Here is a 71394-nt window from a genome sequence, read left to right as displayed (position 1 = left end):
TGGTCCCTAAGTTCTATAGTTCACATCTTTTTTTTTAAACTTTTTTTTTTTTTTTGAGACGTATTCTCACTCTGTCACCCAGGCTGGAGTGCAGTGGCACGATCTCAGCTCACTGCAACCTCTGCCTCCTGGGTTTAAGCGATTCTCCTGCCTCAAACTCAGCCTCCCGAGTAGCTGGGATGACAGGCACCTGCCACCACACCCGACTAATTTTTGTATTTTTATTTATTTATTTATTTATTTATTTATTTATTTTTGAGACGGAGTCTGGCTCTGTCGCCCAGGCTGGAGTGCAGTGGCCGGATCTCAGCTCACTGCAAGCTCCGCCTCCCGGGTTGACGCCATTCTCCTGCCTCAGCCTCCCAAGTAGCTGGGACTACAAGCGCCTGCCACCTCGCCCGGCTAGTTTTTTGTATTCTTTAGTAGAGACGGGGTTTCACTGTGTTAGCCAGGATGGTCTCGATCTCCTGACCTCGTGATCCGCCCGCCTCGGCCTCCCGAAGTGCTGGGATGACAGGTGTGAGCCACCGCGCCCGGCCAATTTTTGTATTTTTAGTAGAGACAGGGTTTTGCCATGTTGGCCAGGCTGGTCTTGAACGCCTGACCTCAAGTGATCCGCCCGCCTCAGCCTCCCAAAGTGCTGGGATGACAGGCGTGAGCCACCGCACCTGCCCTATAGTTTGCATCTTTATGTCCGTGGGTGCTCAGTCCTTAGCTCCCGCTTTTAAGTATGAGCATATGTGATTATTTCATTTTCTGTTTCTGTGCTAATTTGCTTAGGGTAACGACCTCCAGTTCCATCTGTGTTGCTGCAAAGGCCGTGATCGCTCTCTTTTTCTTGGCTTTGTAGTACTCCACGGTCTCGCTGATGAAAAGAGTCAAACGTGGCTGGGCTCGGTGCCTCAGGCTTGTCATCCCAGCACTTTGGGAGGGCGAGACGAGTGGATCACCTGAGGTCAGTGTGGCCAACATGGTGAAACCCCATCTCTACTAAGAACACAAAAATTAGCCTGGGCGTGCTGGCGGGTGCCTGTCATCCCCGTGACTGGAGAGACTGAGACGGGAGAATCTCTTGAACCTGGCAGGTGGAGGTTGCAGTGAGTCGAGATTGTGCCACTGCACTGGTCCAGCCTGGGTGACAGAGCTAGATTCGATCTCAAACAAAACAAAGCAAAACAAAACAAAACAAAAAAGAAAGGAAATAAATAAAAGTCAAACTTGTCAGGCCTCTGAGCTGAATCTCAGCCATTATCACCCTCGTGACCTGCAGAGACACATCCAGGTGGCCTGCAGGAGCCAAGAAGTCTGGAGCAGCCAAAGACAAAAAACAAACAAACAAAAAAAAGACAGAAGTAAAACAGCCAGTTCCTGACTTCACTGATTAACTAAAATTACAACATTTTACTATGGTCCCTTGTCCCTGCCCTGCGTTAGCTATAATCAGTCGACTTTGTGCCCTTAGTCTTCTGGACAAAGACTCTTAGGATTTCTCCGCCGTGTACCTTGCAACCCCCTCCTCTGCTAACCATGGACAACCACCTTTTGCTGTCATTTTCCGTGACGCCACTTCTGCCCCACGTCTGCCTCCAGAGAAAGAAGAAGTAAAAACGAAAAGGCAGAAATAAAATCCACAAGCAGACTGCCCGGCGCCGCACCCTGAGGCCTGGTAGTTAAAGACGGAGCCCTGACCTAATCGGTTATCTATAGATCCCAGACGTTGTATAGAAAAGTGCTGTGAAGGCCGGGCGCGGTGGCTCAAGCCTGTAATCCCAGCACTTTGGGAGGCCGAGACGGGCGGATCACGAGGTCAGGAGATCGAGACCATCCTGGCTAACACGGTGAAACCCCGTCTCTACTAAAAAATACAAAAAACTAGCCGGGCGACGTGGCAGGTGCCTGTAGTCCCAGCTACTCAGGAGGCTGAGGCAGGAGAATGGCGTAAACCCGGGAGACGGAGCTTGCAGTGAACTGAGATCCGGCCACTGCACTCCAGCCTGGGCGACAGAGCGAGACTCCGTCTCAAAAAAAAAAAAAAAAAGAAAAGTGCTGTGAACATCCCTGCTCTGTTCTGTTCTGTTGTGATGACGGGTGCATGCAGCCCCCAGTCACGTACCCCCTGCTTGCTCCATCCATCACGCCCCTCTCACGCAGACGCCCTTAGAGCCGTAAAGAGGGACAGGAACTGCCCACTCGGGGAGGTCGGTTGTTGGAGACATGAGTGTTGCCCATCCACGGTCCCGGCCAAATAAAGCCCTTCCTTCTTTAACTCCCTGCGTGAGGGGTTTTGCCTGCAGCTGGTCCTGCTACTTTGGCCCAAGCTCCCGGCCGAACAAAGCCCTTCCCTCTTTAACTAGATGTCTCAGGGGTTTTGCCTGCGGCTGGTCCTGCTACACCATAAAAGCAATCCCTCGCCCACCTCCCTTTGCTGACTCTCTTTTCAGACTCAGGCCACGCGCACCGAGTGAACGAACAGCTTTATGAGGCTGAGACAGGCCTGTCTGGTGGGCTCTCCACACGGACGCACGTGACAAAACACTGTCAAATATTTGCAAAGATTTATTCGGAGCCAAATGGGAGTGACTGTGGCCCGTGACGCAGCCCTCAGGAGGTCCTGAGAACAAGAAACCCCATCTCTACTAAACTGCAAGAATTAGCCGGGCGTGGTGATGGGCGCCTGGAGTCCCAGCTACTCCGGAGGCTGAGGCAGGAGAATCGCTTGAACCCGGGAGGTAGAGGCTGCAGTGAGCCAAGACCGTGCCACTGCACTCCAGCCCGGGGGACAGAGCAAGAGTCCATCTCGAAAAAACATAACAATATAAATAAATACAGTCACAGATACAGGTCTCCCTGACAAGGCTGCAGGAAGGAGTGAATAAAGCCATGCATCTCAAGACGCCAGCCCACTGCTGAGCCACAGTGTTCTGAGGCCCTTGATCTCTGCAAGCCTTGATTTTTATCACAAAGCAGCAGGAACTGCAAGAAACGGTTTGCAATTCCGACCAGAGAGACTTTCACAGACCTGCCACAAAAGAAAGCCTTCTCTTTCCTTCTATCTCATTAGGAAATGTATGTATTCATTTTAATTGGTAAATAAAAACTGTGTGAAGTCCTAAGATTTGTGACAGGTCTCATTTAACTTAGCTTCTTTTGCCAAAGCTGAGGATGCATTCCCGTGACACGTCAAAAAAGAAAAAAAAAAAGTTCCCAAAGTACTGGGATTACATGTGGGAGGCACCACCCCCGGCTGTTTTTTTTAAATTTTTATTTCATTTTATTTTCTATTTTTTTGAGACGGAGTCTCACCCTGTCGCCCAGGCTGGAGTGCAGTGGTGTGATCTTGGCTCTCGGCAGCCTCCGCCTCCCGGGTTCAAGCGATTCTCCTGCCTCAGCCTCCCGAGTGGCTGGGACTACAGGCACCTGCCACCACGCCCGGCTAATTTTTGTATTTTTAGTAGAGACGGGATTTCGCCATGTTGGCCAGGCTGGTCTTGAACTCCTGACTTCAGGAGATCCACCTGCCTCGGGCTCCCACAGTGCCGGGATGACAGGCAGGAGGCACCACCCCTGGCTGATTTTTTTCTTTTTTCTTGAGACGGAGTCTTACCCTGTTGCCCAGGCTGGAGTGCAGTGGTGTGATCTTGGCTCACTGCAGCCTCCGCCTCCCGGGTTCAAGGTTTTCTGCCTCAGCCTCCCGATTAACTGGGACTACAGACATGTCCCACCATGCCCGGCTAATTTACTGTATTTTAGTAGAAACGGGGATTGACCGTGTTAGCCAGGATAGTCTTGAACTGCTGACCTCAGGCAGTCCACCTGCCTTGGCCTCCCAAAGTGCTAGGATTACAGGCAGGATCCACGGTGCCTGGCCATTATTTTCATTTATTTTTTCCGAGACAGAGTCTGGCTCCCTCGCCCAGACTGCAGTGCAGTGGCGTGATCTCTGCTCACTGCAAGCTCTGCCTCCCAGTTCAGGCAATTCTCCTGCCTCAGCCTCCCAAGTAGCTGGGACTACAGGCGCCCGCCACTGCACCTGGCTAATTTTTTTTGTATTTTAAGTAGAGACAGGGTTTCTCCATGTTGGCCAGGCTGGTCTTGAACTCTTGACCTCAGGTGATCCACCCGCCTCGGCCTCCCAAAGTGCTGGGATGACAGGCGTGAGCCACCGTGCCTGGCCTTACAGCTTGGTTTTATACTTTTTTTTTCTTTTTTGAGATATTGTCTCACTCTGTCGCCCAGGCATGAGTGCAGTGGCATGATCTCGGCTCACTGTAACCTCCACCTCCTGGTTCAAGTGATTCTCCTGCCTCCTCCTCCCAGGTAGCTGGGATGACAGGTGCGCACCACCATGCCCGGCTAATTTTTGTATTTTTCGGAGACACCAGGTTCACACTGTTGGCCAGGCTGGTCTCAAACTCCTGACCTCAGACGATCCGCCCGACTCAACTTTCCAAAGCGCTGGGATGACAGGCGTGAGCCACCACGCCGGCTCGTTTTATCCGTTTGAAGGAGACATGAGATCTCAAACAGAGAGGATAAAGGCCGGGCGCGGTGGCTCACGCCTGTCATCTCAGCACTTTGGGAGACCGAGGCGGGCGGATCACAAGGTCCGGAGTTCGAGACCAGCCTGACCAACATTTACTAAACATCTACGCTAGTCTCTACGAAAAGCGCCGTCTCTACTAAAAATACCAAAGTTAGCCGGGCGTGGTGGCAGGTGCCTGGAATCCCGGCGACTCCGGAGGCTGAGGCAGGAGAATCGTTTAAACCCGGGAGGTGGAGGTGGCCATAAGCCGAGATGGCGCCACTGCCCTCCAGCCTGGGAGACAGAGTGAGACTCCGTCTGAAAAAAAATAAATAAATAAAAAGCAAAGAATGGAGACAGTACGATGATCGGGGTTGCCAGAGGTGACAGGGCGAGAAGAATCATATGATAGTCGATCCAACGTCACTCTGTGTTTGTGCAAACGCACAAAAGTTACACCGGCAACAAAAAACTCTAAGATGGGCGGGGAGTGGTGGTTCACGCCTGTAATCCAGGCACTTTGGGAGGCTGAGGTGGGTGGTTGAGGTTGGGAGTTCGAGACCAGCCTGACCAACATGGCGAAACCCCGTCTCTACTAAAATTACAAAACTTAGCTGGGCGTGGTGGCAGGTGCCTATAGTCCCAGCTACCGGGGAGGCTGAGGCAAGAGAATCTCTTGAACCCGGGAGGTGGAGTGTGCAGTGAGCCGAGATTGCGACACTGCACTCCAGCCTGGACGGGAAAGTGAGACTCTGTCTCAAAAAAATAGAAAATAGAAAATATTGACTATTCCGTTCATAATATATCAGTATTAGTTCCTTGTTTATAACAAGCATACTGTAGAGGAAGCTGTGAGTTGTGGAGAAGATATGTAAGAACTTTCTGTACTTTCTGCAAGTTTTGCTCTAAACCTAAAAACACTCTAAAAATAGCCTGTATACATTTTTTTTTTAAAGAAAACCACTTGTGTATACCCGTTGTACTTGCTTTCATGGATCTCACGGATTTCTGGTAACGATGTTTACATATTACCTATAGGAAGTTTTCTTTGGAGTCACTCCACACGTTTCCAAAAAAGAAAAAGGCAGCTGATGGTAAATCAAGGGTAGGAAAATGGTTGAATAGAGAGGTGAAGGACCATTTACCTAATTATATTATTATTATTTTATAATAATAAAGGAATATGGCTGGGCACAGTGGCTCACACCTGTAATCCCAACACTTCGGGAGACTGAGTTGGGTGGATCACCTGAGGTCAGGAGTTTGAGACCAGCCTGGCCAACATGGTGAAACCCCATCTCTACCAAAAATAAAAAAAAATTAGCCGGGTCTGGTGGTGCACGCCTATAATCCCAGCACTTTGGGAGGCTGAGGCAGAAGAATCACTTGAACCTGGGAGGTGGAGGTTGCAGTGAGCCAAGATCGCACCTTGCACTCTAGTCTGGGCGACAGAGTGAGACTCTGCCTCAAAAAATAAAATAAAATAAAATGAAATAAAATAAAATAAAACAAAATTAAATTAAATTTAAAAAACACTGCAGTACCATGCACATAGCCATTCCCTGTGCTGGAATGGCAAAACACTTTCATTGGGGTTCTCTCTAAGAGGAAATACTCCTTTTTAAAAATGTAATGGAACCGAGTAGCTGTAATAATCCGTTTTCAGGAACCACATGTTTCTGTGTCCATAAAACACCTGTGTCTCCAGATCACGATTCCTGAGGCTCAAAAGAGCCAAGGTGAACCCTGGTTGTCTTTTTGACTTCAGATCAGCCTCTGTGGCCTGCCACATCTCCCCTCGTAATCAGCCTACAGTTGTCTCCGCTTCCTGTGTAAAATTCCTGAAATGACAGCTCCCAGGAGGCAACTGGAGAAGAAGGAGCTGGAAGGTCCAGTGATCCTGGGGTGTTGGTGACCATGGAAGTTCGGGAGGGGTGGGGAATCGTCACAGCAACGTGCAGTCAACCGGCTTGGGCTCAGCAGTGAATCTGATAGCAAACCACCTTGCTCCCGGCAGCAAGTCCCTGTTTCTTTTCAAGATTAGATCCAGCTGGTTCGGCAGATTTTTGAAAGAGAAACAGCTAGACTAGAGATAAGAGATCACCTCACCGTATACATTTTGACTCAGTTAAATACAGAAAGTGTCTAACATTTACGGTTAAGGCATTACCCTTAGGAAGAGCAGACTGAATCTGGAGTCTGTATTTTATTTTTAAAAAATGTTTCTTTATTACTTTTTTTGAGACAGAGTCTTGCTCTGTTGCCCAGCCTAGAGTGCAGTGGCGCGATCTCGGCTCACTGCATCCTCTGTCTCCTGGGTTCAAGTGATTCTCCTGTCTCAGCCTCCGGAGTAGCGGGGACTACAGGTGCACCCCCCCCCACCACCATGTCGGGCTAATTTTTGTATTTTTATTTTTTATTTTTTATTTATTTATTTATTTATTTATTTTGAGACGGAGTCTCGCTCTGTCACCCAAGCTGGAGTGCACTGGCCAGATCTCAGCTCACTGCAAGCTCCGCCTCCCGGGTTCACGCCATTCTCCTGCCTCAGCCTCCCGAGTAGCTGGGACTACAGGCGCCCGCCACCTCGCCCGGCTAGTTTTTTGTATTTTTTAGTAGAGACGGGGTTTCACTGTGTTAGCCAGGATGGTCTCGATCTCCTGACCTCGTGATCCGCCCGTCTCGGCCTCCCAAAGTGCTGGGATTACAGGCGTGAGCCACCGCGCCCGGCCTTTTTGTATTTTTAGTAGAGATGGGGTTTCACCATCTTGGCCACGCTGGTCTCGAACTCCTGACCTCGTGATCCGCCCGCCTCGGCCTCCCAAAGTGCTGGGATGACAGGCGTGAGCCACTGTGCCAGGCCAGTACGGGTGCAAATGCTCCACAGACCCCTTTTCCCAACTCCCAGGAGAGCTGGAGTACACTTTGCCTCCCGTTGAATCTGGGCTAACCCATGGTTTGCTTTGGCCAATAGAATGTGGTGGATATGAAAGTCTTATGAGTTGAGCCATCTAGAATGTTCTGGTTCTATCAGCCTTCCAGCACAAATGGGCAGACTGTCAGCCCAGCCTCCGCATACGTAAGCCAACCATCTAGAAGTTTCCACACCGAGTAAGTCTGCACATAGATGGATAGAGCCCTAGTCTAGCTCTCAACTGAGCCTTCTGCCCAGCTTCCAGGTGAGCTTCCATATCAATGGGCCCTTGAGAATGTTCTGGACCTATTAACTTTGTAGATAGAGATGGCCTAAGTCAAGCCCTGTCAGATGACATTCAGCCCAGCTTCCAGGTATGTGAAGGAGCCATCTAGAATGTTCTAGATCTATTCAGCCAGCAGATCGGGACAGCCCAAATCAGCTGACATGCAGTCCAGGTATGTGAAGGAACCATCTAGAATGTTCTAGATCTATTAATCCAGCAGATAGGGACAGCCCAAGTCAGCTGACATGCAGCCCAGCTTCCAGGTATGTGAAGGAACCATCTAGAATGTTCTGGATCCATTAAGCCTGCAGATACAGCACAAGTCAGCTGACATGCAGCCCAGCTTCCAGGTATGTGACGGAATCATCTAGAATGTTCTGGATCCATTAAGCCTGCAGATACACACAGCCCAAGTCAGCTGACATGCAGCCCAGCTTCCAGGTATGTGAGTGAGCCATCTAGAATGTTCTGGATCCATTAAGCCTGCAGATACAGCACAAGTCAGCTGACATGCAGCCCAGCTTCCAGGTATGTGATGGAATCATCTAGAATGTTCTGGATCCATTAAGCCTGCAGATACACACAGCACAAGTCAGCTGACATGCAGCCCAGCCTCCAGGTATGTGAATGAGCCATCTAGAATGTTCCGGATCCATTAAGCCAGCAGATAGATATATCCCAAGTCAAGCCCTCAGTTGAACTTCAGCACAGCTACAAGACACGTGATTGAACCAACTAGAACACACCTGCCCAGCCAATCCACAAGCTCCCTACAGCCCCAGTCAACACCATGTAGAGCAGAAGAACCCCCAGCTGAGCCCTGTCAGCCCTCAGAATCACACCACATAACAACAAGTTGGAGTTCCTCGATGCCTCTACGTTTCTGGGTTAATGTGTTACACGTCAACTGATAACCAAAACAATCCCGTCACTCAGGATTAGTAAAAAGCAATCTATGGAAGAAATTACAAAGGCCTTCTTAGAGTAGCGGTTCCATGTTGAGCTGCATCCGAAGAGATGTTTGATGGCTGCCATCCTCCCGTTTTCCTCCCAGCTGACTCATTGTCCATGGCTGCTATTGTGAAACACAAACCGCACAATATTGGTTTGTGGTTTGGGATCAAGATGATGAAGAAACAGGAAGCCGCGCAGGTGGGTGTGTGTCATCTGCGTGACAGACAAGGATGACCTTCAGAACGTACATAGAATAAGTTTCCACTTTGGAGTCCAGAAGGAAGGACGTGCTTTGCCTGCCCTTTCAGACCTTAACGCTCCCAAACGTATCCCCTTGTAAAGGGAAGAACCAGAGCACTGAAGTGGCTGAAGAATTTTCCTGCTACCTGCTCTGCCCTGACTCCCACCAAAGCACTGACCCTGTCTCTCTTTAAATTAGCCAATCGGAATTAGTTTAGCCTGTGCAGTCTAACCCTAGCCTTCCCCTCCTTTATCCGCGTGTGCACTGGCCATTTTTCCATCTGTAAGGGCGCACCCTTTTATAGAAGTACCTTGCCTTGCTGAAAATTAAAAAGAAAATTTTATATTTGAGTGTTATTTCTTTTGTGGCATCGAAACTTTATATATAACACCTGGCAGCCGGGCATGATGGCTCACGCCTGTCATCCCAGCACTTTAGGAGGCTGAGGTGGGTGGAGTCACCTGAGGTCAGGAGTTTGAGATCAGCCTGGCCAACATGGTGAAACCCCATCTCTACTAAAAATACAAAAATTAGCTGGGCGTGGTCATGGGTGCCTGTAATCCCAGCTACTTGGGAGGCTGAGGCAGGAGAATTGCTTGAACCCAGGAGGTAGATATTGCAGTGAGCCAAGATTGAGCCACTGCACTCCAGCTTGGGTGACAGAGCGAGACTCCGTCTCAAAAACAAACAAACAAACAAAAAAACACCTGGCAGTTCATCTCACTCGCCTAACTCCAGCAAACGTGTTTTTCCCGTGGTATCATCCTTCCCAGAGTCATTCTGCATTTCAGAGGAAGGAGCTGTGAAGCCTGGGGGAAACAGGCTTAGTAACTGACAAGGAGGTGCAAGAGAACTGGGTGTGTTCCAAGTTCCTCGCCATGCCTCACGGGTTACCCCGAAGAGCAAATACTCCTTTTATTAATGTAATTGAGCTGAGTAGCTGTAATAATCCATTTTCAGGAACCACATGTTTCTGTGTCCGTAAAAGATCCATGTCTCCAGATTACAATTCCTGATTCTCAGAAGAGCCAAGGTGAACCCTGGTTGTCTTCTTTGACTTCAGATTGGCCTCTGTGGCCCTCCACATCCCCCCTTGTTATTAGCCTACAATTCTCTCCTCTTCATATGTAAAATTCCTGAAATCACAGCTCCCAGAAGGCAAGTGGAGGACAGCTGGCAGCTCCCTGGGGCGTTGAGGACAATGGAGGGTTGGGAAGGGAGAGGAAGGGAGGTCTCTCAACTTTCAGTGGACATTTGGAAAAGGATGGAGACGTTTTTTGCTCCTCATGACTTGGTGGGGGATACTGCTGATATTTACTGCATAGAGTCTAGAGATTTGCTCCACGTCCCCCAGTGCACAGGACCGGCCTCACAGCAGAGAACGATGCGGATGAAAATATCCTGGATGGAAATAGCTTCAAGGTTGAGAAACCCTGACTTAGTGTGAGAAATTCTCTTTATTTTGTGTTCTTTCTCTCTATCTATCATTCATCTATCTATCCATTCATCCATACTTCTATCTTTTTATCTACATATCAATTAGCATCTATCCATTGATGTATCTATTCATCCATTGTTCTACCTTTCTATGTATCTATCATCTACCCAACCATTTGTCCATCTATTCATCGATCTATTTATTCTATCTATCTATCTATCTATCATCTACTCATTCATTAATCTGTTTATCTATGTATTTATCATCTATCTAATAATTTATCCATCTATTCAACTATCTAGTGATCCATTCTATCATCTATCTAGTATGTATCATCTAACCATTCATCTATCTATCCATGCATCCATATACATATCCATCTATTTATCCATTCATTCATCTATCTATCCCGCCATTCTTCTATGTTTCTATGTGTCTATTATCTATCCATTTATCTTTCTATTCATCTATTCTTCTACCTTTCTATTTGTCTATGTATCTATCATCTCTGTAACCATTTATCCATCTGTTCAGCTATCTATCTATCTATCTATCTATGTATCTATCTATCTATCTATGTATCTATGTATCTATGTATCTATCTATCTATCTATCTATCTATCTATCTATGTATCTATTATCTATCTATCTATCTATCTATCTCTATCTATCTATCTATCTATCTATCTATGTATCTATGTATCTATCTATCTATCTATCTATCTATCTATCTATCTATGTATCTATCTATCTATTTTTTGAGATGGAGTTTCACTCTGTCACTCAGGCTAGAGTGCAGTGGCATGATCTCAGCTCACTGCAACCTCCGCCTCCTGGGTTCAAGCAATTCTCCTGCCTCAGCCTCCCGAATAGCTGGGATTACAGGCGCACACCACAATGCCAAACTAATTTTTGTACTTTTAGTAGAGACGGGGTTTCACCGTGCTGGCCAGGATGGTCTCGATCTCTTGACCTTGTGATCCGCCAACCTCGGCCTCCCAAAGTGCTGGGATTACAGGCATGAGCCACCACGCCCGGCTCTATCTATCTATCTATCTATCTATCTATCTATCTATCATCTATCTATCCACTCCTTCATCTATGTATGTATCTATGTATGTACGGATCTATATATCTATCATCTATCTATCCATTTTTCTATCTACCTTTGCATCTCTGTATCTACCTATCATCTATTTATCCATTCATCTATCTATCCATCTATCTATCTATCTATCATCTATCCATTCATTTATCTATTTTTTTTTTGTTAGTTTTTGTTTTTTTGGTTTTTTTTGAGACGAAGTCTCGCTCTGTCACCCAGGCTGGAGTGCAGTGGCGCGATCTCGGCTCACTGCAACCTCTGCCTCCCGGGTTCGCGCCATTCTCCTGCCTCAGCCTCCCGAGTAGCTGGGACTACAGGCACCTGCCACCACACCCAGTTTTTTTTGTATTTTTGGTAGAGATGGAGTTTGACTGTGTTAGCGAGGATGATCTCAATCTCCTGACCTCGTGATCCACCTGCCTCGGCCTCCCAGAGTGCTGGGATGACAAGCGTGAGCCACCGCGCCCGGCCCACATTTATTTATGTTTCCATGTGTCTATCATCTGTCTATACATTCATCCATCTATGTATCCATCTATTTATCTATCTATTTACCCACTTATCTATCATCTATCTCCCCACTCATTCATCTATGTACTTTGTATCTATGTATCTACCTATTATGTATCTATCCTTTCGTCTATCTGTCACCTATCCGTTCATTTATCTATATATCTATGTATCTATCTATCATCTATCTTTCCATTCATCCATCTATCCATCTATTTATCCATTCATGTATCATCTATTTGTCTATCCATCCTTCATCTATCTATGTACCCACTCATTCATGTATGTGTGTATGTATGTGTCTATCTGTCTATCATTTATCTACCCACTTATCTATCATCTATTTACCCACTCATTCATCTACCTACCTTTGTATCTATCTATGTATCTACCTATCATCTATCTGTCTATCCGTCTATCTATCTGTCATATCTCTCCATTCATTGATCCATGTATCTATGTATCTATCTGTCCATTTATCTATCATCTATTTATCTATCAATCTGTTATCTATCTATGTATCTATCATCTATTTATCTATCATCCATTATCTATCATCTATCTATTCATCTAGCAATCCATTATCTATCTATGTATCTATCTATCTATCATCTATCAATTGGCTATCTATCTATCATCTATTTATCTATCAATCTGTTATCTATCTATCTACCCACTTATCTATCATCTATCTCCCTACTCATTCATCTATCTACCTTTGTATCTATGTATCTACTTATCATCTATCTATCTGTCTATCCATCTATCTAATCTATCTGTATCTATCCTTTCGTCCATCTGTCACCTATCCGTTCATTTATCTACATATCTACATATCTATCTATCATCTCTCTTTCCATTCATCCATCTATCCATCTATTTATCCATTCATGTATCACCTATTTGTCTATCCATCCATCATCTATATACCCACTCATTCATGTATGTATGTATGTGTCTATCTATCTATCATTCATCTACCCACTTATCTATCATCTATTTACCCACTCATTCATCTACCTACCTTTGTATCTATCTGTGTATGTACCTATCATCTATCTATCTGTCTATCCGTTTATCTGTCATATCTATCCATTCATTTATCCATGTATCTATGTACTTATCTGTCCATTTATCTATCATCTATTTATCTATCAGTCTGTTATCTATGTATCTATTATCTATTCATCTATCAATCCATTATCTATCTATATGTCTATGTATCTATCTATCTATCATCTACCGATATATCTATCAATCTGCTATCTATCATCTATTTATCTATCAATCGGTTATCTATCTATCTATCTATCTATCTATCTATGAAAGACAATGATTTACAATGAGGAGTGATTTCGCCCCGCAGGGAACACTTGGCAACCTCAGTGGAATTTTTGGTTGTCATAGCAAGAGCTGGGAGGTGCTACTGACATTTAGTGGTTGGACGTCATAGATACTGCTCAACATCTTATGATGCATAGCACGGCCCCCACAACCAAGAATTATCCAGCGAAAATATCACTAGGGCAGAGATCGAGAACCCCTGGGTAAGGGAGAGGCCGAGGCTGGCTTTGGGGACTTCTTCCTTTACGCCTGAAGGTCCCCAATCCAAAAACCTTCCTGACCACAGAAGTGAGCAGTTCTGCCTCTGCCCTTCCTCCCCCTCCACTTCCCTTTTCCTTTTCTATTTTTTCTTTTCTTTTCTTTTTTTTTTTTTTGAGATGGTGTCTCACTCTGTCACTCAGTTTGGGGTGCAGTCACACGATCTCGGCTCACTGCAACCTACACCTCCCGAGTTCAAGTGATTCTCCTGCCTCAGCCTCCCCAGTAGCTGGGATTACAGGCACCCGCCACCGTGCCCAGCTTATTTTTGTATTTTTAATAGAGATGGGGTTTCACCGTATTGACCAGGCTGGTCTCAAACTCCTGACCTTGTGATCCACCTGCCTTGGTATCCCAAAGTGCTGGGATTACAGGTGTGAGCCACCGCACCTGGCTTCTCTTCTTCTTCTTCTTTTTTTTTTTTTTAAGAGGGAGTCTCACTCTGTCACCCAGGCTGGAGTACAGGGTCGTGATGTTGGCTCACTGCAAGTTCCACCTCCTGGGTTCAAGTGATCCTCCTGCCTCAGCCTCCTGAGTAGCTGGGATTACAGGCACCTGCCACCACACCTGGCTAATTTTTTATTTTTATTTTTTGTATTTATAGTAGAGATGGGGTTTCACTCTATTGTGCAGGCAGTATTGAACTCCTGGTCTCAGATGACCCACTCACCTCGTCCTCCCAAAGTCTTGGGATTACAGGCGTGAACCACTGCGCCCGGCCACTTCTTTTTTTTCCCAGCGCTCACCATGACCATGTTCAGGGCATACATACTTATTTGAGCTTCCTCTCCTCCTACAGAACGCATTCTTCATGAGGGCAGAGAGTCCTGTCTGTTTTTAGGCCAACCTCCTTTCTCTCGCTCTGCAGACTTGACTGCTTTGGATGCAAGAGCATCTATCATCCAGCAGTCACAGTGGACATTGATTGGGTGCTGAGATCCGAACAGTGCTCAGTCTTTTACGTCTATTGTTGCTTTGTCTCTCTAAGCCAGGTCATATTATTGTCACCTCCCCAGTGCCTGGGAGATATCAGACCCTCAAGAACTGTATCTTGAGTGACTATTGAATGAAGCCACTTCTGACACCTGTAGGTGCAGAAGTTGTGGAGGGTTCTGGGCAAAGATGGTTCCTTTTTGTTTGTTTGTTTGTTTGAGACGGAGTCTGGCTCTGTCACCAGGCTGGAGCGCAGTGGCGCGATCTCAGCTCTCTGCAACCTCCGCCTCCCGGGTTCAAGCGATTCTCGTGCCTCAGCCTCCCGAGTAGCTAGGATTGCAGGCACCCGCCACCATGCCTGGCTAATTTTTCTGTTTTTTTCAGACAGAGTCTCGCTCTGTCGCCCAGGCTGGAGTGCAGTGGCACAATCTCGGCTCACTGCAAGCTCCGCCTCCCGGGTTCACGCCATTCTCCTGCCTCAGCCTCCCAAGTAGCTGGGATTACAGGCGCCCGCCACCACGCCCGGCTAATTTTTTGTATTTTTAGTAGAGACGGGGTTTCACCGTGTTAGCCAGGGTGGTCTCGATCTCCTGACCTTGTGATCTGCCCGTCTCGGCCTCCCAAAGTGCTGGGATGACAGGCTTGAGCCACCGCACCCGGCCTTATTTTTTTATTTTTTGAGTAGAGACAGGGTCTCCCCATGTTGGCCAGCACTTTGGGAGGCCGAGGCGGGTGGATCACTTAGGTAAAGGAGTTTGAGACCAGCCTGGTCAACATGGCGAAACCCTGTCTCTACTAAAAATACAAAAATTAGCAGGGTGGGTGGCATGCATCTGCAATCCTGGCTTCGAGGGAGGTTGAGGCAACAGGATGGCTTGAGTCCAGGCGTTTGAGGCTATGGTGAGCCCTGATTGCACCACTGCACTCCTGCATGGGTGCCAGACGGAGACCCCGTCTCAAAGAAAAGGCAAGAAAAGCTGGGCACGGAGGCTGATGCCTATAATCCTAGCACTTTGAGAGGCTGGCGTGGGCGGATCAGCTGAGGTCAGAAGTTTGAGACCAGCCTGGCCAACATGGCAAAACCCCGTCTCTACTGAAAATACAAAAATTAGCTGGGTGTGGTGGTGGGTGCCTGTCATCCCAGCTAGTCGGCAGGCTGAGGCAGGAGAATCGCTTGAACCTGGGAGGAGGAGGTTGCCGTGAGATGAGATCGTGCCACTGCACTCCAGCCTGGGTGACAGAGTGAGACTCTGTCTCAGAAAGAAGAAAGGAAAAGAAAGGGAAAGGAAGGGGAGGGGAGGGGAGGAGGGAGGGGGTAGGGGGAGGCAAAGGAAGGTGGGGAGGGGGAGGGGAGGAGAGGAGAGGGAAAGGGTAAGTGGAGGGGAGGGGAGGGGAAGGTGGAGGGGGAGGGGAGGGAAGGATAGGTGGAGGGGAGGGGAGGGGGGAAGGAGGTGGAGGGGGAGGAGGGGGAGGGGGGAAGGAGGTGGAGGGGAGGGGAGGTGGAGAGGAGGGGAGGGGAGGGGAGGTGGAGGGGAGGGGGAGGGGGGAAGGAGGTGGGGGGAGGGGGAAGGGGAGGGAAGGGGGAAGGAGGTGGAGGGGAGGGGAAGGGGAGGAGGGGGAAGGAGGTGGAAGGGAGGGGAGGGAAGGGGGGGGAGGGGGAAGGGGGAAGGAGGTGGAGGGGAGGGGAGGGGAGGGGAAGGGGGAAGGAGGTGGAGGGGAGGGGGAGCGGAAGGGGGAAGGAGGTGGAGGGGAGGGGAGGGGGAGGGGAGGGAAGGGGGAAGGAGGTGGAGGGGAGGGGAGGGAAGGAGGAAGGAGGTGGAGGGGAAGGGAAGGGGAGGGAAGGGGGAAGGAGGTGGACGGGAGGGGAGGGGGAGGGGAGGGAAGGGGGAAGGAGGTGGAGGGGAGGGGGAGGGGAGGGGAGGGGGGAAGGAGGTGGAGGGGAGGGGAACGGGAGGGAAGGGGGAAGGAGGTGGAGGGGAAGGGAAGGGGGAAGGAGGTGGAGGGGAGGGGAGGGGGAGGGGGAGAGGAGGGGAGGGGGAGGGGAGGGGAAGGGGAGGAGGGGGAGGGGGGGAGGGGAGGGGAGGGGAGGGGAGGGGGAAGGAGGTGGAGGGGAGGGGGAGGGGAGGGAAAGAGGGAAAGGAGGGGGAGGGGGGGGGAGGGGAGGGGGGAAGGAGGTGGAGGGGAGGGGAAGGGGAGGGGAGGGGAGGGAAGGGATAGGTGGAGAGGAGGGGGAGGTGAAGGGGAGGGGGGAAGGAGCAGAGGGGAGGGGGAGGGAGGGAAGAGAAAGGAAAGGAAGGGAAGGCTCAGCTCAGCCCTGTGTGTGGTACTCCTGAGCCTGGATTGATTGTGTGTGTGTGTGTGTGTGTGTGTGTGTGTGTGTGACAAGCGTATCTTTTAAAATCGAGCGTCACTGTGCTTCCTGCCTGTAATCATTTCCCTAATTTCCTTTCTGCCTGTTTAAAATCGAGGGTGACCTCTGCTTATGAGTCACGAGCGATCTGTTGGTGGCAGGTTCCTGAGGACCTCACTCTCCACTCCTGTTTCAGGCATGGGACGGTTCGTTCTGCTGGGGGCAGCTGCTGTCTTCCTGCTGGGAGGCTGCATGGCTTTGGGGCAAGTGAGAACAGGTAAGTTTCCACCACTGGCCTGCATAAAATATCCTTTATGTAAGCGCCCTCTTCTTGTCGTACTTTGGTTTGTGGTTTCCTTTGCAACCAGGCACTGTTTATTTTGTAAAACTTAAACAACGAGTGTGGAAGTTTCTTTTTTCTTTTCTTTTCTTTTTTTTCCTTGATACGGAGTCTCGCTCTTGTCGCCCAAGCTGGACGGCCGTGGTATGATCTCGGCTCACTGCAACCTCCACCTCCTGGGTTCCAGCAATTCTCCTGCCTCAGCCTCCCAAGTAGCTGGGACGAAATGTGTTTATAAGTAAATACATGAATAATAACTGTATTTATTGCTCCTGGAATATCCACTGCTTATATGCCCTTTCGGTGGCCAGAACTAGGAACTGTATGTGTGCGTGTGTGTGTTTATCTATGATTGATTGATCAGTAGATATATTCATTTTTAATCTATCCATCAATTTAGCTCATCTATCTTTTCCCATTCATCATCCACCCATCAACCATCCATCTATTATTCATTGATCCATCCACCAATATATCCATCCACCCATCCATCAAACTATCCATCCACTCATACATTCACCCACCCATCAACCCACTCAGCCATCCATCCAGCCATCCACCATCCACCCATCTGTTATCCATCCATCCATCCATCCATCCTCCCTTCCACCATCCACCCATCATCCATCCAGCCATCCATCCACCCATCCTTTCATCCATCCATCCACCCATCCATCCACCATGCACGCATCTATTATCCATCCATCCATCCATCCATCCATCCTCCCTTCCACCATCCACCCATCATCCATCCAGCCATCCACCCATCCTTTCATCCATCCATCCACCCATCCATCCACCATCCACGCATCTATTATCCATCCATCCATCCATCCATCCTCCCTTCCACCATCCACCCATCATCCATCCAGCCATCCATCCACCCATCCTTTCATCCATCCATCCACCCATCCATCCACCATCCACCTATCTATTATCCATCCATCCATCCATCCATCCATCCATTCTCCCTTCCACCATCCACCCATCATCCATCCAGCCATCCATCCACCCATCCTTTCATCCATCCATCCACCCATCCATCCACCATCCACCTATCTATTATCCATCCATCCATCCATCCATCCATCCATCCATTCTCCCTTCCACCATCCACCCATCATCCATCCATCCGCCAACACATCCATCCATCCACCCATCAAACCATCCATCTACCCATGCATTCACCTACACTTTTATCCATCCATCCATCCATCCATCCATCCATCCATCCGTCCATGTACGCATCTACATATCCATCTATCCATGCATCCATCCATCCATCTACCCACTCACCTATCTGTTCATCCATTTATCCATCCATCCCCTCACTCATCCACCCACCCATCCACCCACCCTTTCATCCATCTATGCATCCATCCATCCATCCATCCACCCACTCACCTATCTGTTCATCCATTTATCTATCAATCCACTCACTCATCCACCCACCGATCCACCCACCTTTCATCCATCTATGCATCCATCCATCCATCCATCCACCCACTCACCTATCTGTTCATCCATTTATCTATCAATCCACTCACTCATCCACCCACCGATCCACCCACCCTTTCATCCACTTATCCATCCATCCATCCATCCATCCACCCACCATCCATCCACCAATACATCCATCTATCCATCCATCAAACCATCCATCCACCCATGCGCTCAGCCACACTTTCATCCACTCATCCATCCATCCATTCACCCATCCATGTACACACCTACATATCCATCTCTCCATGCATCCGTCCACCCATCCACACATTCAACTATGTATCTGTTCATCCATTTTTTCATGCATCCAGTCACCCATCCACTCACCCATCCACTTGCCTTCCATCTATACACCCACCTGTCCATTGATTCATCCATCTACCCACCCATCCCTACCTATCTGTGTCTGTCTGTCTATTTCTATCATCATCTATATAATTCTCTCTAACATTACTATGTATGTATGTATGTATGTATCTCTCTCTCTCTCTCTCTCTCTCTCTCTCCTCCAGATACCTCCACTTAAAACCCAGCATGACAAGGTTCACTGTAGCCTGTCTTTCCAAACCTGTAACTCACTTCTTTGACAGTGAGAGACTTGGTTGCCATTATCCAAAATATCATTGCATGTTTGCTCAATTCTAAAATATTCCCATTCCCCATGTTCAGAATTACAAACCCATAGTTCTTGAAACGTCGAAGCTACTGAAGTCTGAGCAACCTTCTAAGCAAAGATAGACATACTTCTTTAGAGTTGGTCCATTTCTGTTATTTTATTTTAGTTTAGTTTATTTTGATATGGAGTCTTGCTGTGTCGCCCAGGCTGGAGTGCAGTGACACGATCTTGGTTCACTACAACTTCTGCCTCCTGGGTTCAAGTCATTCTCCTGCCTCAGCCTCCTGGGTAGCTGGGATTACAGGCGCCTGCCACCATGCCCAGCTCATTTGTTGTGTTTTTAATAGAGACGGGGGTTTCACCATGTTGGCCAGGCTGGTCTTGAACTCCTGACCTCAGGTGATCCTCCCACCTCGGCCTCCCAAAATGTTAAGATTACAGACGTGAGCCACCGCGCCCAGCCGGTCCATTTCTGAAGTTGGTGTGTGTGGTGTTTTGAAAAAGACAGTCAGGTGGATCGATGGGGACACTTTCCGAAGCCACCTTAGGTATCCACAGGGGATGTGTCACTGGATACATGATTGATGCTCGTATCTGTGCATGGCACTAGTGGGCAAAGATTACCTTTTGCAAAAACAAACAAAAGCAGCCGGGCACAGTGGCTCATGCCACTGTGGTCAGGAGATCGAGACCATCCTGGCTAACACAGTGAAACCCCGTCTGTACTAAAAACACAAAAAACTAGCCAGGTGTGGTGGCAGGCACCTGTAGTCCCAGCTACTCAGCAGGCTGAGGCAGGAGAATGGTGTGAACCTGGGAGGCGGAGGTTGCCGTGAGCTGAGATCACACCACTGCACTCCAGCCTGGGCGACAGAATGAGACTCTGTCTTGGAAAAAAAAAAAAAGCAACTATAATTGTACTTGCACAGATATGAGCATCAATCATGTATCCAAGGACACATCTTCTGTGGATATGTAAGGTGGCATTGTCTCTTCTGGACCAGCCTTTATGTATTCTGCAGCTCTTGCTCAAGGAATTAACGGGTAACCCATGCATACAAACCTTGGTTTTCTCTGTCCTTTGACTTTTTATTTATTATTTTTTGAGACGGAATCTAGCTCTGTCACCCAGGCTGGAGTGCAGTGGTGCAATCTCGGCTCACTGCAACCTTCTCCCAGGTTCAAGCGATTCTTCTGCCTCAGCCTCCCAAGTAGCTGGGATTACAGGCACCCACCACCACACCTGGCTAATTTTTGTAGTTTTAGTAGAGACAGTGTTTCACCGTGTTGGCCAGGGCTGGTCTTCAACGCATGACCTCAGGTGATCCACCTGCCCCAGCCTTCCAAAGTGTTGGCATTACAGGCATGAGCCACCGCACCCAGGCAGACCTCTGTTCTTTTCTTATTTATTTATTTTTGAGATGGAGTCTCACTCTGTCACCCAGGCTGGAGTGCAGTGGCACAATCTCAGCTCACTGCAACCTCCACCTCCCGGGTTCAAGTGATTCTCCTGCCTCAGCCTCCCGAGTAGCTGGGATGACAGGTGCCCACCACCATGCCCGGCTAACGTTTTGTATTTTTAGTGGAGATGGGGTTTCTCCATGTTGGCCAGGATGGCCTCGATCTCCTGACCTCATGATCCATCTGCCTCGGCCTCCCAAAGTGCTGGGATGACAGAGGTGAGCCACTGCGCCTGGCCAGATCTCTGTCCTTTTAAACCAGCATCTCCTTCTTAGGACGAAAGTGCTAGCTTCATGCTGTAAGTTTCTAGCTCTTTTTAGAGTTGCCTCGCCGAGCGCGGTGGCTCACGCCTGTAATCCCAGCCCTTTGGGGGGCTGAGGCGGGCGCATCATGAGGTCAGGAGATCCAGACCATCCTGTTCAATATGATGAAACCCCGTCTCTACTAAAAATGCAAAAAATTAGCTGGGCATGGTGGCGGGCACCTGTCATCCCAGCTACTCGGGAGGCTGAGGCAGGAGAATCGCTTGAACCCTGAGGTGAAGGTTGCAGTGAGCCGAGATCGCGGCACTGGACTCCAGCCTGGGCGACAGAGAGAGACTCCATCTCAAAAACAACAATAAATTAAGAGATAAAAATAAAAAGTAAAATAGAGTTGCCTGACAGTGAACTTCCTGCATCTCTCTGTGTCTAGGAGAAGGCGTACAGATTCAGATCATCTACTTTAATTTAGAAACGGTGCAGGTGACATGGAATGCCACCCGCGACCCCAGGAGCAATCTGACTTTCCACTACACGTAAGTGGCCCCACCCTGGAAAGCAAACCCCACAGCCTGGGGCTCAAAATAGCTCTTCTGAGCCGTCAGCGACTGGGAATCGCTCGAGAACGAAAGTGTGAAGCGGCACACTCGGCAAGCCAGAATGTTTGTTCTGTGAAACCCTCAGCCCTCACCACAACCACAAGCTCATTGTCCCAGACCTTCTTGCCAAGGGATGGCTGACTCACGCGCAAAATCACCTACATTCTTTTTGTTGGTTTGTTTGTTTTTGAGTCGGAGCCTCGCTCTGTCACCCAGGCTGGAGTGCCGTGGTGTGATCTCGGCTCACTGCAACCTCCGCTTCCCGGGTTCAAGCGATCCTCCTGCCTCAGCCTCCTGAGCAGCTGGGATGACAGGCACCTGCCACCACGCCCGGCTAATTTTTGTATTTTTAGTACAGACAGTGTTTCGCCGTGTCGGCCGGGCTGGTTTCCATCTCCTGACTTCATGGGATCCACCCGCCTCGGCCTCCCAAAGTGCTGGGATGACAGGCGTGAGTCACGACGCGAGATGAAGAAAGAGATTTGTTCACCTAGGGCTGTGGGTGAACTTGAAATCTTATCTGCTAGGCAGCTGGGGAAGGAAAGATTCAGTGTCTGAAACATGTCACAGCCTTACCCGGGGCTGCGTCCAACCCTGTGTCTCCCTGATGTGACTTTATTCTTATTTTTACCTTGGCTTAGTTACACACCCAGAAGTATGCGTGCGAACATTGGAGGAAGGGTTTTTCCAATATATTTAGTCATGGGTGCTTGATTCTTCAGTTTGATAGCAAAACCGATACATGGGAAAGTGTCCAGAACAGGGGAATTTTAAAATGAAGTTACTTGGAAAGTAAGACTCACGGCTGAGAGGCTGAGGTGGGCAGATCACCTGAGGTCAGGAGTTCAAGACCAGCCTGGCCGATACGAGGAAACGCTGTCTACTGAAAATATGAAAATTAACTGGGCGTGCTGGCAGGTGCCAGTAATCCCAGCAACTTGCGAGGCTGAGACGGGAGAATCGCTTGAACCCTGGAGGCAGTGGTTGCGGTGAGCCGAGATCGCGCCACTGCACTCCAGCCTGGGTGACAGAGGGAGATTTCATCTCAAAAACAAACAAAAAAAACACCAGTTCCTGAGCCAGGAATTCCCCCCGGACATTGTTGACGAGGAATAAGCCACTTGGTTTCACGCTGGGTGACATTTTTTTTCCCTGTGCAGAAAAACCAGACTGATATGTGATCTTGGCACATTCTTTTATTTTTTTGAGATGGGAGTGTCGCTCTGTCACCCAGGCTGGAGTGCAGTGGTGTGATCTCGGCTCATGGCAACCTCCGCCTCTCGGGTTCCAGCGATTCTCCTGGCTCAGCCTCCCCAGTAGCTGGGACTACAGGCACCTGCCACCACGCCCAGCTACTTTGTTTGTATTCTTAGAGATGGGGTTTCCCCCATATTGGCCAGGCTGGTCTTGAACTCCTGACCTCATGATCTGCCCCTCAAAGTGCTGGGATGACAGGTGTGAGCTACTGTGCCCGGCCATTCTTTTACCACAAAGACCCTCCTGAAAGCAGGAGTTTCCTAAGGTGCCATAACAAAGCACCATACGCTAAGCAGTTAAGATCCACAGTTATTCTCCCCCTCCACAGGCTCTAGGGGAGGATCCCTCCTGCCTCTCCCAGCTCCTGGGGTCTCCAGGCGTCCCTGGGCTTGTGGCTGCATCACTCCAGTCTCTGCCTCCGTCTCTACGTGGCCTTCTCCTCTGTGTCTGTGTCTCCTCTTCTGTCTGTTAGAAGGACACCTGTCATTCCATTTAGAGCTCATCCTCCTCCAGGGTGATCTCATGTCAAGATACTCAACTGAATGACACCTGCAGAGACCTTCTTTCTAAATGAGATTCTATTCACAAGTCTACGGGTTAGGACATGGACGATCTTTTGGACGTCTCCATCCCAATCCATTGCAATTGTGTTTGGTTCTTTCTGGAGCCTCTAGGGGAGGCTCCTTCCTGCCTTTGTCAGCTCCTGGGGGCTCCAGGCATCCCTGGGCTTGTGGCCACATCACTCCAGTCTCTGCCTCCGTCTCCACGTGGCCTTCTCCTCTGTGTCTGTGTCTCCTCTTCTGTCTCTTAGAAAGACACCCATGACGGCATTTTGCATGTAAGGACCATCTGCTTCAGAACAAGGTAATCTCCAGATTGACCTTAATTACATCTGCAAAGACCTCTGTGTCTCCTCTTCTGTCTCTTAGGATCTGTCATTGGATTTAGGACCCAGCCTCATCCAGGAGGATCTCATCTCTAGATCCTTTACTTAATTGCATCTGCAAAGAGCCTATTGCTGAATAAGGCCTTATTCCTGGTCTGGGCGTTAGGACACGGAGAGATCTTTCTGAGGGACACAGATCAGTCCACTACAGCTGTATCTCGTTGCCTCCAGAGGCTCAAGGGGAGGATCCTTCCTGCCTCTCTCAGCTCCTGGGGGCTCCAGGTGTCCCTGGGCTTGTGGCTGCATCACTCCAGTCTCTGCCTCCGTCTCCACGTGGCCTTCTCCTGTGTGTCTGTGTCTCCTCTTCTGTCTCTTAGAAGAATATTTTTCACTGTATTTCTTTGCTATCTCATAAAAATACTCTAATTGGATTGAGGGCTCACATTAATCCAGGAGGATTAAAAAATTTTTTTTTTCTTTTGAGGCAGAGTCTTGCTCTGCCACCCAGGCTGGAGTGCAGTGGTGTGATCTTAGCTTGCTGCAACCTCTGCACCGTGCCGGAGGCCATGGTGAGAATGCAGCCTGAAGGAACGGCCATTAGATTTGTTAAATGCTGTTTTAAGAAATGTCCAGGCTGGGCGTCGTGGCTCACGCCTGTAATCCCAGCATTTTGAGAGGCTGAGGCAGGAGGATCACCTGAGGTCAGGAGTTGGAGACCAGCCTGGTCAACATGGCGAAATCCCGTCTCTACTAAAAACACAAAAATTAGCTGGGCTTGGTGGTGGGTGCCTGTAATCCCAGCTACTCAGGAGGCAGAGGCAGGAGAACCGCTTGAACCCGGGAGGCAGACATTGCAGTGAGCCGAGATTGCGCCACTACACTCCAGCCTCAAGGACAGAGCAAGACACTGTCCAAAAGGAAAAAAAAAAAAAAAAAAGGTCAGCGTGCTAGCTCACACCTGTAATCCCAGAACTTTGGGAGGCCGAGGCGGGTGGGTCACCTGAGGTCAGGAGTTCAAGACCAGCCTGGGCAACATGGTGAAACCCCGTCTCTACTAAAAACACAAAAATTAGCCAGGCATGGTGGCAGGCACCTGTAATCCCACCTACTCAGGAGGCTGAGACAGGAGAATCTCTTGAACCTGAGAGGTGGAGGTTGCAGTGAGCTGAGATTGCGCCACTGCGCTCCAGCCTGGCGACAGGGCGAGGCTCTGTCTCAAAAAAAAAAAAAAAAAAAAAAAAAAAAGCCAGGCGTGGTAGCTCACACCTCTAATCCCAGCACTTTGGGAGGCCAAGGTGTGTGGATCACCTGAGGTCAGGGAGACCAGCCTGGCTAACGCGGTGTAACCGTGTCTCCAGTAAAACTACCAAAATTACCTGGGCATGGTGGTGGTTGCCTGTAATCCCAGCTACTCCGGAGGCTGAGACAGGAGAATTGCTTGAACCCAGGAGGCGGAGGTTGCAATGAGTTGAGATTGCACCATTGCACTCCAGCCTGGGCGGCAAGAGCAAGACCCCATCTCTAAATACATAAATGAATAAATAAAGCACTGTTGCTAACTGGCCATTTTAAACCCCAGATTCAATCCAGATGAGGCCTATGACCAGTGCACCATCTACATTCTCCAGGAAGATCACACTTCGGGGTGCCTCCTAGACGCAGAGCAGCAAGACGATATTCTCTATTTCTCCATCAGAAACGGGACGCACCCCGTGTTCACCGCCAGTCGCTGGATCTATTATTACCGTAAGTATTGTAAAGCCAGCTCACCATGCTTGTCGGTACTTCCTTCACCTTATTACCCCAAGGGCTGAAAACCAAGCTCGTGCAAATCGCCGGATCCATGATTACCGTTAACTCTTGAAAAGCAAGCTCACCATGCTTTTCAGTACTTCCTTCAGCTTATTACCATAAGTACTGAAAAGCTCGTGCAAATCGCCGGATCCATGATGACCGTAGCTATTGAAAAGCAAGCTCAGCACACTTTTCAGTACTTCCTTCAGCTTATTGCCATAAGTACTGAAAAGCTCGTGCAAATCGCCGGATTCATGATGACCGTAGCTATTGAAAAGCAAGCCACGCTTTTCAGTACTCCCTTCAGCTTATTATCGTAAGTAATGAAAAGCAAGTTCATGCCAGTAGCGGGATCAATGATTACCGTAACAATTGAAAAGCAAGCTCAGCACCCTTATCAGTACTTTAAATTCACGCAAATCGCCGGATCCATGATGACCGTAGCTATTGCAAAGCAAGCTCACCACGCTTTTCAGTAGTTCCTTCAGCTTATTACCGTAAGTAAGGAAAGGCAAGTTCGTGCCAGTCACAAGTTCACGCGGGATCAGTGGTTACCGTAACAATTGAAAAGCCAGCTCAGCCCACTTTTCAGTACTTCTTTCAGCTGATTACCCTAAGTACTGAAAAGCCATCTCATGATAGTCGCTGGATCAATGATTACCGTAACTACTGAAAAGCAAGCTCAGCATACTTTTCAGTACTTCCTGCGGCTGATTACCGTAAGTACTGAAAAGCTCATGAAAATCGCCGGATCCATGATTACCGTAGCTATTGAAAAGCAAGCTCACCACGCTTTTCAGTACTTCCTTCAGCTGATTGCCCTAAGTACTGAAAAGCAATCTCATGATAGTCGCTGGATCAATGATTACCGTAACGATGGAAAAGCACGCCCAGCCTACTTTTTAGTACTTCCTTCAGCGGATTACCATAAGTACTGACAAGCAAGCTCAGACAAGCCACTGGATTAGTGATTACTGTAGCTATTGAAAAGCAAGCTCACCATGCTTTTCAGTACTTCCCTCAGCTTATTACCATAAGTACTGAAAAGCAAGCTCTGGCCAGTCGCGGGATCAATGATTACCGTAACTATTGAAAAGCAAGCCCAGCACACTCTTCAGTACTCTTTCAGCTCGTCACGTTCAGTTAGTTTCAATAAATTCTGAAAAGCAACCTCATGGACCATTGGCCACAGGAGCCCAGTGCCCAGTTCCTGACTCCAAGTGAGGAGAAACCGGCCTTCTAGAAAGTTCCCTCTTACACACACACGGGTCGGGGATGAACCTGCCTCCAGTGGGGAGACCACATGACTATGATTTAAGGGAATTAATTAAAGCTTCGGCGCGGTGGCTCACGCCTGTAATCCCAGCACTATGGGAGGCCAAGGCGGGCGGAGCACTTGAGGTCTGGAGTTCGAGACCAGCCTCACCAACATGGTGAAACCCTGTCTCTATTAAAAATAAAAAATAAACAAAATTAGCTGGGCGTGGTGGCGCACGCCTGTAATCCCAGCTATCCGGGAGGCTGAGGCAGGGCAATTGCCTGAACCTGGGAGACAGAGGCTGCAGTGAGCCAAGATCACACCACGGCACTCCAGCCTGGCCGATTTATAAATTCATTGTTGAAAAATACATAAGACCGGGCCCGGTGGCTCACGCTTTTCATCCCAGTACTTTGGGAGGCCGAGGCAGGAGGATCACCTGAGGTGGGGAGTTCGAGACCAGCCTGACCAACATGGAGAAATCCCGTCTCTACTAAAAATACAAAACTAGCCGGGCGTGGTGGCGGGCACCTGTAGTCCCAGCTACTCAGGAAGCTGAGGCAGGAGAATCGCTTGAACCCGGGAGGCGGAGGTTGTAGTGAGTTGAGATCCAGCCACTGCACTCTAGCTTGGGCAACAAGAGGGAAACTTAATCTCAAATAAATAAATAAATAAAATAAGGGAATTAATTAGTGATGCTGCCCTCTGGTGCCCTGCCTACACACACACACCACACACACACACACACAGACACGTGCAGTGATGCAATCACAGCTCACTGCAGCCTCCACCTCCTGGGCTCAAGCGATCCTCCCGCCTCAGCCTCCAGAGTAGCTCAGACCACAGACACACACCACCACGCCTGGCAAACGTTCTCATGCTTTGTAGACCTGGGGTCTCACCATATTGCCCAGGCTGATCTCGAACTTCTGGGCTCAAGAGATCCTCCTGCCTTGGCCTCCCAAATTTCTGGGATGACAGGCATGAGCCACTGCACCTGGCAGGTTTCCTTATGTGCGCGGAGAACTGGCTGTAGGGAAACCCTCTTTCCAAAATGTTTCTTCTTTATCCCAGAATTCTGGAAGGCTGTGGCTCTTTTTTCCTTTTTTATTTTTTAGAGGTGGGGGAAACAGATCTGTTTCAGAATCCCGTGAGAACTGCGAACTCTTTATTCGCGAAATTACTCATAGATACTGGATGTGTTTCCTGGGTTATAATAGGTTACCACAAATGGGAGGTTTAAAACAACAGAAACTTATTCTCTCCCAGTGAGATGGACGTGTCTGTCAGCCGCATTCCCTCCGGAGGCTCTAGGGGAGGATCCTTCCTGCCTCTCCCAGCTCCTGGGGGTTTCAGGCGTCCCTGGGCTTGTGGCCGCATCACTCCAGTCTCTGCCTCCGTCTCCACGTGGCCTCCTGCTCTGTGTCTGTGTCTCCTCTGTCTCTGAGAAGGACACCTATCGTTGCATTTAGAATGCTTCGTTCTCCGGTATGACCTCATCTTAACTAACTAAATGCACCTACAAGGATCCCCTCCCCCCCACTTTGTTTTGAGATGGAGCCTCGCTCTATTGCCAGGCTGGAGTGCAGTGGCGCCATCTCGGCTCAATGCAACCTCCACCTCCTAAGTTCAAGCAATTCTTCTGCCTCAGCCTACCGAGTAGCTGGGACTACAGGCGTGTGCCACCACGCCTGGCTAGTTTTTTAATTTTTTTTTTAGTAGAGACGGGGTTTCACCCATATTGGCCAGGCTGGTCTCGAACTCCTGACCTTGTGATCCACTCGCCTTGGACTCCCAAACTGCTGAGATTACAGGCGTGAGCCACTGTGTCCAGCCAGATGGAATTTTTCTTTTTTTTTTTTTTTGGATAGAGTTTCGCTCTTGTGGCCCAGGCTGGGTGCAATAGCATGATCTCGGCTCACGGCAACCTCTGCTTCTGGGGTTAAAGCGATTCTCCTGCCTCAGCCTCCCGAGTAGCTGGGATTACAGACAGGCATGCACCACCACGCCCGGCTAGTTTTGTATTTTTAGCAGAGACAGGGTTTCTCCATGTTGGTCAGTCTGGTCTCGAACTCCTGACCTCAGGTGATCCACCTGCCTCAGCCTCCCAAAGGATCCTATTTTTAAATACAGTCTCATTCAGAGTTTCTGGGGAGTTGGGATTTTAACATGTATTTTTGTGGGGGACATAATTTAGCCTGTAACAGACACACAGGACATTTTCCACAGAATTTTAGAGAGTTCCTTCACAAACCTACAGGTTCTCAGAGCTCTGGTGGAAGCTTCTTCTGTAAAAGTCATGAAGACAGGTGAACCCCAAGCCCCATAAGATATGCAGGGAAGGGAGGGGTACACGCTAGAGAAAGGGGATGAAATAAGCCTGTCACATTCAGCTCAGAGAGGAGGGATATCACTGTCTGCAACATGAAGCTTCTGTTATTTCTTCTTCTCAGTGAAGCCCGGTTCGCCGAAGCAGGTGAGCTTTTCGTGGCATCAGGATGCGGTGACGGTGACGTGTTCTGAGCTGTCCTACAGGGGTCTCCTCTATGAGGTTCAGTACCGGAGCCCCTTCGACACGGAGTGGCAGGTGAGCCGGGCGGCTGTGACTCAGGGCGATGGTGGCTGAGCGTCCCCCAGGTGCGGGCTGTGGGATTCGCTGTTCAGTCAGACCCCCGGGTCCCCTCTGTCTACACCTGCCTGAATTCCACTCTGCTCTTTCTTCCTGAGAGAGCTCTAGTCCAGCTCGCATTTCTCTCTGTGTCTCTGAGGGGTCTCCAGAGAAAGAAAACTAATAATATGTCTGTCTGTCTGTCTATCTATCTATCTATCTATCTATCCACCTCTATATCATTCTTTCTGTCTTTCAACCTATTATCTATCTATCTAATTCTATTTTATCTGTCTCTATCTCTTTCTATCTATCTATCTATCCATCTGTCTCATTCTATTTTACCTCTATCTCTGTCTTTCTATCATCCATATTGTTCTATTTTATCTCTATCTCTATCTTTCAAACTATTACCTATCTATCTATCTATGATCTATATATATCTATCTGTCTATCTCTATATCATTCTCTCTTTCAATTTATCTATCTATCCATATCATTCTATTATATCTCTCTCTATCTCTTTCAATCTATCATCTATGTATGTATGTATGTATGTATCTACCTATCGCATTCTATTTTATCTGACTCTATCTCTTTCTTTCTATCTATCTATCTATCTATCTATCTATCTATCTATCTATCTATCTATATCATTCTATTTTATCTCTCTCTAGCTCTTTCAATCTGCTGTCTATCTCATTCTATTTGATGTGTCTTTCTCTTTCAATCTATCATCTATCTATGTCATTTTATTTTGTCTCTGTCTTTCAATCTATCATGTAGTTTATCGATTAACTCTCTTTGTTCTATCTCTCTATTGCTCTATCCATATCTATTTTATGTACCAACTCTCTTTTATCTATCTATGTACTATCAGTCATCTATGTATATCATCCCTATCTCTATCTAGCTCATCTGTCTATCATCTCTATCTACCTGTCTATTATCTCTCTTTATTCTACCATCTAGTATGCTATCTATGTATTATCTATCTATGTATGTATCTATATCTATCATCTATCTGTATCTATTTATGTATCATCTATCTGTCTACTTCTCTCTATCATCTGTCTATGTATTATCTATCTGTCTATCTGTCTATCTATCTATCTATCATCTATTTCTCTCTATCATCTATGTATCATCTATCAAGTCTATCATCTCTCAGTTTTATCTATTTATCTATCATTTCTTTATCTACCTCTAGTCATACCTCTATCTCTACATATCTGTCTCTCTACACACACACACAGACACACACAGACACACAAACACAGGCACACAAACACACACACAGACACACGCAGACACACAGACACACACACACAGAGACACACACAGACACACAAACACAGGCACACAGACACACACACAGACACACACAGACACACAGACACGCACACATAGATGCAGACGCACACACAGACACACACAGACAGACACACACAGAGTCATGTGCTGCCTGAGGACCTTTTCATCATCAGCAGACAGCATGTATCACGGTAGTCCTCTGTGATTATCACGGCTGTCCTGTGCGACTGTCCCAATTAGTTTCTTCTATACCCTATTTTTCCTGTAGCTTTTCTATGTTTAGATATGTTTAGATACACAAATACTTGCGTTAGGTTTGCCTGCAGTATTCAGTACAGTAACGTGCTGTACAGGTGCGTAGCCCAGGAGCAATGTGCTATACAGCCGAGGTGTGCAACGGGCTAGACCAGCGAGGTGTGTCTCAATAAACTCTACAATATTCTCACAATGGAGAAGTCACCTCACAAAGCATTTCTCAGAACATGTCCCATCGTTAAGCAATGCATGACTGTATAGCTACATATATGTGTGTATACATACTTTTAGTAGAAACGGAGTTTCACCATGTTGGTCAGGCTGGTCTCGAACTCCTGACCTAGTGATCCACCTGCTTCGGCCTCCCAAAGTGCTGGGATGACAGGCGTGAGCCACCGCGCCCGGCCTAATGAAATCTTTAAGAGTCATCCAAGGGTGGTTGAAAGAATATTTAGTCATAACAGCAATGCCTACAACCAAATACAAAAATTAGCCGGGCGTGGTGGCAGGTGCCTGTAATCCCAGCTACTCTGGAAGCTGAGGCAGGAGAATCGCTTGAACTCGGGAGGCGAAGTTTGCGGTAAGCTGAGATCGTGCCACTGCGCTCTAGACTGGGCGACAGAGCGAGTCTCTGTCTCAACAACAAAAACAACAACAAAAACAAGTGTTACTGTATTGCTGAATCTGTAGTTGTCGTAGTTGGAATAAAAGTCTGCAGAGAGGGAGGACGCAAACAACAGAGCGAAAACGTGGGAGTAGGAGCCTTGTGCAAATCCCAGGGGGTGTACAATGAAAGGTCCAAGTGAGAGGCGAAGCCAGCTGGACTTCTGGGTTGGGTGAGGACTTGGAGAACTTTTCTGCCTTACAAGAGGTTTGTAAAATGCACCAATCACTACTCTGTAAAAACGCACCAGTCGGTGCTCTGTGACTAGCTGGAGGTTTGTAAAATGCGCCAATCAGTGCTCCATAAAAATGCACCAATCAGCGCTCTGTGGCTAGCCAGAGGTTTGTAAAATGCACAAATCACTGCTCTGTAAAAATGCACCAATCAGCACTCTGTGGCTAGCTAGAGGTTTGCAAAATGGATCAATCGGCCCTCTGTAAAAATGCACCAATTGGCGCTCTGCAGCTAGCTAGAGGTTTGTAAAATGCGCCAATCAGTGTTCCATAAAAATGCACCAATCAGCGCTCTGTGGCTAGCTAGAGGTTTGTAAAATGGACCAATCAGCGCTCTGTAAAAATGCACCAATCAGTGCTCTGTGGCTAGCTAGAGGGTTGTAAAATGTGCCAATCAGCACTCCGTAAAAACACACCAATCAGCACTCTGCAGCTAGCTAGAGGTTTGTAAAATGCACCAATCAGCAGGACATGGGCGGGGACAAATAAGGGAATTAAAAACTGGCCACCCCAGCCAGCAGCTGGGGTCTTCACAATAAATTCTCGCTCTTCACAATAAATCTTGCTGCTGCCCACTGTTCGGGTCCGTGCCACCTTTAAGAGCTGTAACCCTCACTGAGAAGGTCCACGGCTCCATTCTTTTGTTTTTTTGAGACAGAGTTTCGCTCTTGTTGCCCAGGCTGGAGTGCAGTGGCACAAACTTGGCTCACTGCAACCTCTGCCTCCCGGGTTCAAGCCATTCTGGTGCCTCCACCTCCCAGGTAGTTGGGATTACAGGCATGTGCCACCACGCCCGGCTAATTTTTTTTTTTTTTTTTGAGACGGAGTCTCGCTCTGTTGCCCAGGCTGGAGTGCAGTGGCCGGATCTCAGCTCACTGCAAGCTCCGCCTCCCGGGTTTACGCCATTCTCCTGCCTCAGCCTCCCGAGTAGCTGGGACGACAGGCACCTGCCACCTGGCCCGGATAGTTTTTTGTATTTTTTAGTAGAGACGGGGTTTCACCATGTTAGCCAGGATGGTGTCGATCTCCTGACCTCGTGATCCGCCCGTCTCGGCCTCCCAAAGTGCTGGGATGACAGGCTTGAGCCATCGCGCCCGGTCTGCCCGGCTAATTTTTGTATTTTTAGTAGAGACCGGCTTTCTCCATTTTGGTCAGGCTGGTCTCGAACTTGCGACCTCAGCTGATCTGCCCACCTTGACCTCCCAAAGTGCTGGGATGACAGGCGTGAGCCACCATGTCCGGCCTTGCAGCTTCATTCGTGAAGTCAGCGAGACCATGAACCCACCGGAAGGAAAACTCCAGACTCACAGGTTACATCACTAATCACTGTGTGTGTGTGTGTGTGTGTGTGTGTCTGTTTCTCCAGTCCAAACAGGAAAATACCTGCAATGTCACCATAGAAGACTTGGATGCTGAGAAGTGTTACGCTTTCCGCGCCCGAGTGAAGGCCATGGAGGATGTATACGGGCCAGACACGTACCCGAGTGACTGGTCAGAGGTGACGTGCTGGCAGAGAGGCGAGACTCGGGGTAATGTTTGTTACGCAGCAGTGCCGCATAACCTCGTCACCAGGCTGGAGTAGCCATATAGCCACCGACACTGTCCTGCCTTCTTGGGAGGTGGGAGGGAGGGTGTGTTTGAGCAGAGCATGTGTCTCAGCAAGCTCAGTCTTCTCCAGTCTTCCAGGGCTCCATCTGAAAGCAACAAGCAATTCCGCTCCTTGCTTCGCTCCCTACCTGCTTTCACTCGGGCTAGTTTTCCTTCTTTTGTTTTGTTTTTGAGACAGAGTCTCGCTCTGTCACCCAGGCTGGAGTGCAGTGGCCGGATCTCAGCTCACGGCAAGCTCCGCCTCCCGGGTTTACGCCATTCTCCTGCCTCAGCCTCCCGAGTAGCTGGGACTACAGGCGCCCGCCACCTCGCCCGGCTAGTTTTTTCATATTTTTTTTACTAGAGACAGGGTTTCACTGTGTTCGCCAGGATGGTCTCGATCTCCTGACTTCGTGATCCACCCGTCTCGGCCTCCCAAAGTGCTGGGATGACAGCCGTGAGCCACCACGCCTGGTCCTTGTTTGTTTGTTTTTTTTTGAGACAGAGTCTCAGTCTGTTGCCCAGGCTGGAGTGCAGTGGCGTGATCTCAGCTCACTGCAACCTCCGCCTCCTGGGTTCATCCCGTTCCCTGCCTCAGCCTCCCGAGTAGCTGGGATGACAGGCACGCACCACCAAGCACGGCTAATTTTTGTATTTTTAGTAGGGACGGGGTTTCTTCATATTGGCCAGGCTGGTCTCAAACTCCTGACCTTGTGATCTGCCCGCCTCAGCCTCCCAAAGTGCTGGGATTAAAGGTGTGGGCACAATTTCAGGGGTACAGCCACCAACAGCCAAAAGCAAGCTCTCCTATGCTGTAAAGACCGCCAGCAACCACAAGCCTCCAAAGGCTGCCTGTGGAACCTGCCCTTCCTTCCTGGAAGTGTCTCTTTCCAGGATATTTTCCGTAGGGATCAAAATTTGTTGACACTAACATTCATTTAAAAAAAAAATTAAGGCCCGTCTCTACTAAAAATACAAAAATTAGCCCGATGTGGTGGTGGACGCCTGTAGTCCCAGCTACTCAGGAGGCTGAGGCAGGAGAATCACTGTATTAAAAATACCAGACTGGGTTGGGCCCAGGGGTTCAAGCCTGTGATCCCAGCACTGTGGGAGGCTGAGGCGGGCAGATCACCTGAGGTCCGGAGTTCAAGACCAGCCTGGCCAACATGGAGAAACCCCGTCTCTACTAAAAAATACAAAAAATTAGCCGGGCGTGGTGGCGGGCGCCTGTCATCCGAGCTACTCAGGAGGCTGAGGCAGGAGAATCACTTGAATCCGGGAGGTGGAGGTTGCAGTGAGCGGAGTTCGCGCCGCTGCACTCCAGCCTGGGCGACGGAGTGAGATTCTGTCTCAGAAAAAAAAAAAAAGTAAGTAAAAGATTTGCTGACACTAATATTTACAAAAACAAAACAAAACAAAACAAAAACAAAACAACAAATAACGAAGAAGAAAAAAACATGAAACGATGAGGAGGGTGGTTGGGGTGGAGATGTACCATCATGTTGAAAACGTACAGCAGAGCCTTTTCGTTTCGTTTCAGATTCGTGCCCACAGACACGCACACCTCCCAAACCAAAGCTGTCCAAATTTATTTTAGTTTCCAGCCTGGCCATCCTTCTGATGGCGTCTCTTCTCCTTCTGTCTTTATGGAAATTATGGAGGTAAGGAGGACACCTGCCACGCATCGGTGGAGGGTTTTGCTTCCAGAATATGTGTGAAGTGGGGGAAAAGATCAGTAGCCCTGACAGAATCATTTCGCTGGGCTTCAGTTTCCATACAATGTCCACTTTTCTGACAGTGGATTACAAGAAATTTCAGAGGGGCCGGGCACGGTGGCTGCCACCTGTCATCCCAGCACTTTGGGAGGCTGAGGCAGGCAGATCACAAGGTCACGAGATTGAGACCAGCCTGGCCAATATGGTGAAATCCTGTCTCTACTAAGAATACAAAAATTCGGGCCGAGCGCAGTGGTTCATGCCCGTGATCCCAGCACTTTGGGAGGCTGAGGCAGGTGAATCATGAGGTCAAGAGATCGAGACCATCCTGGCCACCAGCCTGGCCAACGTGGTGAAACCCCGTCTCTAATAAAAACACAAAAATTAGCCAGGCGTGCTGACGTGCACCTGTCGTCCCAGCTACCCGGGAGGCTGAGGCAGGAGAATCGCTTGAACCGGGGTGTGGAAGTTGCAGTGAGCCGAGATTGCACCACTGCACTCCAGCCGGGGTGACAGAGCAAGACTTTGTTTCAAAACAAAACAAAACAAAACAAAAAACACACAAAAAAAATTAGTTCGGCTAGGTGCAGTGGCTCACGCCTGTAATCCCAGTACTTTAGGAGGCCGAGGCGGGCGGATCACCTGAGGTCAGGAGTCCGAGACTGGCCTGGCCAACATGGCAAAACCCCCACCTCTACTAAAAATATAAAAATTAGCTGGGTGCAGTAGCACACGCCTGTATTCCCAGCTACTCCGGAGGCTGAGGCAGGAGAATCACTTGAACCCAGGAGCTGGAGGTTGCCGTGAGCCGAGATCGCACCATTATACTCCAGCCTGGGCGACAAGAGTAAAACTCTATCTGAAAGAAAAAAAACACAAAATGGGCCGGGCATGGTAGCGTGCACTTGTTGCCCCAGCTACTTGGGAGGCTGAGGTGGAAGGACGGCTTGAGCCTGGGAGTTTAAGGCTGTCGTGAGCTGCGACTGCACCACTGCGCTCCAGCCTGGGTGACAGAGTGAGATTCCGTCTCTCGAAAAGAAAAGAAGCCCAGGTAAGCTGATGAGGGCAGCAAGAAGAATTGTACAAGGTCTAATATTGTGGTTGCTCAAGCTGTGACTGAATGTTCAGCTTTGAATCCAGTTAGAGATCTAGCCGAAACAATATTCTTTCAGACCACAGAGAGAGCTTTTCAAAGATGTGGAGGTTGAGACATTTTCTTATTTATTTATGTGTATATTTATTTTGAGACGGAGTCTCGCTCTGTCACCCAGGCTGGAGTGCAATGGCGTGATCTCGGCTCACTGCAAGCTCCGCCTCCCGGGTTCAAGCGATTCTCCTGCCTCAGCCTCCCGAGTCGCTGGGGAGTTGAGCCATTTTCTTATTTATTTATTTATGTATGTATTTAGTTTGAGACAGAGTCTCACTCTGTCACCCAGGCTGGAGTGCAGTGGCGTGATCTCGGCTCACCGCAACCTCCGCCTCCCGGGTTCAAGCAATTCTCCTGCCTCAGCCTCTTGAATAGCTGGGACTAAAGGTGTGTGCCACCACGCCTGGCTAATTTTTGTATTTTTAGTAGAGACGGGGTTTCACCATGTTGGCCAGGCTGGTCTTGAACACCTGACCTCAGGAGATCTGTCTGCCTTGGCCTCCCAAAGTGCTGGGATGACAGGCATGAGCCATTGCACCTGGCCAAACTCCTCTTCTTATAAAGACCTCAGCCCTGTTGAAACAGACCCTCCCTAGTGACCTCATTTTACCATCATCACCTTTTTAGAGACCCCCTACCCCATTTCCAAATATAGTTTCATTGTGAGGTTGAGGATTAGAATTTCAACACAGGAATTTTCAAGAGTGACGGTCTCCTTTTAGCCCGTCTCATCAACAAGGTGCCAATCATCACGTATTTAATGCAAATCCGTTGTGTGCATAGGACGTGGCTCACTGTCCATCACACCTTATTCCTGGTGGGAACTTTTATATTTTTAAGACAGTCTTGCTCTGTCACCCAGGCGGGAGTGTAAGGTGCGATCTCGGCTCACTGCAACCTCCACCTCCCGAGTTCAAGCGATTCTCCTGCCTCAGCCTCCCGAGTAGCTGGGAGTACAGGCATGTGCCACCACACTCGGTTAATTTTTGTATTTTTTGCATTTTTTTTTTTAAGATGGAGTCTCGCTCTGTCACCCAGGCTGGAGTGCAGTGGCGCGATCTCGGCTCACTGCAACCTCTGCCTCCCGGGTTCAAGCGATTCTTCTGCCTCAGCCTCCCGAGTAGCTGGGACTACAGGCGTCCGCCACCACGCCCAGTTAATTTTTGTATTTTTTTTTTTTTTAAGACAGAGTCTGGCTCTGTCGCCCAGGCTGGAGTGCAGTGGCACGATCTCGGCTCACTGCAACCTCCGCCTCCCAGGTTCAAGCGATTCTCCTGCCTCAGCCTCCCGAGTAGCTGGGGAGTTGAGTCATTTATTTATTTATTTTTTTATGGTATGTATTTAAGATAGAGTCTCGCTCTGTCACCCAGGCTGGAGTGCTGTGGCCGGATCTCAGCTCACTGCAACTTCCGCCTCTCGGGTTCACGCCATTCTCCTGCCTCAGCCTCCCGAGTAGCTGGGACTACAGGTGCCCTGGCTCATTTTTTTCTTGTATTTTCACTAGAGATGGGGTTTCACCAGGTTGGCCAGGCTGGTCTCGATCACTTGACCTCAGGTGATCCGCCCGCCTCGGCCTCCCAACGTGCTGGGATGACAGGCGTGAGCCACTGCGCCCGGCCTCCTGGTGGGAACTTTGTGAGGACCCCAGAGGCAGGGTCCCTGGGGAGGGTGAGGAGACACGTGTATCCACGTGGAAGACCACTGTGGCTGACCTGACCACCTTCTCCGTCTCTGTTTCAGAGTGAAGAAGTTTCTGATGCCCAGCGTGCCAGACCCGAAATCCACCTTCCCTGGGCTCTTTGAGATACACCAAGGGAACTTCCAGGTACCTGCCCTCTCCTTGTGTCTCCTCTCCTCTCCACCAAGCGGGTGCACCGTGCCTGCACTCATTCCCCCTGAGCGACCCTTTTAGAGAATGGTATTTACGGCCAGGCGCGGTGGCTCATGCCTGTCATCCCAGCACTTTGGGAGGCCGAGGCAGGTGGATCACTTCAGGTCAGGAGTTCGAGACCAGTCTGGTCAATGTGGTGCAACCCCGTCTCTACTAAAACTACAAGAATTAGCCGGGCGTGGTAGTGCACGCCTGTCATCCCAGCTACTCTGGAGGCTGGGGCAGGAGAATCGCTTGAACCGTGGAGGCAGAGGTTGCGGTGAGCTGAGATTGTGCCATTGCACTCCAGCCTGTGGGTGACAGAGCCAGAGTCTGTCAAGAAAAAAAAAAAAAAGGAAGGAAGGAAGGGAAGGAGGGAGGGAGGGAGGGAGGAAAGGGGGAGAGAGAAAGGAAGGAAGGAAGGAGGGAAGGAGGAAAAACAAGAAAGAAAGAAAAGAAAGAAAAGAAAGAGAAAGAAAGAAAGGGAAAGAAAGGAGGGAGGGAGGGAGGGACGAAAGGAAGGAAGGAAGGAAGGAAAAGGAAGGAATAGAGAAGAAGGAAAGAAAGAAAAGAAAAATGAAGAGAGAAAGAAAAAAAAAAAGAAAGAAAAGAAGAAATAAAACGGGCATGATCTCTGCTCACTGCAATCTCTGTCTCCCGCGGTCAAGCGATTCTCATGCCCCAGCCTCCTGGGTAGCTGGGATGACAGGCACCTGCCACCACACCCGGCTTATTTTTGTATTTTTAGTACAGATGAGTTTTCACCATGTTGTCCAGGCTGGTCTCGAACTCAAGTCCACCCACCTCGGCTCCCAAAGTGCTGGGATGACAGGCGTGAGCCACCGTGCCTGGCCTGTGTCTTGATTTTAATGCTGCTTGGTTGTGTCTGAATTTCAAAGAGAGCAGGGTATAATGAAGCATGTCCAACTTTGACTTCCCGTTATGTCTCAAACTAGGTTTTTTTTTTTTTTTTTTTTTGAGATGGAGTCTCGCTCTGTCACCCAGTCTGAAGTGCAGTGGCCGGATCTCAGCTCACTGCAAGCTCCACCTCCCGGGTTCACGCCATTCTCCTGCCTCAGCCTCCCGAGTAGCTGGGACTACAGGCGCCGCCACCTCGCCCGGCTAGTTTTTTTTTTGTATTTTTAGTAGAGACGGGGTTTCACCGTGTTAGCCAGGATGGTCTCGATCTCCTGACCTTGTGATCCGCCCGTCTCGGCCTCCCAAAGTGCTGGGATTACATCAAACTAGGTTTTAAGATAACTTTGGAATCACCTTGACTGAGTGGAGAGTCCATCAGTCTGTTGGAAGGCTTAGAATTTTATTTTTGGGGGCCGGGCGCGGTGGCTCACGCCTTTGGTCCCAGCACTTTGGGAGGCCGAGGCGGGTGGATCACCTGAGCTTGGGAGTTCGAGACCAGCCTGACCAACATGGGGAAACCCTGTCTCTACTAAAAATACGAACTTAGCCGGGTGTGGTGGTGGATGCCTGTCATCCCAGCAACTCAGGAGGCTGAGGCAGGAGAATGGATGAGAACCGGGCAGGTGGAGGTTGCGGTGAGCCGAGATCATGTCATTGCGCTCCAGCCTGGGCAACGAGAGTGAAATTCGGTCTCAAAAAAAAAACAAAAGAAGAATTTTATTCTTGGTTCAGAAGGGTATCCGTTTCAGAGCCCCTGCATGCCCCAGACAAGAGCTTTGGAGGGGACTTAGACCTCCCAGACGAGAGGGCTTTTCCTGTTCTCTTGGGAATGGCGTTTGCGGGGGAGGCTGCCCGGTGCCGGGGAGGGATGTCTGTGTTGGGCACCCTGTGGACACTGTCTCTGGTATATCCGTTGTGTTCGAGCTAGAATGTTTCCTCCTGGTAGGAGTGGATCACAGACACCCAGAACGTGGCCCACCTCCCCAAGATGGCAGGTGCAGAGCCAGAAAGTGGCCCTGAGGACTCCCTGGTGGTCCAGTTGGCCAAGACGGAAGCCGACGCACCCAGGACGCTGGAGCCACAGACCGAGGAGAAAGAGGCCGCTGGGGGACCCCTCCGGCTTCCTCACCAGCCGCCCCTGCCAGGCGGTGATGTGGTCACTCTTGGGGGCTTTACCTTTGTGATGAACGACAGCGCGTATGTGGCCTTATGATGGACAGACGACTGTCAACGTCAACGTCAGGCTCCACGTTGACGTTTCAAGACCGGGGGGAGGGTCCCGGGGACTCCACAGGGCTAGGAGCCTTTGAAGACCCAGCTTTGCTGCCTAAGGAAGGCACTCTTACGCTCAGTTTCCCCCACGTGGGTCTCTCAGTTCAAAGGCTTGATGGCAGATGGGAGCCAATGGCTGGAGGAGATGGTCTCCCCGTTCCCTTTTGTGCCTGAACGTTGCAACATAAACCCCAACGCAGGACGTCCAAAATGCTGTAAGACCGTCTTCCGCACTCTGTGAACCCCCAGTTCTGTCCATATTCCATGTCCATAGGACTGGATTCTCTGAGGATTTTTTGTTGGTTTGTTTGGAGACGGAGTCTCGCTCTCTCGCCCAGGCTGGAGTGCAGGGGCGCGATCTCGGCTCGCTGCCGCCTCTGCCTCCCCGCGTTCAAGTGATTCTCCCGCCTCAGCCTCCTGGGTACCTGGCATGACAGGTGCCCACCACCAGGCTCGGCTCATTTTTGTATTTTTAGTAGAGATGGGGTTTCACCACGTTGGCCAGGCTGGTCTCGAACTCCTGACCTCAGGCGATCCACCCGCCTTGAACTCCCAGAGTGCTGGGATGACGGGCGTGAGCCACCACGCCCGGCTTTCTTGTTTTGTTTTGTTTTTTTTTTTGAGACAGAGTCTCGCTCTGTTGCCCAGGCTGGAGTGCAGTGACAGAGTCTTGGCTCACTGCAGCCTCCACCTCCCGGGTTCTCGCAATGCTCCTGCTTTAGCTTCCTGAGTAGCTGAGACTACAGTCATGCACCACTGCACCCGGCTCATTTTTGCATGTTTAGTAGAGACGGGGTTTCACCACGTTGACCAGGCTGGTCTCGAACTCCTGACCTCAGGTGATCCACCCGCCACAGCCTCCCGAAGTGCTGGGATCACAGGCGTGAGCCACCTGATCCGGCTTTCAGAGGATTTTCTTATTTTTTTTTCAACAAAGAATAAAGCATTTCATTTTTTTTGTTTTTTTTTTGAGACGGAGTCTGCCTGTGTCGCCCAGGCTGGAGTGCAGTGGCTGGATCTCAGCTCACTGCAACCTCTGCCTCCCGGGTTCCCGCCATTCTCCTGCCTCAGCCTCCCGAGTAGCTGGGACGACAGGCGCCGCCACCACGCCCGGCTAATTTTTTGTATTTTTAGTAGAGACGGGGTTTCACCGTGTTAGCCAGGATGGTCTCGATCTCCCGGCCTCATGATCTGCCCGCCTCGGCCTCCCAGACTGCTGGGATGACAGGCATGAGCCACCGCACCTGGCCCGCGTTTCATCTTCACTTATTCTGTTCCACTCTACCGAGTGAAGACAAGAGAGAAAAACTGAAATTAAAGCATTTTCACGTGTTTCTTTCTTCAGCGTTTATTTCAGGTCTGGGTACACGTGCAGGTTTGTTACATGGACGCATTGCGTGATGCTGAGGTTTGCGGTATGAAGGATCTGGTTACCCTGATAATGAACATAGTATGCAACAGTGAATTTTTCTTTTTTCTTTTTTTTTTTCCTTTTGAGATGGAGTTTCCCTCCTGTCACCCAGGCTGGAGTGCAGGGGCGCGATCTGGGCTCACTGCAACCTCCACCTCCCGGGTTCAAGTGATTCTCCTGCCTCAGCCTCCCGAGTAGCTGGGACTACAGGCACCTGCCCCCAGGCCTGGCTAACATTTTTGTATTTTTAGTAGAGATGGGGTTCATCATATTGGTCAGGCTGCTCTTGAACTCCTGACCTGGTGATCCACCTGCATCAGCCTCCCAAAGCGCTGGGATGACAGTTTTTTGCAACGGAGTCTCGCTCTGTCGCCTACGCTGGAGTGCCGTGGCACGATCTCAGCTCACTGCAAGCTCCAGCTCGTGGGTTCAAGCGATTCTCCTGCCTCAGCCTCCCGAGTAGCTGGGACTACAGGCACCTGCCCCCAGGCCTGGCTAACATTTTTGTATTTTCAGTAGAGACGGGGTTTCACCGTGTTAGCCAGGATGGTCTCGATCTCCTGACCTCGTGATCCGCCCGTCTCGGCCTCCCAAGTGCTGGGATGACAGGCGTGAGCTACCGCGCCTGGCCAGCAATCTTATAGTATATATATATATGTATATATAGACACTAATCGTTGATAGCAATCTTATAGTGTGTGTGTGTATATACATGTTAGTGCATAGCAATGTTACAGACTGTGTGTGTGTGTGTGTACACATACTCATACATACGAGCTGCTGCGCCCGTCCTGTACTTCTGTTTTGATTTTTGAGACCGAGTCTCACTCTGTCGCCCAGGCTGGAGTGCAGTAGCGCGATCTCAGCTCACTGCAAGCTCCGCCTGCCTAAAATATATAAAACGAAGTTGTGGCCAGACACGGTGGCTCACGCCTGTTATCCCAGCACTTTGGGAGGCCGAGGCGGGTGGATCACTTGAGGTCAGGAGTTCAAGACCAGCCTGGCCAACATGGTGGAACCTGGCCTCTACTAAAAGTGCAAAAATTAGCCAGGCGTGGTGGTGCGTGCCTGTCATCCCAGCTACTCGGGAGGCTGAGGCATGAGAATTGCTTGAACCAGGATCCGGGAGGCAGAGGTGGCAGTGAGCCGAGATCGCGTCACTGCACTCCAGCCTGGGCGACAGAGCGAGACTCTGAACCACCCCTCCCTCCCTCAAAAGGAAAAAACAAAAAACAACAACAACAAAAAAAACAAGCTATGTCCCCACCTGTCTCAGATTTTCCGGGTTTACGCATTGTTGGAAATGAAGTTTTTGGTGTCACACACAAAAAAGAATTAACACAGGAACAAATGATCTGTCTCAGCAAGATGAGCTTTCCTTTGTGTGCTGTTCAACAGCTGTCCAGCCACAAGAGCACACCGAACAAAGGAGACAGAGTTATTTATAACCTGAGGCATCTATCCTACTGCTGTGTCCACTTTCCATCGACTGGAATACGACGTCACATTTTACACTTTACCCAATTGGCTATTAGTTGAAGACTTTATTTTTATTATTTTATTTTATTTTTTTGAGACGGAGTCTCGCTCTGTGGTCCAGGCTGGAGTGCAGTGGCGCGATCCCAGCTCACTGCAAGCTCCGCCTCCCGGGTTCACGCCTTTCTCCTGCCTCAAGTTTAAAACTTTTTTAATTGGGTAAGGGGAACAGAACAAAGAAAGAAAAAGAAGTTGCCCAGGGATTGTTAAGGAAACGTCGGCAAATAAGAAACGGCAGGTCGTATGGGCTGGGGCTTGCCTAGTTCTGTCCAGGTGTGATGGAGCAAGCTAGGACAGCTGATTTGGATTATCTATCTATATATACACACACACACACATATACTAATAGTGGATAGCTATCTTATAGTATATATATGTACACACACACTAATAGTGGATAGCAATCCTAGTGTATATATGTATAGATCTATATACACACACTAATAGTGAATAACAATCTTATAGTGTATGTGTGTGTGTATATATATGCCTCAGCATCCCAAAGTGCTAGGATGACAGGCGTGAGCCACCGTATCTGGCTTTCAGAGGATTTTCTTTTTTTTTTTAAACAAAGAATAAAGCATTTCGTCTTTTTTTTTTATGTAGACACACTAATAGTGGATAGCAATCTTACAGTGTATGTGCATATGTATATATACACACTAATAATGGATAGCAATGTTATAGTGTGTATATATATGTGTATATATACACACACACAAATAGTGGATAGCAATCTTACAGTGTGTGTGTGTATATATATACACACTAATAGTGGATAGCAATCTTATAGTGTGTATATATATATGCTAATAGTGGATAGCAATCTTTTTTTTTTTTTTTTTTTTTTTTTTTTGAGACGGAGTCTGGCTCTCTCGCCCAGGCTGGAGTGCAGTGGCCGGATCTCAGCTCACTGCAAGCTCCGCCTCCCGGGTTCACGCCATTCTCCTGCCTCCGCCTCCCAAGTAGCTGGGACTACAGGCGCCTGCCTCGTCGCCCGGCTAGTTTTTTGTATTCTTTAGTAGAGACGGGGTTTCACCGTATTAGCCAGGATGGTCTCGATCTCCTGACCTTGTGATCCACCCGTCTCAGCCTCCCAAAGTGCTGGGATTACAGGCTTGAGCCACCGCGCCCAGCCAGGATAGCAATCTTATAGTGTGTATATATATGCTAATAGTGGCTAGCAATCTTATAGAATATATATACACACACTAATCGTGGATAGCAATCTTATGGAATATACACATACACACACACTAATGGGGATAGCAATCTTAAAGTAAGAAATTGTGACTTTTTATCATCTTTGATGGAGAACTTTCTCATTTCTCACAACATTACTCTGTGTCCGAAGGACGTTCGAATTTTGAAACTCTCTGTGCAGTTACCTGAAGGCCCCCTCCCTCGGCTGTCTGTTTGGTTTTCTCATGACCGGAAGGGTGTGAGAGGTGTCCCGAGGTGTGATCGGTTTCTGCTGTCCCTGCAGATAGTGGAGAAGGCTACTGTAGCAGGTTCCCCGTGGGCCCTTGGCTTGAAGGATGACATGCTATGTCTGAGTGATGGGGATTTTGCTTCTTTGGGTGGGATTGGGTGTAAGTAATTTTCCTGCAGGTACAGTAAGTAAGCTTTCAGCAGTCGCGCTTGGAATCGTTGTCTGTGTCTGTGTGTGTGTGTGTGTGTGTGAGATTGTTGTAGGGAATACAGAATTAAAATCTTTTTCCCACCAGGCGTCCTGGTGGCTCACACCTGTCATCCCAGCACTTTGGGAGGCCGAGGCGGGCGGATCACCTGAGGTCAGGAGTTCGAGACCAGCCTGGCCAACATGGTGAAACCCCATCTCTACTAAAAACACAACAATTAGCTGGGTGTGGTGGTGAGTGCCTGTCACATCCCAGCTACTCGGGAGGCTGAGGCAGAAGAATTGCTTGAACCCGGGAGGCAGAGGGTGCAGTGAGCTGAGGCCGTACCATCGCACTCCAGCCTAGGTGACAAGAGCGAAACTCCATCCTCCCATCCCCCCCGCAGAAAAAAACCCCAGCAGAAACAGCCCCGCAGGGCATGCTCTAGAGAATTAGTCATGAGTCGCAGATGTTATCTCTCCTTTGGGGAGCATATTCTGTATCAGCCAGGGGCCCCTGTTCCTTTCTCCTGAAATAATCGTTACTTGTGATCAGTAGCAGACATGTTGGGCCCACCGCTGAAAGCCCCAGCTGAAAACCCGGGTGTTCCCAGCCCAGAGTGTGACTTAAAAAGGCAGACAAGAAAGAACCCAGAAGCCAGGTGCAGTGGCTCATGCCTGTAATCCTGGCACTTTGGCAAGGCTGGGCTGGGTGGATCCCTTGAGCCCAGGAGTTCAAGACCAGCCTGGACAACATAGCGAGACCCCATCTCTACAAAAATTAATAATAATAAAAATTAACTGGGTGTGCTGGCTAGTTTTTGTAATACACTCAGTATTATCTAAAGTTTTTGCAAAAAAAAAAAGTATTTTCATTTCTTTTTTTATTTTTGAGACGGAGTCTCGCTCTGTTGCCCAGGCCGGAGTGCAGTGGCGCGAGCTTGGCTCACTGCAAGCTCTGCCTCCCGGGTTCACGCCATTCTCCTGCCTCAGCCTCCTGAGTAGCTGGGACTACAGGCACCTGCCACCACGCCTGGCTAGTTTTTTGTGTTTTTTAGTAGAGACTAGGAGAAGAGCCGGGCACGGTGGCTCAAGCCTGTAATCCCAGCCCTTTGGGAGCCCGAGGAGGGTGGATCACGAGATCGAGAGATGGAGACTATCCTGGCTAACACGATGCAACCCCGTTTCTATTAAAAATACAAAAAAAAAAAAAAAATTAGCCGGGGGCAGTGGTGCACGCCTGTCATCCCAGCTACTCAGGAGGCGGAGGCAGGAGAATGGCTTGAACCGGGAGGCAGAGGTTGCAGTGAACCAAGACCGTGCCACTGCACTCCAGCCTGGGCGACAGAGGGAGACTCCGTCTCAAAATAAATAAATACATAAATACATAAAAAAAAAAAAAAGATGCCTGCTTACCCGTAGCATCATTCTTGTTGGGAGGGCTGGCTAGACCGTGACGTTCACAGTCAGTACTGAGTTGGCGTGGTTATTTTGCGTGTACCTGGGCAGGTCCTGCTGGGTGCCTTCCTGGCTGTTTTGTCCTGGGGTGGTGGTAAAAAGCCTGGGGGAGGGGGGTGGGTGACCAAGCACTGGGTCTCATGGGCGGGATTCCAGCCGGCCCTCCTGCACCAGCCTACAGGTGCCAAGGAGGTTGGTTGGGTGACTGAGCATTGGGTATAGAGGTCAGGAGTCTGACCGGCCCCTCTGCACCTGTCTACAGGTGCCAAAGAAGCTGGTTGGGGTGACTGACAATTGCATCCCGTGTAAAGGAGTCTGGCTGGCTCTTTTGCATTTCTGTAGGGACCTTGGCCAGCGTGGCCCCCCACTCTGGTCCTGCCTGTCTGTGGCCAAACGGCACACCTTCCTCTGCTGCTGAGCCTCAGCTGAGCGTGCACAGACTGTCTTGGTTCATTGCATCTCAGCAAACTCCTGAGCCCTTCCAGGGGACGAGGGAACCATGCCGGGTATCCCCGAGTTTCTGGGGTGGGGGGAACGGCTGATTCCGATTTCTCTGCCCTGTGGCAGCCTCTGCAGCCACCTGTGCTGGCTGCTTTCTATGGAGGCACGCAGTTCACTTCAGCTGTTCCCTGGGTCTCAGCCTCAGGAAGCAGGCCAGGGGCCCGCCTCTCAGCTCCCAAAATGAGGATACGGCTTTTTCTCTCTCCTGGCTGAATATGCCTCCGAATTTTACCTCCCGGCCCTCAGGACCTCTTCACTCTGCAAAGACGATTCCAGGGACAGCCCGGGAACCCCCAGACACGCAAGAGGAAATCGTGAATCAATTGTGAGGTGTGTTTTTCGTGTGCAACAGTTGGTGATACCCCGTCTCTACTAAAAATACAAAAATTAGCCAGGCGTGGTGGTGGGCACCTGTCATCCCAGCTACTTGGGAGGCTGAGGCAGGAGAATCGCTTGAACCCAGGAGGCGGAGGTTGCAGTGAGCCGAGATCGTGCCATGGCACTCTAGCCTGGGCCACAGAGCCAGACTCTGTCTCAAAAAAAAAAAAAAACAAAAAACCCCCCAAAAAACCCAAACCAAACCCAACCAAACAAAAAAACTCCCGTGGCAGAGATATCATCTTGGCCTACACATACAAGTTGTGGAAAGTTCTGTGAATCACCCTCCACATTGTGATCAGATATTTGTCAGAAGACTTTGACCAGTCATTTGCTCAGTAGGTATTTACAGATTTTTTTACTCACTCTGAGGAAGCAGTGGGTGAAACGGCGTCTCTGTCCCCAAATTCATGTTCATGCTGTCCTTCAGAATGAGAGTTTATTTGGATATAGGGTCTTTGCAGGTGTATTTAAGGAAAAGATCTGCAGATGAGATCATTCTGGAGTAGGCTGGGTCCTACATGCAATGACAGGTGTCCTTCTAAGAGACAGAAGAGGAGACACAGACACAGAGGAGGAGGCCACGTGGAGACGGAGGCAGAGACTGGAGTGATGTGGCCACAAGCCCAGGGACGCCTGGAGCCTCCAGGAGCTGAGAGAGGCAGGAAGGAGCCTCCCCTAGAGCCTCCGGAGGGAACACAGCCCTCTCCACATGTTAACCTCAGACTCCTGGTCTCCAGGACTGGAAGAAAATACATGTGTGTTGTTTTAGCACCTACTTTGTGGTTTGTGGTCTTTCTTTTGTTTTCTTTTCTTTTTTTGAGACAGAGTCTCCCTCTGTCGCCCAGGCTGGAGTGCAATGGCACGATCTCGGCTCACTGCAACCTCCGCCTCCCAGGTTCAAGCGATTCTCCTGCCTCAGCCTCCCGAGTAGCGGGGATTACTGGCATCCGCCGTCACGACGGGCTAAATGTTGTATTTTTAGGAGAGACGAGGTTTCTCCATGTTGGTCGTCCTGGTCTCGAATTCCTGACCTCAGGTGATCCACCCACCTCGGCCTCCCAGAGTGCTGGGATGACAGGCGTGCGCCACTGCACCCAGCCAATTATTATTATTATTTATTTTGAGATGGAGTCTTGCTCTGTCGCCCAGGCTGGAGTGCAGTGGCGCCATCTCGGCTCACTGCAACCTCCGCCTCCTGGGTTCAAGCCATTCTCCTGCCTCAACCCCCCCAGTAGCTGGGATTACCGATGTGTGCCACCACGCCCAGCTCATTTTGTAGTTTTAATAGAGATCGAGTTTCTCCATGTTGGTCAGCCTGGTCTCGAACTCCCAAGTTCAGGTGATCCAACCACCTCGGCCTCCCAAAGTGCTGGGATCACTTGCTATTGCTTTGCACTGTGTGAACTGGACCTGAATTCTTCCTTGCACAAGACCCAGGAACCTCTCTTGGGGTCCGGACCGGGAACCCTGTCCTGTCACAAAACCAGGCACATGAGTCCCTGGTTCCTGGGAAGACAAGGGGTGATGAGGAAGTGGCTGAATCAAGAAGAGATTTTCTTATCTCCCCTTCTTCTCACTGGTTTTCCTTTCAGGAATCCTTATGACAAAGCTGGATGTTTTTGGGCGGTGTGTTCTGCAGCCTTTGCAGGGATAGGATGAGCCGCAGACAAAACTCCTCAGACACTGGATTAAAGAAGGAAGAGGTTTTTTATTTGGCTGGGAGCGTCGGCAGACTCGCGTCTTAAGAGCTGAGCTCCCCGAGAAAGAAATTCTTGGCCTTTTTGAAGGCTTACAACTGTAAGGAGTCCACGGGAAAGGGTCGTGATAAATCGAGCCAGCGTGGGGGGAATTATGCTGCAATTCACCAGGAAAGCAAGAAATGCATTTGAAAGACCATTTCCACGGAAGCAAGAAATGCATTTGACAGACAATTTCCAGGAAAGCAAGAAATGCATTTGAAAGACCATTTCCAGGCCGGGCGCGGTGGCTCAAACCTGTAATCCCAGCACTTTGGGAGGCCGAGGCGGGCAGATCACAAGGTCAGGAGTTCGAGACCATCCTGGCTAACACGGTGAAACCCCGTCTCTACTAAAAATACAAAAAAAAAAAAATACAAAAAACTAGCTGGGCGTGGTGGCGGGCGCCTGTAGTCCCAGCTACTCGGGAGGCTGAGGCAGGAGAATGGCGTGAACCCGGGAGGCGGAGCTTGCAGTGAGCTGAGATCCGGCCACTGCACTCCAGCCTGGGTGACAGAGCGAGACTCCGTCTCAAAAAAAAAAAAAAAAAAGAAACAAAGACCATTTCCACGAAGCAAGAAATGCATTTGACAGACAATTTCCAGGAAAGCAAGAAATGCATTTGATTGACAGTTTCCATGGAGGCAAGAAATGCATTTGACAATTTCCAGGAAGCAAGAAATGCATTTGAAAGACCATTTCCACGAAGCAGAAATGCATTTGACAGACAATTTCCAGGAAAGCAAGAAATGCATTGACAGACAATTTCCAGGAAAGCAAGAAATGCATTTGACAGACAATTTCCAGGAAAGCAAGAAATGCATTTGATTGACAGTTTCCATGGAGGCAAGAAATGCATTTGACAATTTCCAGGAAGCAAGAAATGCATTTGAAAGACCATTTCCACGAAGCAAGAAATGCATTTGACAGACAATTTCCAGGAAAGCAAGAAATGCATTTGACAGACAATTTCCAGGAAGCAAGAAATGCATTTGATTGACAGTTTCCATGGAGCAAGAAATGCATTTGACATTTCCAGGAAGCAAGAAATGCATTTGAAAGACCATTTCCACGAAGCAAGAAATGCATTTGACAGACAATTTCCAGGAAAGCAAGAAATGCATTTGACAGACAATTTCCAGGAAAGCAAGAAATGCATTTGACAGACAATTTTCATGGAAGCAAGAAATGCATTTGACAATTTCCAGGAAGCAAGAAATGCATTTGATAGACAATTTCCATGGAAGCAAGAAATGCATTTGACAATTTCCAGGAAGCAAGAAATGCATTTGATTGACAGTTTCCACGGAAGCAAGAAATGCATTTGACAATTTCCAGGAAGCAAGAAACGCATTTGACAGACAATTTCCATGGAAGCAAGAAATGCATTTGATTGACAGTTTCCACGGAAGCAAGAAATGCATTTCAAAGACCATTTTCACGAAGCAAGAAATGCATTTGAAAGACCATTTCCACACCAGGCATGATGTCAGGGAAATTTATGGCATGAATTGAGTCTGTGCGTTACTTCCTGGGGGTCTGCAGCCCTCATGCCTCCTCTGCACTGACCAGCTCGGGATTTATTCATTGTTTTCTGGTAGGGAGGACGTTTTGTTACTTCTAGGAAAAAAAAAAAATTGGCCTTTGTGCAGGCCATGAACAAAGTCTTCTAGACTGATTCCTGCAAGCTTCAGAATTGAGTGTTCATGCTGAGGTCTACCTGCAGCTGTGTTTTGGGCATGGTGGATGGTAGGGATGCGTTTTCCAACGTTTGCCACAGTGTATGACCCTTGCTCCTTCCAGCGATAAAAGGTTTTGTGAGTACTTTGGTTCGTCACAAAACCTCAGCACAGGTGTTAAAACCAGAACGGGTCTCCTGGGTGTCTGCAGTGCGGCCTTCTGTCCTCGCAATGTCCCTGAGCACCTGTGTCGGTCCTGGAATCTGTGCGCTGTCGGGCTGACTCAGAGTCCCTCGCACTGTGGCTGCACTGGCTTCATTGAACAACTTTCTAATCCATGTTGAGATCCTGACATTGGACTCTCGGACAGACCATATTTCTGGCTTCTCTTCCCTCCTCCTGCTTCTCCCCCTCCTCCCCCTCTTTCCAGTCCTCCTTGCTCCCCCTTCCCCTCCTCCTCCCTCGTCCTCACTCCTCCTCTTCCTCCTCCTCCCCCGTCCCCCTCCCCCATTCTCCTCCTCCCTCCTCCCTTCCCCTCCTCCTCCTCCCTCGTCCTCACTCCCCTTCCTTCTTCTCCCCCCTCCTACCTTCCTCTCCTCCCACCCCCTTCTCCTGATGCCCCTCCTCCTCCCTCCACCTTCTCCTCCTCCTTCTCTTTTTCTCCCCTCGTCTTCCCTTCCCTTCTCTCTTCTCCTCCTCCTCCTCTCTCGTCCTCACTCCGCCTCCTCCCTTCCCCCTCCCCCACTTCTCTTCCTCCCCTTCTCCTCCCTTCTCTTCCTTTCCCCTCCTCCTCCCCCTCCTACCCTTCACCTGCTCCTCCCCTTCCTCTGCTCCTCCCCCTCCTCCCTTTTCTCCTCCTGCCTCCTCTGCCTCTCCTCCCCCGCTCTTTCTCTCTCTTCTGCCTCTCTTCCCCTCCTTCTTTCTCTCCCTCGCTTTCCTCTTCCCCATTCTCATCCTCCTCCTGTTCCTCTTCCTCCTCCTCTTCCTCCTCCCTCTCCTCCTCCTCTTTGTCCTCCTTTTTAATCTTCCCCACCTCTGCCTCTTCCTCCTCCTCATCTCCCTCCTCCTCCTTCTCCCCTCCTCTTCCTCTACCTCCCCTTCCTCCTTCTCCCCCTCCTCCTCTTCCTCCTTCTCCTCTTTCTCTTTCTGTCCCCCCTCCCTCTCCCTCCTCCCCTCCCCATTCCCTTCTCTTTCTAGTGTCACTCCCATTTACATTTTACAAACAGCTCCTCCAGTTCCACAGAAAAACCGATTGAAATGTTGATTTGAATTACATGAGACCTGAAAATGAATTTGAAGACTCCATCAGCCTCCTGAAAATACTGAGTCTCTTAATCGATATGCACATGTATTGTCTTTCTCTCCCTTTATACGATTTATTGTAAAGTTTTTAGGTTTCTATTGAGGCCGGGCATGGTGGCTCATGCCTGTCATCCCAGCACTTTGGAAGGCCAAGGCGGTTGGATCACCTGAGGTCAGGAGTTCAAGACCAGCCTGACCAACATGGTGAAACCCCGTCTCTACTAAAAATACAAAAATTAGCTGGGCATGGTGGTGGGCGCCTGTAATCCCAGCGCTACTTGGGAGGCTGAGGCAGGAAAATCGCTTGAACCTAGGAGGGAGGCGGAGGTTGTGGTGAGCTGAATCATGCCACTGCACTCCAGCGTGGGTGACAGAGCGAGACTCGGTTTCAAAACAAAAGAAAGAAAGAAGGAAGGAAGGAAGGAAGGAGAAAGAAAGGAAGGAAGGAAATAAAGAGAAATAAAGGGAGGAAAAAAGAGGAAGGAAGGAGAGAAAGAAAGAGAAAGAAAGGAAGGAAGGAAAGAGAAAGGAAGGAAGGAAGGAAGGAGAAAGGAAGGAAGGAAGGAGAAAGGAAGGAAGGAAAGAGAAAGGAAGGAAGGAAAGAGAAAGGAAGGAAGGAAAGAGAGAGGAAGGAAGAAAAGAAAGAAAAAGAATGGAAGGAAGGAAAGAGAAAGGAAGGAAGAAAAGAGAAAGGAAGGAAGGAAAGAAAGAGAATCAAAGGAAGGAAGGAAGGAAGGAAAGAAAGAAAAGAAGGAAGGAAAGAGAAAGGAAGGAAGGAAGGAAGGAAAGAGAAAGAAAGAAGGGAAGGAAAGAAAGAGAAATAAAGGAAGGAAGGATAGAGAAAGGAAGGAAGGAAAGAGAAAGAAAGGAAGGAAACAGAAAGGAAGGAAGGAAAGAAAGAGAAAGGAAGGAAGAAAGAAAAGAAAAAAGAGAAAGGAAGGAAGGAAAGAAAGAGAATCAAAGGAAGGAAGGAAGGAAAGAAAAGAAGGAAGGAAAGAGAAAGAAAGGAATGATAGAAAGAAAAAGGAAGGAAGGAAAGAACAAAAGAAAGGAAGGAAGGAAAGAAAGAGAGGAAGGAAGGAAGGAAGGAAGAAGGAAAGAAAGAAGGAAAGGCTATCCGTGAAGTGGAACATTGTCTGGTTGACAATTGGTTGAGTTTGCTTAAAGACCTGGGATCCACAGAAAGGAGATGTTTGGGCTAAGAGAAGAGATTGTGGAGACCAAGAGTCTTTGGAGCTCTCACAGTGGCTGCCCTTAGAGACAACAGAAGACAAATGTTTCCTCTTCAGACCTTGACAAGCTTGCTAAACTCCTAGTCTCTTTAGGATTGGGAGGGCCTGGACGAAAAAGATCTAGCTATGTGAACACAGATTCTCTGCAGGTGCGAATTCCTCCCCCCCCCAAAGAATGGCTTTCCAGGGCCATTTTGAGATATGGCAATGAAACATATTTTGGGGTGAAGTATTTTGATTTTTTTTTCTTGTCTCGTAATGTGATGCCAGAGTCAGGTTGGAAAGTAAGTCACGGTATATAAGGTTAAATAAAACCCATCTGATGAGAATGGATGGTTTGTAGGGCACGACTCCCCAGACCCCTTAGATAGGAATTTGGGCAAGATTAAAAAAAAAATACATAAAATATGTAACATATATATAAAATATAAAATATATAAAATATATAACACATATAAATATATAACATATATAATATATAAAATATATAATATAATATATGATATATGACAGAATATATATTATATCATATATGATATATGATATAATACATAATATATACAATAGATCATATAATATAACATAACATATATTATATAATATATAACACATTATATTATTATATGATATATATAACATATAACATAACTATATTATCTAATATATCTAATATCACATATTAGATATGTGCAGTGGCTCACGCCTGTGATCCCAGCACTTTGGGAGGCCGAGGCAGGTGGATCACCTGAGGTCAGGAGTTCGAGACCAGCCTGGCCAACATGGTGAAACCCCCGTCTCTACTAAAAATACAAACATTAGCTGGGTGTGGTGGCGCACACCTGTAATGCCAAGTACTCGGGAGGCTGAGGCAGGAGAATCGCTTGAAACCGGAAGATGGAGGTTGCAGTGAGCTCAGATTGCACCATTGCACTCCAGCCTGGGTGACAAGAACAAAACTCTGTCTCAAAAAAAGAAAAGAAAAAAATAAAAAAACACAGTGCTGGGTGCAGTGGCTCACACCTGTCATCCCAGCACTTTGGGAGGCCGAGGCGGGTGGATCACCTGAGGTCAGGAGTTTGAGACCAGCCTGGCCAACATGACGAAACCCCGTCTCTACTAAAAATACAAAATTAGCTGGGTGAGGTGGCCCATGCCTGTAGTCCCAGCTACTAGGGAGGCTGAGGCAGGAGAATCGCTTGAACCCGGGAGGCGGAGGTTGCAGTGAGCCGAGATCGCGCCTTTGCACTCCAGCCTGGGCAACAAGAGCGAAGCCTTGTCTCAAAAAAAAAAAAAAAAAAAAAAAAATCAGAGCTTCATTCTCAGAACATTTATATGCATGTTTTTCAGTTTTTTATTTCTCACGAAGTTTTGCCCAGGAGCCCAATAACTGGGTCCCATTTTGTTTCAAATAAGGCTTACTTGTCAGAGAACAAATACCTCTCTGACTCTGGCAAGCTTCAAGAGTGGGAAGTCCCAGTTATAACGGCGTTATCCATAATTCTGGAAGCAGCCTTCATAAGCCAGGCTCCAACGCTTTGCACAAAACCACCGCTTAAATCTTCCTGGCTCCAAGCAACGTGCAGCTTTAAGAGCAAAACCAGACAGCAGGAACCCTTGCCTTCTGAAGAAAGGTGGAGAAGGGGGGGTGGGGGGAAGCAAAAATGCCTCATGTTTCACAGCGTATGAAAGAAAAAAAAAATACAACGTGTGGACTGCTTACTGACAGGTAAAATAGGGTTCCCGTTTTTAAAGAAAAACAGTACTTCCTCCGAGAAAGCCTGCAAGACATTTAGGAATTACTAAATTCCTAGTGTGTGGCGTGTCTTAAAAACATGTGTACGAGATGTAGGAAGCATCCTGAGTAAATTAATACATTAAACCAACTAATTAATTTAATTAATTAATAAAATTAACGAATCAATTAAATCAATAAATTAAATAAATTGAAAAAATAACGAATTAACTAAATCAATAAATTAAATTAATAAAAATAACGAATTAATTAAATCAATAAATTAAATAAATTGAAAAAATAACGAATTAATTAAATCAATAAATTAAATAAATTAATAAAAATAACGAATTAAATCAATAAATTAAATAAATTAATAAAAATAACGAATTAATTAAATCAATAAATTAAATAAATTAAATCAATAAATTAAATAAATTAATAAAAATAACGAATTAATCAATAAATTAAATAAATTATTAATAAAAGTGGTGAATTAATTAATTAATAAAACTAACGAATTAATTAAATCAATGATTCAAATAAACTAAATTAATTAATAAACGCGATGAATTTATTAGATTAATTAACAAATTAATGAATTAATTGGCATATCAAATTTATAATGAATTACTAAATTAATGAATTACTAAATTAATGAATTAAGTAAATCGATTAATGATTAAATTAATTAATGAAATCCTAATTAAATTAATCAGTATAATAAACCACCTAAATGCATTTACCTGGAACTGGGGTCTGCCGCCCTAGGTATAAGCTCTGATGGACAATCCTCGTGAACTGCAAAGAGCAAAAGGCTTTTTTGGATTCTCAGAGTCTGGGCAACATTTGTGCAAGACATTTGGGCCGTCACCTGCCTGCTCCAAGAGGGCTGACCAGGAGCAAGCGGCCAGGTCCGGCTCTCAATCACTGGCCTGTCTGGATGTCACACAAAAGCAACACTTCTTTTAGAATTTCGCGTTTTCAGACTTTCTGTTAGCATTTGCAACAGGCTGGCGCGTGCAGGCAACCAGGCGTTAGGATGCTGGCTGTTGCAGAATTTAACTCTGCATCCTAAGAATGAATGCTATTCATTTTGAGTTTCTGCCTGGCAATCGGCGGGTCTGCAAAAACAGCCATTCAGAGACGGGGAAAACCGGGGGGCAGATACTTGAATGATAGTTTTAAAGTGAGGTGAGTCAATAGAACTAGGAATACGACTCAAGGACACTTAATTTCAATGATAGTTATTTTATTATTTTATTTTATTTCTGAGACTGAGTCTCACTCTGTCACCCAGGCTGGAGTACAGTGGTGTGATTTTGGCTCACCGCAACCTTTGCCTCCCAAGTTCGAGTGATTCTCCTGCCTCAGCCTCCGGAGTACCTGGCGTTCCAGGCACCTGCCACCAAACCCGGCTAGTTTTTGTATTTTTAGTAGAGACGGGGTTTCGCCATGTTGGCCAGGCTGGTCTCGAACTCCCAACCTCAGGTGATCCACCCGCCTCAGCCTCCCAAAGTGCTGGGATTACAAGTGTGAGCTACTGTGCCTTGGCCTCCGCTTCCCTTCCCTTCTCTCTTCTCTTTTCTCTTCTCTTCCTTCTCTTTCCCCTCCCTTCGTCCCTCCCCTCCCCTCCCCTCCCCTTCCCTCCTCTCCCCTCCTTCCTTCCTTCTCTCCTTCCTTCCTTCTCTCTTTCTTTCTGTCTCTCCTTTTCCTTCCCTTCCCTCCCTTCCTTCCTTCCTTCCTTCCTTCCTTCCTCCCTCCCTCCCTCCCTTCCTTCCTTCCTTCTCTCTTTCTTTCTGTCTCTCCTTTTCCTTCCCTTCCCTCCCTTCCTTCCTTCCTTCCTTCCTTCCTTCCTTCCTTCCTTCCTCCCTCCCTCCCTTCCTTCCTTCCTTCCTTCTCTCTTCTTTCTGTCTCTCCTTTTCCTTCCCTTCCCTCCCTTCTTCCTTCCTTCCTCCTTCCTTCCTTCCTTCCTTCCTTCCTTCCTTCCTCCCTCCTCCCTCCCTCCCTTCCTTCCTTCCTTCCTTCTTTCTTTTCTTTCTTCCTTTCTTTTTCTTGTCTTGCTCTGTTGCCTAGGCCGGGGTACAGTGGCACCATCTCGGCTCACTGCAAACTCTGCCTCGTGGGCTCAAGGCATTCTCATGCATCAGCCTTCAAAGTAGCTGGGACTACAGGTGCACACCACCACATCTGAATAATGTTTTCATTGTTTGTAGACACAGGATCTTGCTATGTTGATGAGGCTGGTCTCAAACTCCTGGGCTCAAGGGATCCGCCCTCCTCTGGCCTCCCAAAGTGCTGGGATGACAGGTGTGAGCCACCGTGCCCAGCCCTTTTTTCTTTTTTTGAGACAGAGTCTCAGTGCTGGAGTGCAGCACTGCGATCTGGGCTCACTGCAACCTCCGCCTCCCGGGTTCCAGCGATTCTCCTGCCTCAGCCTCCCGAGTAGCTGGGACTACAGGCATGCATTACCACGTTCGGCTAATTTTGGTATTTTAATAGAGACAGGGTTTCCCCATGTTGGCCAGGCTGGTCTCGAACTCCCGACCTCAGGTGACCCACCCACCTCGGCCTCCCAAAGTGCTGGGATGACAGGCGTGAGCCACCAGGCCCAGCCGGAAGTTTACCTTTCTGCTGCCAGCTTAGGTTGCCTCTCCTCTCAGACAGAGAAAGCTCCAAGTTCACAGCCAATACTGCACCTTGGCAAAAGGTGAAGACACAGAGGAGACATTTGGAAACTTCAGAAAGCAGGAACTGCAGGAGTCTATGCTTGTCTGTAAAACCTTTCACAAACCGGGTGGACGGCGAAGGCGCGTTGCTCCTCAAATCGCCACTTGGTGGCGGCCAATACCTGCAACTTCCAGTGTTGCTTTTTTATTTCTATCTCTTTTTGAAATGGGAGTTTTGTTCTTGTCACCCGGGCTGGAGTGCAGGGGTGCGACCGGGGCTCACTGCAACCTGTGCCTCCCGGGTTCAAGGGATTCTCCTGCCTCAGCCTCCCGAGTAGCTGGGATGACAGGTGCCTGCCACCTCGCCTGGCTAATTTTTAAACATTTAATTATTATTATTTTTGAGATGGAGTCTTGCTCTGTTGCCCAGGCTGGAGTGCAGTGGCGTGATCTCGGCTCACTGCAACCTCTGCCTCCTGGGTTCAAGCGATTCTCCTGCCTCAGCCTCCCGAGTAGCTGGAATTACAGGCACCCGCCACCACACCAGGCTAATTTTTGTATTTTAGTAGAGACGGGGGTTTCACCATGTTGACCAGGCTGGTCTTGAACTCCTGACCTCAGGTGATCCACACGCCTCGGCCTCCCAAAGTGCTAGGATGACAGATGTGAGCCACCGCGCCCGGCCCAATGAAGAGAGGTTTGATTTTGTAGGTGGTGAGTCTCATTGGCCAAAGGCATGGATGCTGCATAGTTTGTTTGGTTTCAGAGATTGAAATATGCACCGTTTTATTGGTGCAAGAGGAGGGTTTTGGAGGTAAGAACCTTCACTGACGGTGTGTCCTGCACACCGTCTGACCCTCAGGCTGGGCACGGTGGCTCACAGGCCTTCTCATCCCAACACTTTGGGAGGCCGAGGCGGGTGGATCACGAGGTCCGGAGATAGAGCCCAGCCTGGCCAACGTGGTAAAACCCTGTCTTTACTAAAAATGCAAAAATTAGCCGGGCGTGGTGTTGGGCACCTGTAGTCCCAGCTACTCTGGAGGCTGAGGCAGGAGAATCACTTGAACCCGGGAGGCAGAGGTTGCAGTGAGCCGAGATCGCGCCACTGCACTCCAGCCTGGGCGACAGAGCCAGACTCCATTTCAAAAGAAAAAAAAAAACCAAAAACATACAGTAGTTTTTTTCAGTACTGAAGCAAAACCAGAATTGAGAATTGATCACCATCATTATATCCACTCAACAGAGAACCAGGAGAGGCCAAATGCAATAAAATGATGGAGGTCTTTCCCCCTGCATTTGCACTTTAGGGCTTTGGATAATCCAAGCAAGTAGTGCCCGTTAAGAATTTTCCAGGAGAGGAAAACTTTGCGATAGGATTAAGCCCCATAAAAATATTATTAAAAATCGTGTACAATTAAATGTCCCCTTTTCTTCAGACTTAAATAATTCAAAGTTTCCTTTTACCTTTTTTTAAACACACACACACACACACACATATGCACACACACGTAGAGAGAACACAATTACGTACAGGTTAACCAAATATTGCAGAGTGCGTTTTAGATTTCATTGCATAGATGTTCTGAAATTCCGAGTGTGCTGTAATTTACCTAATACAGGTGAAATCAATCTGCTGTGATTTCCCTAATACAGGTGAATTCAGAGTCTGCTGTAATTTACCTAATACAGGTGAAATCAGAGTGTGCTGTGATTTACCTAATACAGGTGAAATCAGAGTCTGCTGTGATTTCGCTACTACAGGTGAAATCAGAGTCTACTGTGATTTACCTAACACAGGTGAAATCAGAGTCTGCTGTGATTTCCCTAACACAGGTGAAATCAGAGTCTGCTGTGATGTCCCTAATACAGGTGAAATCAGAGTCTGCTGTGATGTCCCTAATACAGGTGAAATCAGTCTGCTGTGATGTCCCTAATACAGGTGAAATCAGAGTCTGCTGTGATGTCCCTAACACAGGTGAAATCAGAGTCTGCTGTGATGTCCCTAACACAGGTGAAATCAGAGTCTGCTGTGATGTCCCTAATACAGGTGAAATCAGAGTCTGCTGTGATTTCCCTAACACAGGTGAAATCAGAGTCTGCTGTGATGTCCCTAACACAGGTGAAATCAGAGTCTGCTGTGATGTCCCTAATACAGATGAAATCAGAGTCTGCTGTGATGTCCCTATACAGTGAATCAGTCTGCTGTGATGTTCCTAATACAGGTGAAATCAGAGTCTGCTGTGATGTCCCTAACACAGTGAATCAGTCTGGTGATAATACAGGTGAAATCAGAGTCTGCTGTGCTTTAGCTAATACAGGTGAAATCAGAGTCTGCTGTGATTTCCCTAACACAGGTGAAATCAGAGTCTGCTGTGATGTCCCTAACACAGGTGAATCAGAGTCGCTGTGATGTCCCTACACCGGTGAAATCAGAGTCTGCTGTGATGTCCCTAATACAGGTGAAATCAAGTCTGCTGTATTTCGGTACTACAGGTGATGAGTCTGTGATGTCCCTAACACAGGTGAAATCAGAGTCTGCTGTGATTTACCTAACACAGGTGTAATCAGAGTCTGCTGTAATTTACCTAATACAGGTGAAACTCATTAATACTCAAACTCTCAAACTCCACCGGTGGGATTTATGATGATATAATTTCTTAATGCCCCGACTCTTTCCAGTTAAAATGCTACAGATTTGTTCCTAGTCTTTTTCGGGACATTTTTTTCTTTTTTTTTTTTGAGATAGTCTCTCTCTGTCACCCAGGCTGGAGTGCAGTGGCACGATCTCGGCTCACTGCAACGTCCGCCTCCTGGGTTCAAGAGATTCTCCTGCCTCAGCCTCTTGAGTAGCTGGGATGACAGGCACCTGCCACCACACCCAGCTAATTTTTTGTATTTTTAGTAGAGACGGAGTCGGCCTCTCAAAGTGCTACGATGCAGGCGTGAGCCACCGCGCCCGGCCTGTGGTTGTGTTTTTAACATCTCGACATTTCTCCAAGCTTTTCTCTCCCAGCCCATGGGTTTCTGAAGGTTTCCTACAAAAATCAGCTGGGTGTGGTGGCCGGCGCCTGTCATCCCAGTTACTCAGGAGGCTGAGGCAGGAGAATCGCCCGAACCCAGGAGGCAGAGGTTGCAGTGAGTTGAGAGTGCGCCACTGCACTGCAGCCTGGGTGACAGAGTGGGACTCTCTTTCAGAAAAGAAAACAAACCAAAAAAAAAAAAAAAAAGAAAAAGAAAAGAAAGGGGTGAGGAGGGGAGGAGAGGAGAAGAGAGGAGAGGGGAGGAGAGCATCTAAGCAACGCAAGTGGTGTGATGGGGAAGCGGGGAGAGGAGAGGGGAGCAGAGGAGAGGAGCCGCGTGCTTACAGCAGGAAACCTAGGTGCCCTCTTGGGTCAGGACGACCCCAGAACCAAAGTTGTCACGATTTCTCTGTAGTTATTAAGGATCCCTGAAAACTCAAAAACAGAATTAGCTAAATTCCTCCAGGGTGGTTCCAGACATCAAAGTTTTCAACAGGAGGAATTCCTGACTCGGAGACTCCAGCCTGAATTCCACAAACGGCCAAATGCCCGCAGGAAAAAAGGTGGTTTATATTATTCTTAAGTAAGATTTTATTACATCCTGAGGGCAACCGTGATGTTCAGGGGGCTTGTTTTATAGCAAGGAATGTGACAATGAAAGTTAGCGAACAATGAAAGAATCCGGTGAACTTCTGCAGAGTAAATTCTTTTTAAAAATCGTGGTCAAAAATACATCGTGGAAACTTTATTGTCTTAACCACTTTCAACTTTACAACTTTGTGGCATTAACGATGTTCACATTGGCTGGGCCGGGCACGGTGGCTCCTACTTGTCATCCCAGCACTTTGGGAGGCCGAGGAGGGCAGAGCACGAGGTCAGGAGTTCGAGACCAGCCTGGCCAACACGACGAAACCCCATCTCTACTGAAAATACAAAAATTAACCAGACATAGTGGCAGGTGCCTGTCATCCCAGCTACTCGGGAGGCTGAGGCAGGAGAATCGCTTGAACCCGGGAGGCGGAGGTTGCAGTGAGCTGAGATCACACCACTGCACTCCAGCCTCGGCCACAGAGCAAGATTCCATCTCAAAAAAAAAAAGACATTCACCTTTTCATCATCACAAATGGAAATTCGGTACCTGATTTTTTTTTTTTTTTTTTTTTTTTTTTTTTTTGAGATGGAGTCTCGCTCTGTGGCCCGGGCTAGAGTGCAGCGGTGCGATCTCGGCTCACTGCAGCCTCCACCCTCCAGGGTTCAAGCGATTCTCCTGCCTCAGCCTCCCCGGTAGCTGGGATGACAGGTGCACCACCACGCTCGGATAATGTTTTGTATTTTTAGTAGAGACGGGGTTTTGCCATGTTGGCCAGGCTGGTCTCGAACTCCCGACCTCAGGTGATCCGCCCGCCTCGGCCTCCCACAGTGCTGGGATGACAGGCGTGAGCCCCCGCGACCGGCCTGGAGAAAAAACTCTTTATCCAGAGGCTGTTCAGAAAGCCAGTTGGAGACAGTTGAGACACACCCAGCAACAGAAAAGCCAACGTGGCTCTGGAGGTCGAGGCAGAGATTCCTGGGAATCGATTTGCGTGGTGCCTTTTGATTGGGCAGCTGTGATGGGGAAGGTGTAAGGAGGATCTCCTGCCCCAGAGACTCCAACACGGCAAGTTCTACATCCAGGACGAGCCGAGGCATCACCAGTGTGAAATGCACCCTGTCCATGAGCTCCCGTTGGCACGGCCTCCAGAGGCCTGAGAGAGACCACAGTCTTCCTCCCTCCTTCCTCCTTCCAGCCACAGTGGCCCTTTTAGGACCCCCCCTTTCCCCGCTCCCCTCTCCTCCCCACCGGAGGTCTGCGGACGCCCTGACAAGCCTCAGCTGTTGCTGCTGTAGGCACCGAGGCAGGACCAGCCAGGAAGGGATTTCAGCAGCGGGCAGGACTCAGAATTAATGACTTCAGCATCCAGGTGAGAAGCCAAGGAAGCATGGGGCTAAATCGTTCATTGTTTGCAGAAAAATAAATAAAAGAATGGTTCTGTGGTTACCTCCCCCTCTCCCCCCACTTCTTCTTTTTCTTTTTTTTTTTTTAGAAGCCAGGTTGGAAGAGGTGACTGAAAGGGAAGCTTTTTTTTAGGACATTTCGGTCACGCTCAGCCTCTGTATGAAACCCTGCGAGACGGGCTGTCTGTTAGGTGGGAGATTTGCCCTGGGCGTGCGGACCGTGTGCAGGAGAAAACCGTGATTTCCCAAATGGCATCTGGGTTTTGCAGACAACGGCTCAGCCCCACTGCAACTGGGAGGCCATCATGTGGGGTTTCCCCAGTGCTAAATCCTAATTTTAGAAACAGGGAGAAAGAGGTGGGTCTTTCTCTGTCTCTCTCCTCTCTTTCTCTTTCTCTCTTTTCTCTCTCTCTCTCCTGTTTCTTTCTCCGTCCTCTCTCTCTCCTCTCTCTCGTCTCTTTCTCTCTCCTCTCTCTTCTCTTTCTCTCTTTTCTCTCTCTTTCTTTCTCCTCTCTCTTCTCTCTCTCTCGCTCCCCCTCTCTCTCCTCTCTCTGTCTCTCCTCTCTCCCCCACTTCCCTCACTTCTCTCTCTCCTCTCTCTGTCCCTCTTCTCTTTCTGTCTCTCCTGTCTCCCTTCTCTCCTCTCTCTGTCTCCTGTCTCTCTCCTCTCCCTCTCTCCTCTCTCTCCTCTCTCCTCTCTCCCTTCTCTCTCCCCTCTCTGTCTCCTCTGTCTTCTCTCTCCCTCTCTCTCCCCCTGTCGCCGGACATGGATCTAGGATATTCCGAGTTCCAAAGTATCACCCATGAGTAAAGCTCTCAGAGTCAGGGAGACATCAGTGGTGAGACATCCTTTCACGCCTAAGATTCTCTCTTTTTGATGGAGTCTCGCTCTGTCGCCCTGTCTACTTTTCTTTGATTTATTTATCTGTCTATGACATATCTATTTTTTTATCTCTATCCATCTATTTTTCTATCATCTATCTCTCTCGATCCATCCATCATTTATGAATCATCTATTTATGTATCTGTCATCCATCTGTCATTTCTATCCATCTATTATCTATCCATCTATTATCTATTTACCTATTTTTCTGTATTATCTATCTGTCTGTCTATCATCTATTTTCTATGTATTTCTCTATCTGTGCATCCATTTTTCTTTCTGTCTTTTGAGACAGAGTCTCACTCTGTCGCCCAGGCTGGGGTGCAGTGGTGCGATCTCAGCTCACTGAAACCTCTGCCTCCCGGGTTCAAGCAATTCTCCCTGCCTCAGCCTCCCGCATACCTGGGATGACAGGCACCTGCCACCACGGCTGGCTAATTTTTGTATTTTTAGTAGAGACGGGGTTTCACCCTGTTGGCCTGCCTGGTCTCGAACTCCCGACCTCAGGTGCTCCGCCCGCCTCGGCCTCCCAAAGTGCTGGGATGACAGGTGTGAGCCTCTGTGCTCGGCCTATGCGTCCATTTTTCTATGTATCTATTTAGCTATCTGTCTGTTATCTACTATCTCTCATCTATATTGATAGTGACTCCCAACTGGGGATAATTCTGCTCTCAGGTGCCATTGGGTAGTATTGGAGTCGTTTTTGGTTGCCCTGACTGGAGAGTGGGTGGTTTTGGGACCTGGTGGATGGAGCCCAGGGATGCTGTCCAAGTCCCTCCAGTGCCCAGGATGGCCCCACAGCAAAAGAATCCTCCAGCCGTGAACATCAGCAGCTGGGTTTGATCTGAGTACATTTGGACAACGAGCAGTCCTGTCTCCAGGTAAAGTTTCTCCCTGTGTATAAAGGTAGCTTTTGCACCCAGTCTTTAAAGAAATGTGCTTTAGCATGGATCCTTACTACTAGCAAAATAACCAAGAATGTATTATTTTTATCTTTGGCTTTTCACCACTGCCATTTAAAAGCACCTTCTGGGCCGGGCGCGGTGGCTCGCACCTGTCGTCCCAGCACTTTGGGAGGCCGAGGCGGGTGGATCACTTGAGGTCGGGAGTTTAAGACCAGCCTGGCCAACATGGCAAAACCCTGTCTCTACTAAAAATATAAAAATAAACCTGGCATAGAGGCGGGTGCCTGTCATCCCAGCTACTCGGGAGGCTGAGGCAGGAGAATGGCTTGAACCCGGGACGTGGAGGTTGCAGTGAGCCAAGAACGCACCACTGCACTCCAGCCTGGGCAACAGAGCGAGACTCCGTCTCAAAATAAACAAATAAAATAAAATATGGCCGGGCGCAGTGGCTCACGCCTGTCATCCCAGCACTTTGGGAGGCCAAGGTGGGTGGATCACCTGAGGTCAGGAGTTCGAGACCAGCCTGGCCAACAGGGTGAAACCCCATCTCTACTAAAAATACAAAAATTAGCCGGGCGTGGTGGCAGGTGCCTGTCATCCCAGCTACTTGGGAGGCTGAGGCAGGAGAATCGCTTGAACCCGGGAGGCGGAGGTTGCAGTGAGTCAAAATCGCACCACTGCACTCCAGCCTGGGCGACAGAGCGAGACTCCATCTCAAAATAAATAAATAAATAAATAAAATTAAATAATAAAAATAACATCCCAGCACTGTCTGCCTCACATCGGAGGGAGGGAAAGGTAGGAACAGGCTCCCACATGAAAGAGAACGCCTGTTGGAAAAGCCTGTTTTGGCAGCCCGTGCGGAGATAAGCCCCCCCGGTGTCTGACTTCCGTGTGAGACAGCCGGCAGGGCTCTGGAACGTGGGAGGAAGGACTGCGGTCAGCATAGACAGAGAAGCCAGTCGGGCCAGCGCGGACGTTGCTGGGCCCCAGGAAACCAGGAGGCGGTGAGCGTCCACACGGGCATAAAAAACCAGGATCACGTTGCCTCCTGGAGCGTGAAGCTGGAGGCAGAGACTCGCAGGCCTCGGAGAGCTGGTGAATGGCGTTATTCAGAGGTGAGACCCCCTGGTTAATTCTCTCCTGAAAACACTGAACAGACGCGAAGGGAGGCACAGGAATGGCACTCAAGGGGCGTACGTAAGAGGAAGAGAAATGCAGAGCCGGGGAGGGTGCAGACTACGGGCTTGGGGGAGGCACAGATTTCGCCTCAGCCACGCTCACGAGGAAGGGAAGACAGGGTGGATGCATTAGAATCGGGGGCAGATTGAATGGTGGGGGCGTCAACAGTGTCACTCCCAAAGATGTCCACGTCCTAACCCCATGTGGGAGACAGAATAATGGCCTCAGAGATATCTACGTTGTAATTCCCATGTGGGAGACAGAATAATGGTCCCAGAGATGTCCACGTCCTAATCCCATGGAGTAGAAAGAATAGTGGCCCCAAAGATGTCCACATCCTGACTAGCCAGGTGTGGTGACCCAGGTATATGGTCCCAGCTATTTGGAGGCTTGGGTGGGAGGATTGCTTGAGCCTAGGAGTTCGAGGCTGCAGTGAGCCGTGATTTCAGCAGTGCTCTCCAGCCTGGGGGACAGAGCGAGACGCTGTCTCAACAACAACAAAAAATAAAGCGGGCTCCGTGTGGTCTCAGATTCCTGAACTCCAGTCATCCTCCCACTTTCGTCTCCCAAAGTGCTGGGATGACAGGCATGAGCCAGCAAACCCTACCAGAAGGAAACTCTTTTTTTTTTTTTTTTTTTTGAGACGGAGTTTTGCTCTTGTCACCCAGTCTGGAGTGCGGTGGCGCGATCTCGGCTCGCCGCAATCTCCGCCTCCCAGGTTCAAGGGATGCTCCTGCCTCAGCCTCCCGAGTACCTGGCATTACAGGCACCCGCCATGCCTGCCTGATTCTGTATTTTTAGTAGAGACAGGATTTCTCCATGTTGGCCAGGCTGGTCTCGAACTCCCGACCTCAGGTGATCCACCTGCCTCGGCCTCCCAAAGTGCTGGGATGACAGGTGTGAGCCACCAAACCCTGCCAGAAGGATACTCTTATCAGGCAGAACATTCCAAGGGCTCCAGGAAAAATGTCCGTGTTTGCCTGGGTGCCTCGGGCCGTGCTGGGTGGTCTGGGCCATACTGGGGTATTTAAGGTGCTCTGGGACCTATGCCAGGGTTTGGGGGAACATGGATTTACTTTCATGTCTGGAAGGGCTGGATACAGAAGTCAGCCATGCAGGAGGTTCGAGTTGTCTCAGAGACCATCCCCAAGTAAAGAACCTGGAATTCCAGACCTGGATGAAGTTATCTAGTCGGTAATAATCTTCTATGCACGGTTCCACTGGGAAGAGATAACGAGAAGCTCATATACTCTGCTCCATGCATCTCTTCTCTTGGATAATTTTTTTTTTTTTGAGATGGAGTCTCTCTGTTGCCCAGGCTGGAGTGCAGTGGTGCCATCTCAGCTCACTGCACCCTCTGCCTCCTGGGTTCAAGCCATTCTCCTGCCTCAGCCTCCTGAGTAGCTGGGATGACAGATGCCACCACCACGCTTGGTAAATTTTTCTACGTTTAGTAGAGACGGGGTTTCACCATGTTGGCCAGGCTGGGCTCGAACTCCTGATCTCAAGTGATCCGCCCGCCTCGGCCTCCCGGAGGGCTGGGATGACAGGTGTGAGCCACGGCGCCTAGCGTAATTTGTTAATAATTTTATACGATCCCTTCCCTTCTCATACGCTCAGAAGAATTTGCCATGCTGATGTCATCCGTGAATGGCGTCGATACACTTTTCAATTACAAATCTTTTATGGCCAGGACACCACAAGGCTATAAAGAATCTCTCAAGCAGTATACAGACGGGAAGGACACAGCCAAGCTATCCTGTGATATCGTATCTCAATTACTTCACTAACCTAATTATCTGCGCTGCCCCGGACTCAAACAGCGTCCGAGGACTCATTTCCTGTGTGTTGCATATGTTTACGATCCTTCAAAATGCAGAAAATTCCTGTGGCTTTCATAAAAATCCCCTGCACACCTGTTTGTCTATGTAACTGGCGTCTTCCCCAGTGCCCTGGAAATGATGTGCGTGTGTGGGTGTGTTTTTGAGACGGAGTCTCACGCTGTCGCCCAGGGGTGGTGGAACATGGCAAATAGTCCCAGCTACTCGAAGGTGGAGTCGAAGCCATCATTGCAGCACTGGACTCCAGCCTGGGTAAGACAGTGAGACCGCGTCTCTCACATACACACACAAACACACGCGCTCAACAATGATCCATCCGGCAAGCCCTATATGCTCTGCCTTTGAGCCGTTTAAGAATCACAAAGTCTGTCACACAGTTTATTTGGTGAGTCTGTGGTGATATGTGTGTGTGTGTGTGTTTGAGACACAGTCTGGCTCTGTCGCCCAGGCTGGAGGGCAGTGGCACGATCTCGGCTCACTGCAACCTCCGCCTCCCGGGTTCAAAATTCTTCTGCCTCGGTCTCCTGAGTAGCTGGGATGACAGGCGCCCGTCACCACACCTGGCTAATTTTTGTGTTTTTAGTAGAGACGGGGTTTCACCATATTGGCCAGGCTGATCTCCAACTCCTGACCTCAGGTGATCCACCTGCCTCGGCCTCCCAAAATGCTGGGATGACAGGCGTGAGCCACTGCGCCCGGCCAATGATGCAATTTTCTAAAAAGACCTCATAGTTTTTTTTTTTTTTTCTTTCTTTTGAGACAGAGTCTCGCTGTGTCGCCCAGACTGGAGTGCAGTGGTGCGATCTCGGCTCACTGCAAGCTCCGCCTCCCGGGTTCACACCATTCTCCTGCCTCAGCTTCCCGAGTAGCTGGGAGTACAGGTGCCCGCCACCTCGCCCAGCTAATTTTTTGTATTTTTAGTAGAGACGGGGTTTCACACATGTTGGCCAGGCTGCTCTTGAACTCCCAACCTCAGGTGATCCACCCGTCTCGGCTTCCCAAAGTGCTGGGATGACAGGCGTGAGCCACTGCACCCAGCCGGAAGATTGTGTTTTCAAACGTTCCTTCCCGACTTCGTCATCCTCCTCAGGTGGCCACTTTCCACACCTGCCTCCTCTGCAGGACCGGCCTGGGCTTTGGGCCTCCAGTGGGGGATCTCCGGGAATATTCCAGATCCGGGAACAGACAGGAACACCCTCAGGAGGCTGGATTTCCTTCCCGTTGATCCCTGAGACCTGTTTGCTCAGTTTGGAGACAGTGTCCGTGATCGCGAGAAGGCAGAAGATGACCGTTTGTGGCCGGGCGCGGTGGCTCAAGCCTGTCATCCCAGCACTTTGGGAGGCCGAGACGGGCGGATCACGAGGTCAGGAGATCGAGACCATCCTGGCCAACACGGTGAAACTCCGTCTCTACTAAAAAATACAAAAAAAAATGAGCCGGGCGAGGTGGTGGGCGCCTGTAGTCGCAGCTACTCGGGAGGCTGAGGCAGGAGAATGGCGTCAACCCGGGAGGCGGAGCTTGCAGTGAGCTGAGATCCGGCCACTGCACTCCAGCCCGGGCGACAGAGCGAGACTCCGTCTCAAAAAAAAAAGAAAAAAAAAAAAAAGATGACCGTGTGTGACGCGTGCCGAGGCGGCGGTGGGGGGGGACAATGCCTCTCTGACTGACACGTGTCTGCAGTCGCACGTTCTCTCTCAGCCGGCACAGCAGCTAATTAGAGCCAACAAGAGCTTGACTGACACGTTTTCCTTCCCCGGCTCGCTGGTGACAGCCATTTCTCTGGGGACTCGGGGACCTTTATTTTAACAGGCCTTAAAGTGGGAGCTGCTAAGCGTCAGGTAAATATGAAAGAGTGCATTAGCTGAGCCCTCGGATGAAAATCACCTGCTACTTATCCATCGTGGTACCTTGGAGACAGTGCAAATGTATTTGCAGACCATCACTATCAAGGTCATATCCCAACAAAGCGAGTCATACACGTTTAATTTCTTACTGCCTATAAAACCTGTTGATACTGCAGTCTAGTAAGTGTGCAATACGGCTACGTTGAAAAAACAATGTACAGACATTAATTAAGAAACGCAGCCAGGCATGGTGGCTCACACCTGTCATCCCACTGCTTTGCGAGGCCGAGGTGGTGGTGAGGGGGATCACCTGAGGTCAGGAGTGCAAGACCAGCCTGGCCAACACGGTGAAACCTGTCTCTACCAAAATTACAAAACTAGCCGGGCGTGGTGATGGGCGCCTGTCATCTCCGCTACTCGGGAGGCTGAGGCAGGAGACTCGCTTAAACCCAGGAGCTAGAGGTTGCAGTGAGCTGAGATCGTGCCACTGCACTGCAGCCTGGGGGACAGAGCAAGACTGTCTCAAACGCAACCAAAACCAAAACCAAACAAACAAAACACAAAACAAAACAACAGCAACAACAACAAAAAAGGCCATTATGGTGGCTCACGCCTGTCATCCCAAGACTTTGGGAGGCCGAGGTGGACAGATCACCTGAGGTCAGGAGTTGGAGACCAGCCTGGCCAACACGGTGAAACCCTGTCTCAAAATTACAGAATTAGCCGGGCGTGGTGATGGGCGCCTGGAATCCCAGCTACTCAGGAGGCTGAGGCAGGAGAATCGCTTGAACCCGGGAGGCGGAGGTTGCAGTGAGCCGAGATTGCACCCCTGCCCTCCAGCCTGGGGGACAAGAGTGAATGTGTGTGTCCCAAAACCAAAGAAAAAAAGAAGGCCAAGGAAGCACCGGGGAGATGATCGCACTTTCAGAAACAAGCAGCCAAGGCAGCCTTCCTTTTCTGAGCTAGGCGGGCCGGCCGTGGATCCACGGATGATATTCAGGAAGGAGTCACAGGCCCTGGCTCCAGCGTGGAGGTAGCTGCAGAGTGATCAGGGTGCTGAGACGCATTCCTCCAAAGCCCTACATGAAAACCTGGTCGGATTAGAGCCATATATTATTACACAGACGTGAGACAGAGATGCCGGTGGGTTCCACATCCTATGCTGCATTTTATTAGCACCTCATCAGGTCTCAGGCCTGCAAGCAGAGGCCTCCAAGAGCCCCCCCAAAAGGCTCCATGAAGCAGGAAAGGTTCTGTCTCCCATTAGAAGTCAAAGCAATTTAATAGAGGTTGAAAGAGGCAGGGGAACAGCACGGACCCGTAAATCACCCTCCACACAAACAAAAGACAGTCGGGCAAGGAATGTTGATGGCGTGAGGCTGACGGGAGGTTGAACGCTCCCCGTGCCGAAGAGATGAGGGTCCCCAAAGCGCCTTCTGAGAGCTTCAAAGGTAGGACCCCAGAGGACAGTGCCAAGACTCCGGTCCTGGTGAAACTCAGCCCTTCCTCGGAGAGAGAAGCAACTCTGAAATAAATAAGAAAATGACAGAGCGTGTGAGAAAACCGGTATGTGGATAGAAACGAAAAAAAGTATGCGGGCGAATAAATAAGAAAATGACAGAGTGTGTGAGAAAACCGGTATGTGGATAGAAACGAAAAAAAGTATGCGGGCGTCAAAGCCAGCCAGGCAGTGGACAGTGTCCTGGTTAAAAGGAGGGCGGGGAGTGGCTCAGGGAGAAGAAGTGAGTTTTGTGACTGCACCTTGGCGGAAAACATTCTAGAACATTCTATCTGGTGATATGGGGCCGGGCGCGGTGGCTCACGCCTGTCATCCCAGTGCTTTGGGAGGCCGAGGTGGGCGGATCATGAGGTCAGGAGATCGAGACCATCTGGCTAACACGGTGAAACCCCGTCTCTGCTAAAAAAAAAGTACAAAAAATTAGCCGGGCGAGGTGGCAGGTGCCTGTAGTCGCAGCTACTTGGGAGGCTGAAGCAGGAGAATGGCGTGAACCCGGGAGGCGGAGCTTGCAGTGAGCCGAGATTGCGCCACTGCACTC

At 49.0% G+C, this 71394-nt stretch overlaps 1 protein-coding gene across 1 annotated transcript; it reads left to right on the top strand.

Annotated features, from left to right (window-relative positions):
* Nucleotides 1–16999: 16999 nt before the first annotated feature.
* Nucleotides 17000–40814, top strand: CRLF2 (cytokine receptor like factor 2). Its single transcript, XM_033199051.1, has 8 exons — nucleotides 17000–17132; nucleotides 21469–21571; nucleotides 25357–25523; nucleotides 29283–29416; nucleotides 33270–33432; nucleotides 35031–35151; nucleotides 38093–38177; nucleotides 40087–40814. Exons 1-8 carry the CDS (start codon nucleotides 17054–17056, stop codon nucleotides 40351–40353), a joined length of 1119 nt encoding a protein of 372 aa, XP_033054942.1. The 5' UTR covers nucleotides 17000–17053; the 3' UTR covers nucleotides 40354–40814.
* Nucleotides 40815–71394: the final 30580 nt, after the last annotated feature.

This window comes from Trachypithecus francoisi, unplaced genomic scaffold, assembly GCF_009764315.1.
Source record: "Trachypithecus francoisi isolate TF-2019V2 unplaced genomic scaffold, Tfra_2.0 Contig01714, whole genome shotgun sequence".
Taxonomy (NCBI): Eukaryota; Metazoa; Chordata; class Mammalia; order Primates; family Cercopithecidae; genus Trachypithecus; species Trachypithecus francoisi.
This window is presented reverse-complemented; position numbering and strand designations above follow the sequence as displayed.

Excerpts from the sequence above, each read along its gene's own strand:
- CRLF2 (XM_033199051.1), top strand. The coding sequence starts at position 17,054 with ATGGGACGGTTCGTTCTGCTGGGGGCAGCTGCTGTCTTCCTGCTGGGA. Across the intron at positions 29,417-33,269 it reads CCTTCGACACGGAGTGGCAG|TCCAAACAGGAAAATACCTG; the intron begins GTGAGCCGGGCG and ends CTGTTTCTCCAG. Across the intron at positions 38,178-40,086 it reads TACACCAAGGGAACTTCCAG|GAGTGGATCACAGACACCCA; the intron begins GTACCTGCCCTC and ends TCCTCCTGGTAG.